The sequence below is a fragment of the Notothenia rossii genome (assembly GCF_949606895.1).
Source record: "Notothenia rossii genome assembly, chromosome: 9".
NCBI classification, from domain to species: domain Eukaryota; kingdom Metazoa; phylum Chordata; class Actinopteri; order Perciformes; family Nototheniidae; genus Notothenia; species Notothenia rossii.
The window spans coordinates 49,837,327-49,899,148 of record NC_136907.1 but is presented as its reverse complement, the minus strand read 5'-3'; the positions used below and the strand labels follow the sequence as shown (position 1 = coordinate 49,899,148).

Here is a 61,822-nt window from a genome sequence, read left to right as displayed (position 1 = left end):
CATAGCTCCGTTCACACATCACATGATCTCAGTAGCACCAGTTTGTCTGAACGAGGCGTACTGAGTGATATGGTTTTGAATTTGCTTAATTCACAGCACACTGAAAAAACTTAAACATTGACTTTAATGAAATGTATAATGCAAACAATTTCACATAACTATCAGGTTAGTTGAAAGTAATAATAGTAAGTTTAAATAAAATATATTAGGTTCAACTTAATATTATTGCTTTCATCTAACCTAGTGTTTCTCAAACTTTTTCATACCCAGGACTACTTAACCAATAAAAAAAAAACTCGCGGACCACCTAACTTGGAACACAAATATCCAAAAACACATAGTTTTTCTAGAACAGATTACAAATTGCCTGAAAATGGTATATCATGCAATTGAAAGTGAAACTTAAGCTTGCTCCATAGCGGAAATATTCCCGCGCGAGTGCGGAAAACTTAAATTAATTTATTTCCAATATGTAATTTTACCAATATACTCACGGACCACTAGGGGGCGCTCACGGTCCGCGGACCACACTTTGAGAAGCACTGACACGAATACAGTTATGTGAAATGTGCATGTACTGTATTTAAGAAGCACATTATTTCTGTTTCCATGATACATTTTTTAAGTTCAGCCTTCCTTAAAGCTAAGTTTGTATATATTCATCATTATCAATTTTGACATTTGACCATTATTTCTGAATTATTAGCTTGGTCCATACAAATGTAGAATTCAAGTTCGAATTGGGGGTTTTTCAGCCAAAGATGGCAGTTTTTAATTTTTTACAAAAACACAGAAGATATTCAGTTTACTGTCAAAGATGACTATCACTATTAACCAGTGAGTTATTGGTATTTTTGCTTAAACAAAAACTAGGGATTAACAGATTCTCAGAGTACTTTTATTTCTGTTAATTGCTTTATGGACTTGTTTCTCAGCTGTCTGCATCACTGCCTTCACTTTCCTCTAAATTTGGATTTCTTGGGGTCTTCTCAGTAGTGTCTTCACCGTCTTACTCGTGGATTCTTCCAGAGTTACAGATTATCTTTATAAGAGCTGCTTGCCGTGAACAGAGAAGATCCAACCTGCTTAGTTTAGCAGTTTATTAAAGTGCAGATTACGCAGTCACTGATAACTCTTCACTGTGTTACTACTGTAGTTGTGCTTCCTAATCCACTCAAAAAATCTGTTTGTAAAACTTCTCTGTACACATATTCACACAAAGACAGTAGCAGTCTGTATGAGTACCGTTTTAAGTTGCCTAATTCACAGCATATACCATGTTCTATGGGCCAACATTTAGTGTATGTAAGAAGCAAATTAATTCCATATGACCGTGACACACTGCTTTTGATATTTTTTCATTAATCTGACGATTATTTTCCGGATTTCCATAAAACTGTAAAAATGCAGTTTCCCTTTTTCCCAGAGACCAAGGTGGCATTTCTTTACATTCAGTTGTTTTTTTAAAACCTGAAAATATTCAGTTTGCTTTCATAGAACACTATTACAGCAGCTGAAACCAGGTATTTAGCTTAACGTTTTTTACGGATTCATAGATTTTTTTTTCAGGGGAACATTCTGTTAAACATTTTACTGACTGATTTTGTGCATGAATGCATCTCACTGAGCCTTACGGTCTCTCTCTCTTTCGTGTATCGTCGTCATATGTCCAGCTCAGTGTCACAAAGCCACGCTCTCCTCTCTGGTCCCACTTGGAAGAGGCCAGCCTCTGAAGGAGGTCTGTACAGAGGACAGGTGGTGATTATGTGGTCGGCAGTCTGCTCAGGCTCGCCACACTCGCATACTGCGCTGTCTGCCAGGCCCCACTCCTTCATTGATGATTTGAAACGACCAACCCTAGTACGGAGGCGGTTCAGTAGGGTCCAGTGCCGGCGTGGTAGATGTTCTCCTTCGACTCCATCTCCCGGGTCTTGGATGTGATGGTGCAGACGTGTGAGCTCAGCCGACTCCCATTCCTGCTTCCAGGAAGTTGCTAACCATGCCCTTGTAGACAGGTCCTCAGGGATGGAACCAAGCATCTCTTGTGCTCTCCTGTTGTAGGGGTGACGGGACTTGAGTCTGCTTGGGGTCGCTGCCTTAGTTGTGGTTTCATGCAGGATATGCCAGTCATGTTCTTGGGCTTTCCTTGCAAGTGCAAGGGTAGCGGCCTCTCGTCGGAGGCCGGCTGGGGCAATTCCCGCTAGGACTGGCAGGTAGGACACGGGGGTGGGCTTCAGGCAACCAGTTATGATCCGAAGGGCGTTGTTAATGACAGGATCAATCTTCTTCACATGTGGGCTTCTACACCAGACTGGGGCACAATATTCGGCAGCAGAGAACACCAGGGCTTGTGGATATTCGTAGCGTCCTGGCGGAGGCACCCCAGGTTGTACCAGCGAGGCGGCGGATAAGCGAGACCCTTGCTGTCACTTTGGCTCTCACTTCTTCCAGGTGTTGTTTATAGGACAATGTCCTGTCCAGCCGAACACCGAGGTACTTGGGGGCTAGTTGGTGCTCCAAACGTTTGTTGTCAATGGACACCGATAGTTCCCTTTTTGCCTCTCTGTTGCACAGGTGGTATGCGGCCGACACAGTCTTCCCAGTACTGAGCTGTAGACGCCACATGCGCATGTAGGCAGCCAAGATGCCCATGTCCTGGTTGAGACCCTGTTCCACCGCTGACCATGTTGGTTGACGCAGCATGATGGCCAGATCATCCGCGTAACCATATTTACTGGATGTTATCTCCGGGAGGTCGTGGATATAGATGTTAAACAGCAGTGGTGAGAGGACAGACCCCTGTGGCACCCCGTTCCTCAATCTTCTCAGTCTGCTTCGCTGGCCATCGCTGGTCCGAAGGATGAAGCTGCGGTTGGACAGCATCTCCATTAGGAACTTCACCATATGCCGGTCTGGGATTGTCCTCAGCAGCTTCAGGTGAAGTCCACGGTGCCAGACGGTGTCATATGCGGCCGTTAGGTCGAGCAACACTACCCCAGCTTTGTCTTTGGCCTGAAAGCTGTCCTCGATGTCCTGGGTGAGCAGGGTTACTTGATCTACTGTTGATCTGCCCCGCCGGAAACCAGCCTGTTCCCTTGGAAGCTGTGGGTCTACTACTGGCTCTATGCGGCTGAGGATCATCCTCTCCAGAATCTTTAATGGGACGCAGAGCAGCGAGATGGGTCTGTAGGCCTTGGGGTCTTCCGCAGTTTTGCCTGGTTTCAGCAGAGCGATAACAGCAGCACGGCGCCAGGTCTTCGGCAGTTTGGACCTCTGGAAGCAGGATGTAAAAAAGGAGCAGAGCCAGGCAGATGTTGTCTCACTCTGGTGGGTCATGAACTCCGGATGGATATTATCATGCCCCGGGGACTTGCCTTAGCCTTACGGTCTGCATTACTGCCTTCACTTTCCTCTAAATGGGTGCTTCAACGCAGTATTGTAGCCAGGTCATAAATAGAATAACCTCTTTTTGTCATCTTTAGTACCAAACTAGTAAACTGCAGTTGAATAGAGAAAAATACACATTGTGAAATTAGTCTGAGCAGGTCATCTTAAGACATGTCAGAAATCATACATCTGAATTACCACAGAAAGGCAGAGTCTTTGATCTCAACTATAGCATTTGTAGGAGCCATGAAACGTGTATAGTAATGTGTTTTGTTTTAATATAAGATATTTGTTTGATCACAATTGATTGGTTGGCTTGGGTCACATGGATATGGACAGCACTCATTATAATCCTGTGTGTGTGTGTGTGTGTGTGTGTGTGTGTGTGTGTGTGTGTGTGTGTGTGTGTGTGTGTGTGTGTGTGTGTGTGTGTGTGTGTGTGTGTGTGTGTGTGTGTGTGTGTGTGTGTGTGTGTGTGTGTGTGTGTGTGTGTGTGTGTGTGTGTGTGTGTGTGTGTGTGTGTGTACTCGCAAGTTTAATGATTGCTTTGATTATTATAACAATGTCTATGTCCAAGGAAAATAAGTTGATCATCCCAGTTTTCATTAAACTACATTATTTTTCAACAGAGTTTTTGATCTCCACAAGTACTTTTTTGTAGGGTGTCACACAATTGCAAACAGGCTCAGCCTCTCAGTGGCTTTGTTTGTTTCCTGCTTATGCATATCAATAAAAAGGTTACAAATGTTCTAATAGCTTCTTTATGGTGTCTCATACTCTTTTACTGTAGGTGATGGTTTCATATTTTCTTTAAATATATATCATATATATTTTCATTTGTAATCTTTCTCAAAGAACTCATGCACAGTTTTTGTGAAGTTATGGTTTCATATTCCTCATTTAGGGCCCATATCAGTATCAGATCAAAAAATAACTGTTGATGTGGAGCTGTGATTTCAACAGTCATTTTTCATAATGTATCAAACTTCTCAATAAATGGGAACTCTGTTTTTTTACTTGCTTTCCAATTACTTCTTAAGGTCCTTACACACCAAGCCGATTTTGGCCGTCGATAGATGTCGGGCCGTCGATGAGCGTCGTGTCGCCCTACTCAGATTGGTGTGTCTTGGTGTGTCCCGAAACCGTTGTGTCTTTTCGGCCGTGCCGACACCTTCCGCCGCCGATTCGACATGTTGAATCGGGAGGCTGTCGGCTAAAGGCCCGGAAACACCAAGCTGACACCAAAGAACTGACACAGACGGACCCCCGACTGTTGTGTCGCCTCGCGTCTCTGTGTCTTGGCCATGTGTTGCACTGGAACACACCGCAAAGACTTCAGCCGACGGCCAAGAAGCACGTACGAACTGTGCATGCGTGAGTGGCAATAACTCTCCTTACCAGCAGGCGTTGGTAGTGTGTATTCGTCATTCAAAAGAGGAAACAACCGGAAGACAGACTGCGTGATAACTGAGAGAAGAAGAACAGACTGCGTGATATAAACAAACAACAAATAGCGTGTGCGTTCCATTTTCACTCTACAACGAGAAGCTCATGGGGCTTTCCCGAACCTGTGTCGAGAGCTGGAGTTAAATGAAATCTCAGATTTGCCTTCTTAATAGTTTGTTTGGGTTCCTCACTTCCGTTTCGCTTCTCATGCACTGATTCGCTAGCTGAACAGCCAATCAGAGTGATTTATTTTGCCGACTGCCCACCGATTCGAATCGATGGGTTTCCGGCCGAAATTGTGTCAGCACGGCTGAAAAGACACGACGGACACACCAATCTGAGTAGGGCGTGTCGACGCTCATCGTCGGCCTGCGGCCAAAATCGGCTTGGTGTGTCCGGGCCTTTAGGCAAGCCCCCAGTAAGTGTGCCGGACTCTGTGCCCAACATTGTTGTGTCCAAACGGCGCTACTGCAACTTCCGTATCAGTCCGTAACATCACCCAGCCCAAAACAACTTAACATGGGGAAAAAGACGTCTGCAATTCGGTGGATTTTTTTTTAACTAAATAAACTACCCAGTATTAACTATTGTATAGCCCTTATTAGAATCATTAGCTCCTTAAAGTTGGAAAATGCACTAAAAGCCGAATCTAGATTTATTTTCTCTCTCCATTCATTCTAGTGAGGCCGTGGCCGTTTCTCAATGTCCAGTAAACCTGCTTTAGAGCCACTATTTCAAGTATATTACATTACATTTCATTTAGCTGACGCTTTTATCCAAAGCGACTTACAATGACCAATTACAGGGACATTCTCCCTGGAATAACTAAGGGCTAAGTGCCTTACTCATGGGCACACTAGTGGTGGTGTTCCAGGTGGGATTTGTACTTACAACCTTCTGATCTCCAGCCCACCTCACTCTGGCTCTGGCAGCCAGGCTATCGGGTAATCTGTTACCTTTGTCTCTCTCAAAAGTTGGGCCATTTTAACTTCATGCACCAATGAGCAGCTCTCATAGGAAAGAACGAGACCCCGCCTCCCACGATGTATCCAGTTCTTATTATACATCCATGGCTAAAGGCCGTCGACAAAGAAATCACTCTGATTGGCTGTTCAGCTTAGCGAATCAGTGCATGAGAAGCGAAACGGAAGTGAGGGACCAAACAAAACTATTAAGAAGGCAAATCTGAGATTTCCTTTAACTCCAGCTCTCGACATAGGTTCGGGAAAACCCCATGAGCTTCTCGCTGTAGAGTGAAAATGGAACGCACACGCTATTGGTTGTTTGTTTATATCACGCAGTCTGTGGCCGTTTCTCAATCGCGAGGAAACTGGCTTCCAAGCCAATATTTCAAGGATACTACGTCATCGAGTGCCGCCGAAGGACTGTTCCAATCTCCAGCATACTTGGAATTCCACCGAGGCCACGTCCTTGGTTTGGGGGTAATTTAGAGGCTGCACATGGGTGGACTTCGCGTCCTTCAAATCCCCACAATGCTTTGCGCACGGACCAATTTCAAAAACCCTTGCGGAGAATGGCTGAACCGACGCAGCACAGCACACATTCAAATGTAAGTATGTAGTGGCGTAGAACATGTGTTGGTGAATATGTTACTTTGTTGCATTTGTTATCACCAAAAATGTGTTCTGTGAAAGTAAAGCAAGTTCATAATTAGATAGACATCGTGAGGTATTTATTTTCTGTACAGTTTATGTTGAAACCGTGAGAGAGAGTGGCACACTTGTTAGCCTGTGCCATTCTTCTTTGTTTTCCGAAGCCGTGGCTTGGAAGTATACTTGCTTCGTTTCTGAAGGAAGTGACTTGGAAGTTTGCGATTACCAAGCCAGTATCCTTGCGATTGAGAAATGGCCGGTTCTTCTTCTCTCGTATATCACGCAGTCTGTCTTCCAGTTGTTGCCTCTTTTGAATGACGAATATACACTACCACCGCCTGCTGGTAAGGAGAGTTATTGCCACTCACGCATGGGCAGTTCGTACGTGCAACTTGGCCGTTGGCTGAAGTCTTTGCGGTTTGTTCCAGGACGTAGTGTCCGTGACGTCACCCATAGGATTCTGCAGAGTTGCAGAGAAGCCTAAAGTAGGCAGTGTCGGCTCGACAGTGACGTCAGAGTCTAAAAATCCCACCCACACACTCCACCCAGAATTCCAGCTCGTACCTTCTGGTAGAAGATTTAGGGTTCCCAAGAGCAGGCTGAACCGCTATCAGCACTCATTCCTACCTATGTCGATTAAGCTTCTTAACATTGACATGAAATGAAATGTAGTCAAATGTAATGAAATGTACTTTTAAGCCCCACGGACCCGGTTCCGGGGCCGAAATCGCGTCATTTGCAGGAAACAACGTCTAAGGAACCTTAATATTTAATAAACTATGAATATTTTATATCCATATAAGGGGGGAAAAAGTCATTTAACTGATCTTTTTCATTTTTTTTCTTCAAAAAAAACACACAATGCTAACAGTGAGCCTCTGAATTAGCCCCGAGCGAAAAATGCTAACCTATTACTGCACCGAAAATCACTCCTAGCTCCCTTATAACTTATCCTAGCTGCACATCCAACACATCGTTTATGATCGTAAAGACACAGAATCTAACGGTGCCCACCTCAACACTGAAAGATACAAACTCGCCATGTTATCAACAAAAACGTACATCAAAACATGTGGCGCTAGGTAGCCTAAACAACCTGATCTCACCAGAATGCGTGACTCCTCCACGACTCCTTAACACCGCATTGCGTGGTGGAGTCACGGAATCTTTTATATTTGCGTGTCGGCACCACGCAAACAACCCCAATGTAAAGTGAATGAGGCTCCTTTGTCGTGGTGCACACACGCATTTCTACAATGTCCTGCAGTGAGCTTTTTATTCTATAAAAAGTTTTAAAAATCTACTTTATAGCTTTTAGTAACTCACGGGAGGCTTCATTTATTTATTTGTATTCATAATAATTTGTATTTTTCGTCAGAATGTATTATGGTGCATTATTTACCAATGTTTGTTCTCAAAAAACGGTGCATTTTTATTAAATTAGTTATTTTCTAAGGAAGGCCAGAGCTTCAGCTGTGTCAAATAGATTGTTCCCTTTAGTTTACGTTATTTAAAAGACAATTACATTCATATTTGATCATTAATAGTAATAATAATCATTTTTTTTATAACAACGATAAACCAGAAGAAAATGCCGTCGTTACCACGGCAACGTTATGTTGCGCTTGACGGCAGTGACGTAGCCACGTGACGTTGCCCACGATCACGTCACTTTCATTCATTTCATCTCACAACGGACTACAGTAAGTATCTAAAATCAAGGGGAGTTTATTTCTTTAAAACACGAAATGATATTGCTTTTATTTATTCCACTGTAGCACAGTCTCTATAGCGTTTCATTCCTGGATATTATGTTGAGTTTTGTAGTGTGTTTAGCTTTTACAATAGGCTACGCGTAAGCTAGCGGCCACGTTCAGCTAGCCTCCGGCTTTCCGGTCAAAGTTTGTAGCTGGATAGCATTTATAGTTTATACAGCTAAATGACATTAGCTGTCCCCGGCACAGTTGGATAGTGGAGGTGCCTGCAAGAAAAATATGTTTAAATGCTTGTATTTGCCCATGTGTTGTAAAGACAGCTTTCAACACAGAGTTGTAATAGTGGAATCGGCGATGGAGTGGAACAAAAATGTGGACCTGGAGTTTTTCCAGAGGAGTTGACTGGCCAGTGGGGACATTGGGATTGTTACATTGTAGAATTAAAATATATAGTAGAAGATATAAGATATATAAATTATACTAAATTATTATTGCATAATAGAGTAATGCACAGATTAATTATTATTGCACTCTCTTCATTTTGTGTATTGTTTGTATATTGTGTCTGTATTGTTTGTATGCCATGTCCCTCATAATATAACAATATGCACAGTATCAATTATACTAAATTATTATTGCATAATAGAGTAATGCACAGATGTTACTGTTACTCTAAATAATCCTAATCATGTTTTTATTTTTCCTGTTTTACAGCTTCTTTACAACTCTATATCACACACACACACACACACACACACACACACACACACACACACACACACACACACACACACACACACACACACACACACACATATAAAACCAACAGCACTTTTAAGAGCCACTCTCTCTCTCACTGTCTCTCTTTCTATCACTCTCTCACTTTCTCTTTCAATCACTCTCTCACCTTCTCTTTTTCAATCACTCTCTCTCACTTTCTCTTTTAATCACTCACTCTCTCACTCCTACAAATGGCTGGAGGGTCCCAAAAAAAGACCTGCCCAAGCTGTAGGCAAAGTATTTACTGTGGTAATAAAATCTGCCCAGTATGTAACCATACACAGCCCCAAAATGTGAGACTGAAAAAGAAAATAGAAGAATTCCAAAGCCAGCAGCAGCAGTGGTTGTCATCAATGACAAAAAACCGAATCAAGTCCCACGTTATTGATGACGCCGCCATTCTGGTAAGTAGTTTACAGAATTATCTCATTCACCAAAAGTGTGAAAAGTAGTTTTATTACTTTGTCAGAGGATTATAAATTAACTGGTATTGCTTCACATCCACAGTATTAATTGTATCATTAAAGGTAGGGTATGTAAGTTTGAGAAACCAGCTCGAGTGCGCTAGGATTTGAAAATACACAGCCGTAAAAAATCTGCCACTTCCTTACAGAGCTCCTCCTCCAACACACACGAACGCGCACATGACCAATGAGGGCACGAGATAAGTTTGTGCACAGATGGAAGGCTGACAGGCACGTAGTCCGTCCAGTTATACAGCCGGGCCGCGTCTATCGTTATTCCAACCCAGTTTAGATTTAACCACGGCCACTTCCGCATTACGCAAGCATCGACGTAGATCTACGCGATAGCGTCATAGACGCGCGCGAAATCTGAATCTGACAAGCAAAATACCGTCCTTATAAACGCTGCATAATATACAATATAATAGTGCTTCTTTGTCAATATGACTGACGAACACACTTATGCAGTGCTGAGGTAATGTTAATTCATCAATTAATATTAATTCCTGATAGATATAAGAGGGATACATTAGCAAACATCACCCCCACCCCTCTTGTTTAGAGGCAGGACACTCAGAGCCCCTCTACACGCTCTGACTCCTCTTCACCCCCATCCCTCTGTTTTATCCCATGTAACCTCCCTGTTAATACAAATCCATTACCCTACATCACAGTATTAAATGACTAAAGGTCCGCTGCCCTCTGCAGTCATGAAATCTTTCCAGAGGCTGGTGTTGATCCAACCTAAAGGACATCTGATGACCCCTGCTTGACCTCCTGCAGTTGATGCAAACAGGTAAGTGGATCATGCAGTCAACTTGGGATGGTATCCTGGGACTTCAGCATTCAGCAGTCCCCTGTTCCTACCTCACCCCTCCCACTGTCCCAGCCTTCACCTGGTGAGACATATACACCAATTAAAAGGCATGATTATTACACAGTGTCTTATTCAGAGTGCCTAATAAATGTATTTTACAGTGCAGATTTTGGCTTTTTTGGGACCATCGCACATGTGTGTAAGTAACAAGTATGTATAATCTGCAACAACTGTCAGGTGGTGTTATTGATTATCTTTGCAAAAGAGCCCCCACCAATATTGATTTTGAAAAATATATTTTAATTGAAATATGGGAGCAAAAACAAAAGGGTAGAATTGATCAAACCATATTATGTTATTATTGCAACTGTTTTTATTATATTGTGTTGTTTTGTTTATATATATATATATATATATATATGTATGTATGTGTGTGTGCACAAATGAATGAATACATCTGTGTGTATACATTAATAAATACATGTGAGTACTTATAAGTGTGTGTTCATATATATATATATATATATATATGTTTATAAATGAATAAATGTGTGTATATATATATATATATATAAAATAGTGTGTGTTTATATATATATGTTTATAAATGAATAAATGTGTGTGTATATATATAAAATAGTGTGTGTTTATATATATATGTTTATAAATGAATAAATGTGTGTATATATATATATATATATATATATATATATATATATATAAAACTATCATTAAATAATGCTGTGTGTATATAAATGAATGAATACATCTGTGTGTATACATTAATAAATACATGTGTGAGTACATATAAGTGTGTGTTTATATATATATATATATATATATATATATATGTTTATAAATGAATAAAGGTGTATATATATATATAAAATAGTGTGTGTTTATATATATATATGTTTATAATTGAATAAATGTGTGTATATATATATATATATAAAATAGTGTGTGTTTATATATATATGTTTATAAATGAATAAATGTGTGTGTGTATATATATATATATAAAACAGTATCATTAAATAATGCTGTGTGTATATAAATGAATGAATACATCTGTGTGTATAAATGAATAAATACATGTGTGAGTACATATAAGTGTGTGTTTATATATATATGTTTATAAATGAATAAATGTGTGTATATATATATATATATATATATATATATATATATATATAAAATAGTATCATTAAATAATGCTGTCAGATAAATGAAGTACACAGTAATAGTCAAGGTTATATTCAATATTCTGCACTTACACCAGCTGAGATGATAAAACACCAGTAATACAATCTCAGGACTCTTCGATATGGCTTTCAGCGTTCGTCAGTCATATTGACAAAGAAGCACTATTATATTGTATATTATGCAGCGTTTATAAGGACGGTATTTTGCTTGTCAGATTCAGATTTCGCGCGCGTCTATGACGCTATCGCGTAGAGCTACGTCGATCCTTGCGTAATGCGGAAGTGGGCGTGGTTAAATCTAAACTGGGTTGGAATAACGATAGACGCAGCCGGGCCGGATAAAATAATTGGTCGTGCTCTTTACAGTACTAAGGCTTCCACAGATGAATTTTTTTAATGGATTTTTTTATCAAAACACTTCAGATATTCATAGCTATCGGGATGTTAAGAGCATTCCATGGAATATAACAAAAAGTGTATCTCGAGCCGGTTTCTCAAACTTACATACCCTACCTTTAATGAGAATGTAATTCATGATTAATGATTTTCAAACAGAATGAACTATTATGTGTAGGAAGTTTAGGAAATGTCTCATAAGTTAAAAATCCCAAATGTATTCAACAAAACATTATGAACAAATCATTGTTTTTATTACGATGCCAGGATATTAGTGTAGATGATTTATTTTTGATGCTACTTCAGGGCAAGCTTGCAGATAAATTCAAATGTAAACAACAGTTTTGTGTATTTTATCTAATTGATCTCTCTACCTCTCAACAATTACTTTCCCAGCTGGAGAAGTTGCATGCCCTTGGCTTGAAACCCCTGCTGCTGTTGGCGTAAACCCCTACCAAGAGGGTGGCATCTAAAACAAAGGTGTTGATGCCCACGCATGCCCAGCAGACCACATACGCCAAGACATGCCTTGAAAATGTGGAGGTCTACAATCTGATGGTTGCAGGTGAGATTGCATTTATTTAATAACCATCTGCACGAGTCACTCATGCATATATTGACTATCTGTTATACAATGTGTGGTGTTGATTTGTCCTGTTTATTTCAAAGCAACAAAGAGAGTCATTTTAAAGAGCTGGGGTCTCATTTATAACTGTTATGTATGCACAAAACAGGGCTTGAAAGAGGTGTATGCCACTTCCCATGCAAAAGTTGTAATCTATATATTTTTTTTAATTGACAGAAGATTATGGTGACAGGGGAAATTGTCTATGCAGATGGTGAGGTGGTGAATTGAAGCCAGATTTAACACAATATATTAACACAATATATTATTCCATATATCAATATATTGTAATATATTAACACAATATATTATTCCATATATCAATATATTGTAATATATTAACACAATATATTATTCCATATATCAATATATTGTAATATATTAACACAATATATTATTCTATATATCTTCAATATATTTTTGCAGATATGAATAAATATGTTTTTCATGTTGATTATTAATCAGTATCAGTTGGTGTAGGCAACAGCAAGATTTCCTTTATTAAATATTTTCAATTAACCAGTAAATCAGAAAACAAAATAATGCAATATATTGATAGTTAATATATGGGGAAATATATTTTCTTTGCGTAAGGGGAGGGCAGGAGCTCCAACAAGGCGTGTGGACAAAGAGTGAATACACATACAGAGATGCTGTATGAGAAACCAATGTGATTTTGGAACATTGAACACTGTAAATCTATTCTAGTATACCTCAACAATGGAATTATGATCAGTAGAAATGGCCATGAACTTTAAGAAATTGCCCAGTCACAAAAAGACCATGGCAGCGGAAACAAAATTTTTCTTTGGAAATCATTTTGATCAATTTTTCCTGGAAATCAGATGGTCTATCATTACACCCAAGTATTTGAATACAAATACCTGTGTAATTTTGTCAGTGGGTATTGATAAGAACTTTATGAGTCACATGGGGAACCAAGACAACTTTTTCTGTTAAACTTCGTCATTATTGCTCCACTCCACCACTTTGTTTACACTGTGTCTGCCATCCTAACATTGACAATTAAATGTACTATTTAGAGTTTATAGCTGCCATGGAAACTGCAGGTAACCATAGCAATAGTAATGATACCTCAAACTTCAATGTGGTTTACTCACCAGGGAAGCAAACCTGATGAAACCTGTTAATTCAGCTGTCCAAAACACATTTCCAACTTATATTGTTCAACCACTGTATCAATTGTTTTCTGATTCTGAGTTTATTTTAATTTTATACACTCTTCTTTTGTCTAAATGTTGCCTCTTCAATCAGAAGGGGATCTCTTGAGCTCACCAGCTCTGTAGTCCACTCCTCATGTCTGCATGAGGAAGACAAGTGGAACTGTGAGCCTTTTAGAAGCAATGTTTTGACAATGCGGAATGTGAGATGAGAGTAATGCTAAATCTGTGGAGTATTAATTTGAATATAACTTTATTTCAATTGGAAGATACTTGTTTTGAATTAGGAAACTTTGATTGATGTCTGCAGGAGATTACATCAATTAGAATAGTCTTTGACGATTAGACCCCAATCATAGGTAGAAAAAGGGGTCTTGACACTGGCGGAGTGCAGTGATGTTGATGGGGTTGGATTTGATGAGGAGGATGCTGAACAGACAAAACCTGGATTTTGGCCCTCCCAGGAGAAATACAATTATTGTGAATGTGTAGTCATGGATGTACATTAATAGAATGTGTAGGCCTAAACATATTTTTAATGTAAGCCGATGTGAAGGAAATAAACATGTTTGTGTCTTGAACTATGTGAGTCGTCTGGTCATCCCTGAGCGACACAGAACGGGAGATATGGCACAGCTTGAATATTTTCACATCACAATTCATATATAATCTTCAAAATAGACGTGCATGTTGGTGGTAGTGGTACAAATGGATGTATTTTTCAATGATTGAGACATGTCCCCCTTTGCATGTAAATGAGCATAATATAAAATAGAGCTGCATGCATACTTCTTGGTTATTTAATAATGAGCAATGATGTTTTTAGCATATGAGATTCATTTATTCCGTATTTACATTGTGTGACGGTGTGGTGTAGATAAGAGTTTGTGTTGCCAACAGCGCCACCTAAGGGAGTTTCACCCCTAGGAACTAACTATTGATTATAAAAGATTTACCACACAAGGAACACAGGTTCGTTTTACATAACGGGCGTCACCAGACACGGAGCTCGCAACGGAACGGCAAGTTATTCCAGTAGTGAGTCACTGCAAAGAGCCAAAACAGCAGGACCAGTTGTCCAAAGGTGGGCCTAGCAATTAATAGCACCCCTGAAGAGGGCACAAGTACATATAATATTATTTAGAGGCCAAATAAACACATGGATATCAATAACTGAATTTACAGGTTCCCATACATACAATCTATTCAGCCACAGCATAGCACCCGAACGGTCAGGGGAGAGAGTCGCACAGGCCATGGCAAAATCCCGCTGCCGCAATAAATAATATAAAATAAGCCAGGAGCCAAGTGTCAGATGATAAAGGGAGGCAGACAACGGCAACTCACCAGGTGATAACAACACTGCGGCCAGGGGAGTCCTCAGCGGAGCAATTTCTCCGCCACTGCACCGGCAGTCAGACGCGCTGTCCAGATGCGAGTGTTGCGAAACGGCTGCTACGACAAACAATTCATTCGGGCCACGCCGTGCTCCAGCCACAAGCGAAGGTTTTGACAGGTAAGTCACGAGCTATGCCACACCCCTGTATTTATACTTCCGGCGCGCCCAGCAGTGACAAATGCGGAGGCGCATGGCACAGTGCCGTGCAGCGGTACGGAGGGAGAAAACCTCCTGTCACATCCACCCCCAACTTTTGCATCATCGACCCGATGATGGATTTCAAAAAGGGTGGAATCAACACCAAGGCCTGAAAACTACAGACTGGGCATTGGACATAGGGCTTGCATGTGCACTGGCTGAATCGTCCTGAGGACCAGAAGGAAGATGAAGATGGTGGATATTAGAATGGTGGCCAGCAGTAGGGCGGACAGTTCTACGCAAAGCCTGCTGGCTAGTACTCGGCTGGTTGGTCGTGGATGTAGAAGGGACTGAGGGTGAGGAGACTCCATGCAATGAGGAATCCGGCACTGGTCGGGACTGGTACAAGATTTCATCAGAGGGACCCGACGGACCAGAGGCCCTTGGAGCCACTGAAAGTTGTGGAATGTGGTTATCAGGAACCAAGAGCCAAAGGTCACTGTCGCTAGAGGAGTCAAGGTCTAATGCGGGCACGGCAGGTGGAGATGGCACGCGGGATGGAGGAGCGGCATTCTCAGGCTGGAGAACCGCCTTCATCATATCCCGATGTACATTCCGTACCCCCTGTGGGTCGTTACATTACATTACATTGCATTTAGCTGACGCTTTTATCCAAAGCGACTTACAATAAGTGCATTCGACCAGGAAGATACAACCTTTAAGAAAACAGAATCATATAAGTACATCAGGTTTCATAGAGCCAAACATTTCAAGTGCTACTCAACTGGCATTTAGAAAGCCAGCCCTTTATTAGTATATAAGTGCTTTGTTAGTAATTCTATCGCTCGAAGTGGAGTCTAAAGAGATGAGTTTTCAGTTTGCGTCGGAAGATGTGTAAGCTATCTGCTGTCCTGATTTCAATGGGGAGCTCATTCCACCATTTTGGAGCCAGGATAGCAAACCCACGTGTTTTTGCTGACGGGAACTTGGGTCCCCCTCGCATTGCGGGTGCAGCGAGCTGTTTGGCTGATGCAGAGCGGAGTGCACGTGCTGGGGTGTACGGTTTAACCATGTCCTGGATGTAGGAAGGGCCAGATCCATTCACAGCATGGTACGCAAGTACCAGTGTCTTGAAGTGGATTCTAGCAGTTACTGGAAGCCAGTGAAGGGAGCGGAGGAGCGGTGTGGTGTGGAAGAATTTGGGAAGGTTGAAGACCAGACGAGCCGCTGCATTCTGGATGAGCTGCAGAGGTCGGATGGCACATGCAGGTAGACCAGCCAGGAGGGAGTTGCAGTAGTCTAGGCGTGAGATGACGAGAGCCTGGACCAGAATCTGCGCTGATGTCTGGGTCAGCTGGGGACGTATCCTCCTGATGTTGTAAAGCGTGTATCTGCAGCAGCGGGTTGTAGCAGCGATGTTTGCAGTGAAGGACAATTTGTTATCTAGGACCACACCCAGATTCCTTGCAGTCTGAGTCGGGGAAACAACAGAGGTGCCGATGTTGATTGTTAGGTCAAGAGTGGGACAATCTTTTCCCGGAAGGAAGAGCAGTTCAGTCTTGTCAAGGTTGAGCTTGAGGTGATGAGCAGACATCCACCGAGAGATGTCTGCTAGGCAAGCAGAGATGCGTGCGACGACCTGGGTCTCTGAGCGGGGAAAGGACAGAATTAGTTGGGTGTCGTCAGCGTAGCAGTGGTATGAAAAACCATGCGGGCTAATGACAGACCCGAGCGAGTTTGTGTACAGGGAGAAGAGGAGGGGACCAAGAACCGAGCCCTGAGGGACCCCTGTAGTTAATTGACAAGGGGCGGACTCGGACCCTCTCCAAGTAACCCTGTAGGTGCGGTCGTTGAGGTATGAGGTGAGGAGGGAAAGTGCAGTGCCTGAAACTCCAAGTTCTTGGAGAGTTCGAAGGAGGATCCGATGGTTCACTGTGTCGAATGCAGCAGACAGGTCCAGAAGGATGATGACAGAGGAGAGGGAGGCTGCTTTAGCAGTGTGCAGTTCATCAGAGACAGCAAGGAGAGCAGTTTCTGTTGAGTGACCTGCCTTGAAACCAGACTGGTGCGGATCCAGAAGGTTGTTCTGATGGAGATAACAGGAGAGTTGTTTAAAGACAGCGCGTTCAAGTGTTTTAGACAGGAACGGGAGGAGAGAGACGGGCCTGTAGTTAATAACATCAGACGGATTGAGAGTGGGTTTCTTAAGGAGAGGGTTTACTCTTGCCTCCTTGAGACTGTTTGGAAAGTGACCAGAAGTTAGAGAAGTGTTGATGAAATGGGTGAGAAATGGTAGAATATCAGGAGCGATAGTCTGAAGGAGGTTTGAGGGGATAGGGTCCAGAGAACAGGTGGTAGGACGGGCAGAGGTAACGAGGGTAAGAACCTCACTTGGAGAGAGAGGGGAGAAGGAGGTCAGTGTGTGGGTGAAGGGAGGGTCTGGTGACCCAGCGGTGAGTAAAGGTGAGTCAGAAAAGGAAGAGCGAATATCATCAACCTTTTTTTCAAAGTGGTTAACAAAGTCGCTTGACAGAAGGGAGGAGGGGGGAGGTGCTTTGGGAGGGTCCAAGAGGGTGGAGAAGATAGAAAATAGTTTTTTGGGATTGGAATAGGAAGATTGGATCTTATCTTGAAAGAAAGTGCTTTTTGCCTGAGAGATGGAAGCAGAGAAAGAGGAGAGGAGAGCCTGATAGGTTAGGAGGTCGTCATGGTGTTTGGATTTCCACCATTTCCGCTCTGCTGCCCGAAGGATGGTTCTATTAGCACGCAGTGCGTCATTTAGCCAGGGAGCAGGAGGGGACTGACGAGCCGGCCGCGATGTGAGAGGACAGAGAGAGTCCAGAGAGGATGAGAGAGTAGAGAGGAGAGTTTTTGCAGCAGCGTTTGGAGGCAGGAGTTGGAACGAGTCAGAGGAAGGGAGGGCTGAGAGCACCGATGAGGCAAAGGTAGAGGGGGAGAGGGAACGGAGGTTACGGCGGACAGGAGCAGAGTTAGAAGAGATTAGGTTGTTATGTTTGGAAAGGGGTAGAGAGAATGAAATGAAGAAGTGATCGGATGTGTGGAGCGGGTTTACAGAGAGGTTAGAAGTAGAGCAGTTCCTTGAGAATATGAGATCAAGGACATTGCCAGCTTTATGAGTTGGTGGGGATGGAGACAGTGAGAAAGCAAAGGTGGTTAACAGAGATGTTAGTTCAGATATCTTCCCTGTCTGGAGGTTGAAATCTCCGAGAAGTACAGCGGGAGGGCCAGTTTCAGGGATGTGTGAGAGGAGATTATCTAATTCCTCCAAGAACAACAATGGTTAATTGTATAGGATGGGTTACTGTGACGGCATGGAATTCAAAGGTAGAAGGAGTGAAATTAGGTAGCTTGAAGAGGGAAAAGCTCCATTTGGGAGAGAGCAGGAGACCAGTGCCACCTCCTCTGCCAGAGGGTCTGGGTGTATGGGAGAAGGAATATGCTGTGGAGAGAGCTGCTGGGGTGGATGTGTTGGATGGAGTGATCCAGGTCTCCGTGAGAGCAAGGAAATCCAGAGACTGCAGGGAAGCGTAGCCAGAGATGAAGTCAGCCTTAGGGACAGCTGACTGGCAGTTCCACAGGCCCCCTGAAACGAGATGTTGGATCTCAGTGGAGCATGTGGGATAGACGAGAGCAGGCCGGTGAAATCGATTAGGAGAAACACGGGGCCAGTGATAATTGCGAGAAGACACATGAACAGGAATGCAGAAAATACACATGATTATAGCATGAGGGGCTAGAGAACCCAAGAGAATTGAATAAAACTAAATAACACCAGCGATACTTGGCGCAATCAGAGTAGGATTTGCCTCCTCTTTGCCTCCCACGTGACTCCCACAGGACTCTTAATGTCTTTGTCAGTCTTACTCCCACAGGACTCTTAATGTCTTTGTCAGTCTTCGTCTGGCTGACGCTGAAGCTGACGCTCCAGGAAAACGCAACCTAAGATGGATACCTGATTGCTCAGTTCTCACAGCTTTGGGGGCACGCCGCTGTAATTAGTTAACTATTTTCTGCTGATGGGCGACAGCAGAGTCTTCCTACCTCTTGGAATGCACACTTGAGGGGCGTGACTCACTGAGACCTGAGTTACAGCTGCTGGACTTTGAGCAGATCTGAGATTTTAAAATCTCTCAGAAATCGCCGTTTTAGCTACAATAACTACAGAACAATTATACAGAGTAGAATAAATGAAACAGAGAAGTCTATTTAAACAAGAATATAACTTACAGTGATTGCTGAGTCAGTATCGATAGTGTCCTCACCGAGTCTGGATGCACACTCAGTTATTCTGATTTGAAATGCGCTATTTAAAATGTTTTTCGGCTGGGAAGCGTTTTGCACTTCACGCAATCAGCAGAGTCTTCCTACCTCTTGGAATGCACACTTGAGGGGCGTGACTCACTGAGACCTGAGTTACAGCTGCTGGACTTTGAGCAGATCTGAGATTTTAAAATCTCTCAGAAATCGCCGTTTTAGCTACAATAACTACAGAACAATTATACAGAGTAGAATAAATGAAACAGAGAAGTCTATTTAAACAAGAATATAACTTACAGTGATTGCTGAGTCAGTATCGATAGTGTCCTCACCGAGTCTGGATGCACACTCAGTTATTCTGATTTGAAATGCGCTATTTAAAATGTTTTTCGGCTGGGAAGCGTTTTGCACTTCACGCAATCAGCAGAGTCTTCCTACCTCTTGGAATGCACACTTGAGGGGCGTGACTCACTGAGACCTGAGTTACAGCTGCTGGACTTTGAGCAGATCTGAGATTTTAAAATCTCTCAGAAATCGCCGTTTTAGCTACAATAACTACAGAACAATTATACAGAGTAGAATAAATGAAACAGAGAAGTCTATTTAAACAAGAATATAACTTACAGTGATTGCTGAGTCAGTATCGATAGTGTCCTCACCGAGTCTGGATGCACACTCAGTTATTCTGATTTGAAATGCGCTATTTAAAATGTTTTTCGGCTGGGAAGCGTTTTGCACTTCACGCAATCAGCAGAGTCTTCCTACCTCAGAACAATTATACAGAGTAGAATAAATGAAACAGAGAAGTCTATTTAAACAAGAATATAACTTACAGTGATTGCTGAGTCAGTATCGATAGTGTCCTCACCGAGTCTGGATGCACACTCAGTTATTCTGATTTGAAATGCGCTATTTAAAATGTTTTTCGGCTGGGAAGCGTTTTGCACTTCACGCAATCAGCAGAGTCTTCCTACCTCTTGGAATGCACACTTGAGGGGCGTGACTCACTGAGACCTGAGTTACAGCTGCTGGACTTTGAGCAGATCTGAGATTTTAAAATCTCTCAGAAATCGCCGTTTTAGCTACAATAACTACAGAACAATTATACAGAGTAGAATAAATGAAACAGAGAAGTCTATTTAAACAAGAATATAACTTACAGTGATTGCTGAGTCAGTATCGATAGTGTCCTCACCGAGTCTGGATGCACACTCAGTTATTCTGATTTGAAATGCGCTATTTAAAATGTTTTTCGGCTGGGAAGCGTTTTGCACTTCACGCAATCAGCAGAGTCTTCCTACCTCTTGGAATGCACACTTGAGGGGCGTGACTCACTGAGACCTGAGTTACAGCTGCTGGACTTTGAGCAGATCTGAGATTTTAAAATCTCTCAGAAATCGCCGTTTTAGCTACAATAACTACAGAACAATTATACAGAGTAGAATAAATGAAACAGAGAAGTCTATTTAAACAAGAATATAACTTACAGTGATTGCTGAGTCAGTATCGATAGTGTCCTCACCGAGTCTGGATGCACACTCAGTTATTCTGATTTGAAATGCGCTATTTAAAATGTTTTTCGGCTGGGAAGCGTTTTGCACTTCACGCAATCAGCAGAGTCTTCCTACCTCTTGGAATGCACACTTGAGGGGCGTGACTCACTGAGACCTGAGTTACAGCTGCTGGACTTTGAGCAGATCTGAGATTTTAAAATCTCTCAGAAATCGCCGTTTTAGCTACAATAACTACAGAACAATTATACAGAGTAGAATAAATGAAACAGAGAAGTCTATTTAAACAAGAATATAACTTACAGTGATTGCTGAGTCAGTATCGATAGTGTCCTCACCGAGTCTGGATGCACACTCAGTTATTCTGATTTGAAATGCGCTATTTAAAATGTTTTTCGGCTGGGAAGCGTTTTGCACTTCACGCAATCAGCAGAGTCTTCCTACCTCTTGGAATGCACACTTGAGGGGCGTGACTCACTGAGACCTGAGTTACAGCTGCTGGACTTTGAGCAGATCTGAGATTTTAAAATCTCTCAGAAATCGCCGTTTTAGCTACAATAACTACAGAACAATTATACAGAGTAGAATAAATGAAACAGAGAAGTCTATTTAAACAAGAATATAACTTACAGTGATTGCTGAGTCAGTATCGATAGTGTCCTCACCGAGTCTGGATGCACACTCAGTTATTCTGATTTGAAATGCGCTATTTAAAATGTTTTTCGGCTGGGAAGCGTTTTGCACTTCACGCAATCAGCAGAGTCTTCCTACCTCTTGGAATGCACACTTGAGGGGCGTGACTCACTGAGACCTGAGTTACAGCTGCTGGACTTTGAGCAGATCTGAGATTTTAAAATCTCTCAGAAATCGCCGTTTTAGCTACAATAACTACAGAACAATTATACAGAGTAGAATAAATGAAACAGAGAAGTCTATTTAAACAAGAATATAACTTACAGTGATTGCTGAGTCAGTATCGATAGTGTCCTCACCGAGTCTGGATGCACACTCAGTTATTCTGATTTGAAATGCGCTATTTAAAATGTTTTTCGGCTGGGAAGCGTTTTGCACTTCACGCAATCAGCAGAGTCTTCCTACCTCTTGGAATGCACACTTGAGGGGCGTGACTCACTGAGACCTGAGTTACAGCTGCTGGACTTTGAGCAGATCTGAGATTTTAAAATCTCTCAGAAATCGCCGTTTTAGCTACAATAACTACAGAACAATTATACAGAGTAGAATAAATGAAACAGTTGACAGGGGCAACAGTATAAACTGTTCCTTCACCAGAGGGGGCCCGTACAACCTGGTAGACCACAGAGCTCCAGAGATCCTGTATTTTATGTCGACCTCTAACACCATGGTTCTTTAGGTACACCATTTGGCCCACTGGGATAGGTGCACCTCTCTGATCGTGCCGATCTTTCCGGCGGCCAGCAGCCGCTAGCAGCCGCTCACGAGCATCCTCAAAAGCAACCCTGAGTCTGGCCTGGTGTTCAACCATCCAGTCCTGTACCTCACCAGGTACTGGATCCTGGATTCGACCCAAAAGGAAATCTACAGGAAGCTGGGGTTCCTGTCCAAACATCAGGTAGTAGGGCGATTCACCAGTGCCTTGATGAGGAGTAGTGTTATAACAAAACAACACCTGAGGCAAACAGGAGGCCCAGTCCCGTTTCCGTGATACTGGCAGGGTGCGAAGGAGATTATGCAGAGTTCGGTTAAACCGTTCGCATTGCCCATTACCCGCAGGATGGTATGGGGTCGTACGGGATTTTGTGATGCCGTACAAAGAGCAAAGCTGTTGGATCAGGGAACTCTCGAAGCTCCTGCCTTGGTCTGAGTGAAAACGGCTCGGAAAAGCAAACTTGTAGAACCACTCACAGATCAATACTTGGGCCACGGTAGAGGCCCGTTGATCCCGAGTAGGAACAGCTACAGTAAATTTGCTGAACACATCTGTCATGACCAATACATTCTCAAGCCCATTTCCGGAAGGCTCCAACAGAGTGAAATCGATGGCCAAGATCTCATTGGGCCGTGAAGCAAGCAAATGGCCCATAAAACTATGGGGCACCTGGCCTGAGTCCTGGGCCACTTGGCATCGTTCACACTCTTGGACCCAACTCTTTATATCGGAGGACATACCCGGCCAATAGCAGCGCTGTCGGACCAGCTCTGTGGTCCGTTCAATGCCTTGGTCGCCATGCTGTTGATGCAGCTGGGTTAAGGTCTCCGGTTTGAGAACTGCAGGCAAAATGAGTTGGAAAGACTCTTCCCCCCCATCAGAGCGGAACATCCGTCGAAAAAGTATGTCATCTTTCTCCACTAGGCGGTCCCATTGGCGTAAAATTGCCATGACTGGCCGCTGAAGTTGCCGCTTCTCGGCTGAGGTAGGTGGGGTTTTACGTCGCCAAAACACCAACACCTCCTTTAGGAGGGAATCATTTTCCTGCAATGAACGGAGATCTGGCACCGAGTGGGATGGAAGGACTGAGATCAAGGACTGAGACACAGGCACCACAGAACCTGAAGGTGAGTTGTGGTAAAGGCCATTAGGGACGGGAGTACCAGGCACATACTGGCATGAAAATGCATCAGCATTTCGGTTGCTTCGACCGGAGTGGTACTTGATATCAAAATAAAAAAAAGCAAGCTGGGCCACTCACCGTTGCTTAGTGGCCCCAAGTTTTACCGACTGGATGTAGCTCAATGGATTGTTGTCGGTATAAACGATGCACTTATGCCCCAATAAGTACTCTCGAAACTTTTCCGTCATGACCCACTTGAGCCCAAGGAATTCCAGTTTCATGGAGCTATAGTTGGACATGTTGCGCTCCGTGGGCCGAAGGCCTCGTCTAGCATAGGCCACTGGTCTCACAGCACCGTCCGTGTCCTGGGAGAGGACAGCCCCAAGGCCACTTTGACTAGCGTCAATCTCCAAAATAAAGGGGCGTGAGAAGTCCGCATAAGTCAACACTGGGGCTGAGACCAACTTTGACTTCAGGGCCTCAAAGCCTTCCTCACACTGAGGAGTCCATTCGGCAGCCAAAAGCTGACCTGATTTTGTCTTGGTCTTGGTGCCTGCCAGTTTAGCCACTAACTGGTGCAGAGGTCCTGCCAGCTTTGCAAAGCCCTCTACAAAGCGGCGGTAATAGCTGGCGAAACCCAAAAAGGAACGCAGCTCGGAAACATGATGGGGACGCTTCCAATTAGCGACAGCCTCAACTTTCTGAGGGTCGGTTGCAACACCCTGGCTCGAGATGACATGCCCCAAGTATTTAACCTCATGTTGAAGGAAAGCACATTTGTCAAGCTTTACTTTAAGGCCCTCTCTTTCAAGTCGACCAAGCACCAATTCCAACCGTTGCAGATGTTGCTCAACAGAGGATGAAAAGACGATGATGTCATCAAGGTAGAGCAACAACGACTGGCCCTGTTGGTCGCCAAACATCCTCTGCATCAGCTGCTGGAAGGTACTTGGGGCGTTGCATAAGCCAAAAGGCATCCGATTGAACTCAAAGAGGCCAAAGGGTGTTCAGAAGGCAGTTTTGGACCGGTCGGGTTCCGACATCGGAACCTGATTGTAGCCACTGGCAAGGTCAAGGGTGGAGAACCAGCGTGCCCCAGAAAGTGCATCCAGGCTCTCCTCAATGCGGGGCAAGGGGAAAGCATCTTTCCTGGTTTTGCTGTTGAGGAGGCGGTAGTCGACACACAAGCGCAGGCTCCCATCCTTTTTCCTCACCAGCACTATTGGTGATGCATACGGGCTGCTGCTCTCCCTGATGACCTGGGACTCCAAGAGCTGGTTGATATGGGCCTTCACGGCTTCATACTCTGATGGAGGGATGTGTCGGTACCTCTGCCTTACAGGCACATCATGAAGAACAGGAATGTCATGGGAAATGAGTGTAGTGCAGCCCAGGTCTCCATCATGGGTCGAGAAGACATACTGGTACTGTTGCAACAGGGACTTTAACCTTGTCTGTTCGTGCTCAGGCAAGGCAGACAGATCCAATGAGTCTAACTTGTCATGCACGGAGGGGACAGCGGTCTGGGAGGAGAAAGATGGCATACTTTTTCGACGGGTCTTCCGCTCTGATGGGGGGGAAGAGTCTTTCCAACTCATTTTGCCTGCAGTTCTCAAACCGGAGACCTTAACCCAGCTGCATCAACAGCATGGCCACCAAGGCATTGAACGGACCACAGAGCTGGTCCGACAGCGCTGCTATTGGCCGGGTATGTCCTCCGATATAAAGAGTTGGGTCCAAGAGTTTGAACGATGCCAAGTGGCCAAGGACTCAGGCCAGGTGCCCCATAGTTTTATGAGCCATTTGCTTGCTTCACGGCCCAATGAGATCTTGTCACTCGATTTCACTCTGTTGGAGCCTTTCGGAAATGGGCTTGAGAATGTATCGGTCATGACAGATGTGTTCAGCAAATTTACTGTAGCTGTTCCTACTCGGGATCAACGGGCCTCTACAGTGGCCCAAGTAGTGATCTGCGAGTGGTTCTACAAGTTTGATGTTCCGAGCCGTTTTCACTCAGACCAAGGCAGGAGCTTCGAGAGTTCCCTGATCCAACAGCTTTGCTCTTTGTACGGCATCACACAATATTGTATGACCCCATACCATCCTGCGGGTAATGGGCAATGCGAACGGTTTAACCGAACTCTGCATAATCTCCTTCGCACCCTGCGAGTATCACGGAAACGGGACTGGGCCTCCTGTCTGCCTCAGGTGTTGTTTTGTTATAACACTATTCCTCATCAAGGCACTGGGGAATCGCCCTACTACCTGATGTTCTGACAGGAACCCCAGCTTCCTGTAGATTTCCTTTTGGGTCGAATCCAGGATCCAGTACCGGGTGAGGTACAGGACTGGGTGGTTGAACACCAGGCCAGACTCAGGGTTTCTTTTGAGGGTGCTCGTGAGCAGCTGCTGGCCGCCGGAAAGATCGGCACGATCAATCAATCAATCAATGTTTATTTATATAGCCCAATATCACAAATGTTACATTTGTCTCAGTGGACTTCACAGTTTGTACAGAATATCAGTATGACAATACGACACCCTCTGTCCTTAGACCCTCACATCGTACAAGGAAAAACTTCCAGAGAAAACCCAGTTTAAAGGGAAAAATGGGAGAAACCTCAGGGAGAGCAACAGAGGAGGGATCACTCTCCCAGGACGGACAGACGTGCAATAGATGCCGTGTGTAAATTGAAAAGATAATACATTTGCAACATAGGTAGTCCAAATGTTTGGAAATGCATGTGTGTATAATAGGAAGATGAATCCATGAGTATATCCATCCAGGACTTATGATCCAGGACCACAGCCACGACTCAAGATCCAGGACTCATAATCCATGACACAGGACCGCAGGATCATCCATGACTCCGGATCCCGGCGTATATAGACACCAAAAAGAAAGAAATTTGGGGAAGCTGGGTTAATCGGAACATGAGAGTACACAGGTATAGACAGAGAGAAGGAAGAAGTAAGATGTCCCCCGACAAACTAAGCCTATATCAGCATAACTAGGGGCTGAATCTAATCAGCCCTAACTATAAGCTTTATCAAAAAGGAAGGTCTTAAGCGCACTCTTAAAAACGGATAGGGTGTCTGCCGTCCGAACACAAACTGGAAGCTGATTCCACAAAAGTGGAGCTTGATAAGAAAAGGCTCTGGCTCCCATTGTACTTTTAGAGACTCTAGGAACAACCAACAACCCTGCATTCTTGGAACGCAATGCCCTAGTAGGACAATAGGGTATAATGAGTTATTTAAGGTAAGATGGCGCCTGCCCATTAAGGGCTTTGTAGGCGAGAAGAAGAATTTTAAATTCTATCCTGTGTTCTATAGGGAGCCAGTGTAAGGCAGCCAGAACAGGAGTAATGTGGTCCCTTTTCCTAACTCTTGTTAGTACACGAGCTGCAGCATTTTGAATCAGCTGAAGCGACTTGACTGACTTCTTGGTACACCCTGATAATAAGGAGTTACAATAATCCAGCCTTGAAGTAACAAATGCATGGACTAGTTTCTCTGCATCGTTTTGAGGCAAGATATGCCTGATTTTTGCAATGTTACGTAGATGGAAGTAGGCGGTCCTTGAAATTGATTTTATGTGGGCGTTAAAGGATAAATCCTGATCAAATATAACACCAAGATTCCTTACAGTCTCACTGGAGGCCAAATTAATGCCATCCATAGTTAATATATCTTTAGATAATTTGTTTCGTAGATTCTTCGGGCCAAGTACAATAACTTCAGTTTTGGTCGTGTTTAACATCAAAAAATGTAAGGTCATCCACGTTTTTAAGTCCTTGAGGCAGTCTTGAATTTTATTTAGATGATTAATTTCATCAGGCTTGATTGATAAATATAGTTGAGTATCATCCGCATAACAATGAAAGTTTACAGAATGATTCCTTATAATATTGCCTAACTGAAGCATATATAGGGTGAACAAAATAGGTCCAAGCACTGAGCCCTGTGTCACTCCATGGCTAACTTTGGTTTGCATGGAAGATTCATCGTTGACACGTACAAACTGAGAGCGTTCAGATAGATAGGACCTAAACCAGCCTAAAGCAGTTCCCTGTATGCCAACTAAGTGCTCTAGTCTTTGCAATAGGATATCATGGTCGATAGTATCAAATGCAGCACTAAGATCGAGCAAGACAAGAATAGAGACAAGTCCCTTGTCAGAGGCTATTAGAATGTCATTTGTGACTTTAACCAGAGCTGTCTCTGTGCTATGTTGTGTTCTAAAGCCAGACTGAAAATCTTCAAATAAATCATAGTTTTTTAAGTAATCACACAGCTGTTTTGCGACTGCTTTCTCAAGAATCTTTGAGAGGAACGGAAGATTAGAAATAGGTCTATAGTTGGCTAAAACCTCTGGATCGAGGTTGTGCTTTTTAAGAAGCGGTTTTATCACTGCTACTTTGAATGATTGTGGAACATAGCCTGATAATAAAGACATATTCATAATATTTAATAAAGAAGTGCTAATTAATGGAAAAACTTCTTTTAACAGCTTAGTTGGAATCGGGTCTAAGATACACGTTGATGGTTTAGAAGAGAGAATCATTGAATGTAATTGTTCAAGGTTTATGGCTGAAAAGCATTCTAGTTTACTATCTAGTGTAATATTAGAACTTACGTTTCCGGGAGCTGTTGATAACACTATACTGGTTAAAGGCAAGAGGTCATTGATTTTGTTTCTAAGAGTAACAATTTTATCGTTCAAAAAGCACATAAAATCATTACTACTGAGTGCTATGGGAATAGAAGGCTCAGTCGAGCTGTGGCTCTCTGTCAGCCTGGCTACAGTGCTGAAAAGAAATCTTGCATTATTCTTATTCTCATCTATTAATGAAGAGTACTATGCTGCTCTCGCTTTACGCAGTGCTTTCTTATATTCATTGAGTGTAATATGCCAAATTAAACGAGATTCTTCAAGTTTAGTGGAACGCCATATCCTTTCAAGTTGTCTCGACTTTTGCTTTATTTTGCGGGTTTCGGCATTATGCCATGGAGCTAATCTATGTTGTTTTATTTTCTTCTTTTTCAAAGGAGCGACAGAGTCTAATTTTATTCGCAGCGCATCCTTAGCACTTTCAACAACATGATCAATTTGGGGTGGTGTACATTTTGTATAAGTTTCCTCCCCTACATACAGACATGCTATCGAGTTATGTATTGGTGGAATCTCTTCCTTAAATTTGGCTATAGCACTAACAGATAGGTTTCTGCTGCAGGAGCTTTTGGCTAATGCTTTGTAGTCTAGTAACAGTACTTCAAAAGTTACTAAGAAATGGTCGGATAAAGCAGGATTATGCGGTTCGACTAATAGTTGCTCAATTTCAATACCATAAGTCAGAACAAGGTCAAGAGTCTGATTATAGCAGTGGGTTGGTTTATTTACACTCTGACAGAAACCAACATAATCTAATATAGAGTTAAATGCAACAGTAAGGCTATTTTTATCATCGTCAACATGAATATTAAAGTCACCTACGATAATGACTTTATCTGTTTTAAGTACCAAAGCTGATAAAAACTCAGAGAATTCTGATAAGAATTCTGAATAAGGACCTGGTGCACGGTACACTGTAACAAATAAGATTGGCTGCAAAGTTTTCCAGGTCGGATGCGTAAGACTGAAAATGAGGCTTTCAAAGGAGGTATAATTTAATTTTTGTTTAGTATTGATAAGTAAACTTGAGTCAAAGATTGCTGCAACTCCACCTCCTCGGCCCGTGCCTTGGGCAATATGAGTATTGATATGGCTGGGTGGAGTGGCCTCATTTATGCTGACATATTCTTCATGTCTCAACCAAGTTTCAGTGAGACAGCATATATCAATATTATAATCTGATATTAAATCATTTACCAGTATTGCTTTAGATGCTAGAGATCTTATGTTTAAGAGACCACATTTAATCTTCCTGTTTTGTTGCACTGTAGTAGTTGTTACATTTACTTTTATTAGGTTATTATGTATGACACCTCTATTAGGTTTTACCTTAAATTGTCCTTGGGCAGACACACACACCGTTAATATTGGGTATTTTATTGGGTTCGGGATTCCTATGGATGACTGCCTAGGAGAGAGCGCAGAGAAGCGTGTAAGACTGCGACTCTGCCTCCTGGTCTCAACTCCAGTTTGTCATGGATTAAGTCCACAGAGCCCTGAAATGTTTGCCGAAATGAGATTTGCACCTTCCAAAGTAGGATGAATGCCGTCTCTCTTAATCAGACCAGGTTTTCCCCAGAAGGCTGTCCAATTATTCACGAAGCCCACATTGTTTGCTGGGCACCACCAAGACAACCAGCGCTGAAATGATGACATGCGGCTATACATGTCATCATTGATCAGATTGGGGAGGGGACCAGAGAAGATTACGGTGTCCGACATTGTTTTAGCATAACTACACACCGACGCCACATTAAGTTTGGTGTATTCTGATTGGCGTAAACGAACATCATTACCACCGACGTGAATAACAATCCTACTGTATTTACGTTTATTTTTAGCCAGCAGTCTAAGATGCGCCTCAACGTCGCCCGCTCTGGCCCCCGGAATGCATGTGACTGTGGACGCTTCGGTCTCTAAATTCACGTGTCTCATAATAGAGCTACCAATAACCAGAGTTGGCTTCTCAGCGGGTGTCTCGCTGAGTGGGGAATATCTGTTAGATACGTGAACGGGTTGGTGGGGACCTGCGGGTTTCGCGTTATGCCCCTTCTGAACAGTCACCCATTCTCCCTGCTGCTCGGGAGTTGCCGGGGGACGGCTAAGAGGAGCTACCTTTTGCCGGTCCGCACCGGCTAACATGGGCTTTACTGTAGCTGAGTTATTTTCTAAGATGCGGAGCCGGGCTTCTATGGCTATGATTCCCGCCTCCAACCTAACAACTATACTACATTTAACACATGTATCGGTACCAGTAAAGGAGGTAGGGGAGTAACCAAACATGAGACAGTTAGAGCAGGAAATAGCAGCCGAGGGTGGGGAAAGAGCCATGGCTAGCTATCAAGCTAAAGTAGCTACCGTTAGCAAACCCGAAAAGAGTGTAGGCAACTGTGGAGTTACAGTCGCTAAGAGAAGGAGAGTTTGTGAGTGCTTAAGCTGTAGTAACGTGTGATTACAACGTCAGGCAGTTGCCGTGATCAAGAGTTTTAAAGTTACAACATGCTTACCGCAATAGTGGTCCGTGTAGAAACAACTGTTTTGGTCGTCTTAGTCTTCTTGTATAAGGTGCACCCCGATCAGAGAGTCCGGGGTGCACCTTTCCCAGTGGGCCAAATGGTGTACCTAAAGAACCAAGGTGTTAGAGGTCGACATAAAATACAGAATCTCTGGAGCTCTGTGGTCTACCAGGTTGTACGGGCCCGAAGGAACAGTTTATACTGTTGCCCCTGTCAACGACCCACAGAGGGTACGGAATTTACATCGGGATATGATGAAGGCGGTTCTCCAGCCTGAGAATTCCGCTCCTCCATCCCGCGTGCCATCTCCACCTGCCGTGCCCGCATTAGACCTCGACTCCTCTAGCGACAGTGACCTTTGGCTCTTGGTCCCTGATAACCACATTCCACAACTTTCAGTGGCTCCAAGGGCATCTGGTCCGTCGGGTCCCTCTGATGAAATCTTGTACCAGTCCCGACCAGTGCCGGAAGCCTTATTGCATGGAGTCTCCTCACCCTCAGTCCCTTCTACATCCACGACCAACCAGCCGAGTACTAGCCAGCAGGCTTTGCGTAGAACTGTCCGCCCTACTGCTGGCCACCATTCTAATGTCCACCATCTTCCTCGTCCTTCTGGTCCTCAGGACGATTCAGCCAGTGCACATGCAAGCCCTATGTCCAACGCCCAGTCTGTAGTTTTCAGGCCTTGGTGTTGATTCCACCCTTTTTGAAATCCATCATCGGGTCGATGATGCAAAAGCTGGGGGTGGATGTGACAGGAGGTTTTCTCCCTCCGTACCGCTGCACGGCACTGTGCCATGCGCCTCCGCATTTGTCACTGCTGGACGCGCCAGAAGTATGAATACAGGGGTGTGGCGTAGCTCGTGACTTACCTGTCAACCCCTTCGCTGGTGGCTGGCAGCCGTTTCGCAACACTCGCATCTGGACAGCGCGTCTGCCGGTGCAGTGGCGGAGAAATTGCTCCGCTGAGGACTCCCCTGGGCGCAGTGTTGTTATCACCTGGTGAGTTGCCGTTGTCTGCCTCCCTTTATCATCTGACACTTGGCTCCTGGCTTATTTTATATTATTTATTGCGGCAGCGGGATTTTGCCATGGCCTGTGCGCCTCTCTCCCCTGACAGCTCGGGTGCTATGCTGTGGCTGAATAGATTGTATGTATGGGAACCTGTAAATTTAGTTATTGATATCCATGTGTTTATTTGGCCTCTAAATAATATTATATGTACTTGTGCCCTCTTCAGGGGTGCTATTAATTGCTAGGCCCACCTTCGGACAACTGGTCCTGCTGTTTTGGCTCTTTGCAGTGACTCACTACTGGAATAACTTGCCGTTACTTTTGCGAGCTCCGTGTCTGGTGACTCTGGAGCGGTTCGGGCTTTCAGGGAACTCAACAACCAAGTCTCCCTGATACAACTCACTGTTTACTTTGAGAAGCTGTTATTTCGGTTTTGTTATTTTCTTTTGTTAATTTAGTTTATATACTAGTGTTTTCCTTATTTTATATTAACCATTGTGCACCGACTTTATTTGAATACCTTCATTCATTTGGTTTTGTCTGTTTGGTTATTTATTTAGTTGTTTATTTGAGCGTAATACTGTGTGGAGGTTTTAACTGTCTTCCTCTTGTCAGACAGGTGCTGTGGTGGTGGTCTTCACAAGTCCTATTGTTTGGTTTGCGGTGTCACGGGTGGTTTTGAGTTGGACCCTTCCCCCCTATTTATTTATTTATTGCCGCCTGGTAAGCTCCAGCCCTGTTTTGTACCTCCTATGCCCCAGTATGAACTTTTAGCTGATTTTATTATGTGGATCTGGTGTTTTTTAGAATAGTTAATTGATTGTTCCTAGGGGTGAAACTCCCTTAGGTGGCGTTGTTGGCAACACAAACTCTTATCTACACCACACCGTCAAATTTGGCGTTGTCGGCAGGATAGCCACATAAAAAGGGCAGAGACATGTTTTAGTATTTTTTCTAAATTGTGTGTAGTTTCAGCAGTGAGTGTATCTTGTTGTATTGTATTTTTTTGTATTTTCACTGTGATTATAGAGCCAAAACAGCAGTGTGTGTGTGTGTAATCCCAAAATTAACTCCATACCATTTTCTTTGCTTTGGTGTAGCTTTCCCCAGTCGTTATGGAGGAGGAGATGCAGCAGCTCCGGGACCTAGTGTATGAGCTTAGGGCAGACAACGAGCAACTTCGTCAGGAGCGTACTGTTCCCCTGGCGGACTCTGGTGGTGCTTCTTCCTCTTCTGCTATGGTTGGTCAGGCCCCGCCTGCGGGGGTTGATGCTGCTGTCACTGAGCTGCTAGTTGTTATCCCAAGGGACCGTAAATGTCCCATGTTTAACGGAAAGACAGGCATAAGCATAGCTGAGTGTTCAGAGGAGAGAGGCGCACAGGCCATGGCAAAATCCCGCTGCTGCAATAAATAATATAAAATAAGCCAGGAGTCAAGTGTCAGATGATAAAGGGAGGCAGACAACGGCAGCTCACCAGGTGATAACAACACTGCGACCAGGGGAGTCCTCAGCGGAGCAATTTCTCCGCCACTGCACCGGCAGTCAGATGCGCTGTCCAGATGCGAGTGTTGCGAAACGGCTGCCACGACAAACAATTCATTCGGGCCACGCCATGATCCAGCCACCAGCGAAGGGGTTGACAGGTAAGTCACGAGCTTCGCCACACACCTGTATTTATACTTCCGGCGCGCCCAGCAGTGACAAATGCGGAGGCGCATGGCACAGTGCCGTGCAGCGGTACGGAGGGAGAAAACCTCCTGTCACAATTTTGTATTGTGCAAATAAACATTTCTGAAAGAAAGTTGACTTCACAAATAATATTGGTGGAAGCTTTTTTTTATTACTTTTTTTATAAATGTAATCAAATTATACGTTTGAAAAGTAATTATCACCTATGTTTAAAATACTCGAGACATGTTGCTTAATTTGTTAACCCTACTGGTGTTGAGCAGACTACAGTCCTATTAATGTCCGTCAGTGACCTCCGCATGTTCTCAATCAGTGAGAGGCTCAGAATGAGGCATGAGGGTGGGTGTGCCTCTTTCTGTCATTCTTCATTATGTGTGTGACACAAAGTTAATACCTATCTCTGATCTGTTGTCTGTTACCCCGACAACAGTCCTCCTGCCGCGCGTCAATCTCGTCAAGTGGAGGCGCCGCGTTTTCGGAGTTTTTGGTTCATAACGCACGCGCGCTGCGCTGGAGACACCTCCTCAAAGCCGGAGAGAGAAACCAGAGGAAAGTGAGGTACTGAAGGAGAACAACCACCACCACAGCACCTGCCGATTTTTACATTTATATGAGAGTTTTTTTTTACATCATCCACAAATTTCTTCATGATGATGATACCCGGCACCCACTTGTTGTGCCTCTTCCTGCTCGCCTTCCCTCTTTCCTGGGCAGAGGACACGGAGAAAGATGTGAAAAATAAGGATAATGACACAGGTGAGGATTATTTAATTTGTTATGATGTTTATGAATCATAAAAGCTAAGTTGATCTGATGAAATCTGTGTAAATGCGACACCATGAGGGAAAACAAGTGCAGCTTGTGATTTAAAGGTGCATGGACGAAATGAAATAAATGTGTCCATCTAAGATTGACTTCTCCAAGAGTAGTCTTTAATAAACCATTTTTCCATTGGCCTGTTAGGGATTTATAAGGTATTTATAAGATGCAGGTTGCTACCTGCGTCAATATGCAGGGCCGGCCCAAGACATTTTGGTGCCCTAGGCGAGATTATGATTTGGTGCCCCCCCCCCACCCCTCCAAGCAATACACAATAGAATATATATGAAGAATAAATGAAAAATCTCTGTAAAAGACCAATAAACTGCAAACACTGAAATGTATTGACATGTTGGTTATATACATAAATAAGGTTTCAAATGTATTCCTTATTGTATGAACATGTTTTACTTGGAAAGATTTGTTTTAACATTTTAAATTAAAATGCTTCAATCTGGTGCACTTTGAACAGAATTACTAGAGACTATATCTAGGGGGTACAACTCTAAAACACCCATATGAAAAAGATCGGTTTACATTTTAATAATCAATTAAGTATGTGAACATAACCAATAACCTACCATAACCAATAACAAATAAATGTAACTTATTTTATTTTTGTTTATCTTATTTCACCTAGTTAACATTTATTTATCTCCAGTTTTAAACGATATTTTTGGTTTACTGTCCTATAGTATACATTGAAACGATTTCAAACCTGTTTTTATTTATCCTAATAATTATAAAGGTGTGCCTTGGAAATATTTGTTTACATAAATTGTGACCAAACCGTTTGAGACCCACTGAGATAACTTAGACTAAAGTGAACTCTAAACACTCAGAGTCCTTTACCTCACTGAGCTGTAGTTATCAGCCTCAATCCAACAACAATCCGCGGCACCGATGCGTGCCCTCTCTCTCTCTCTCTCTCTCTCTTGCTCGCTCGGATACTCGCTCGCACTTAGGCTGTGAGCTGTGCCTGATAAGTCAACATCCCCCACTTTCAATCACTTACAGTACAGCGCCCATCGTACAGGGCAAATGCAAAATGTTGCCCGGCCTGGGGTGCAAAGGGTGTTTACTTTATTCAATTATGAAGGTAAATGTATTACATCAAGGGCAGAAAATTAGGGAGAATAAAAAAAAAAAAGTTAATTAATTACATTTTTTTTTTTAAACATTTTTTTCTCCCATCGCAGCGCCCCTCCAGATCTGGCGCCCTAGGTGACCGGCTAGTTTGCCAGTGCCTAGGGCCGGCCCTGTCAATATGTATTGTATGCAGGAGCGGACTGGGACTAAAAATCTGCCCTGGAATCTGCCCCAGTCCTGCCCCCATGAAATGTTGACAAGTAATACACTTCTTTTTTGATCTATCGTTTTTTTTAATATTAGATATAACACCTACTATCAAACTGTAAAAAAAATACAGGGGATTTTACCGTAAATTACTGGCAGCAGAGTTGCCAACAAGTTGATACTGATCCATAACAGAAACTAATGCGCAAGTATCAGCCGTATCTCGCGTTACCTAATGCAACTCCAAACTACGGTGCTGTGTACCGGAGGGGAGACGCGAGATACGGCTGATACTTGACGATCTGGCGGAGAAAGGTTGTGGAGCCTCCGTTGATATGCCGTTGTAAATGGCTTGATGGAAAGCAGGTGTGTAGTCGGGGAGGGTGCACAGCTGATTGCAGCAGGTGAGTGGAGGTTGAGCCGGGAGCCAGGAGTGACAGCCACCACGCACACACAAACAACGCAGACAGGGGGAAACAAACAAACACAAAGGAGACGGCTGGAGCAGTACAGCCACCACAGCGTTACCTAATGCAACTCCACACTACGTCTTACGGTGCTGTGTACCGGAGGGGAGAGAGAGAGAGCAGCGAAGGGGGGGGGGAAGAGAGAAGTAATACGGTTTCCTGATAAAGCTGTGGAGAGTATGTGCTGCAGGGAGCTGGATGCACAACGCACCCAGGAACGAACGCTAGCTCCGGTCCTTTTTACTGTGGACTCGATGTCCTGACAGGCTGGTATTTGTGCAACCTGCACAAACACAATACTGCACCATGATTACAAATGGTGAAATACAATGCAAAACTACCGAAAAATACCAGCTCACTAAAACACAACCACTCAACTCAACGCAACTACTAACTATACCTGCGGTCAGAGAGCGGAGATGTTTACCCTTTGTGATGTAATATGACGCGTTTGACGTATGACCTTAAAAAAAAGCCGTTTTTAAGAGCAGAGCTCAAAATTGCTCCTTTCCCTCTGAATTCCTGCCCTTATGTCTCTTAAAACATATCAAATCCTATATTAACTTTTTTAATTGTAATTTTCAAGCAAGTTTAAGCATAAATGTAGAAAAAAAAAAACCTGCAAGATGCTCTTCAAGCCCGGATGCCCCCTCCCCCACTATATTAGCATCGGCGATCTTTTCTACTTCATGCTATCTGCACAAATGGTTAACATTGAACATTAAAAATATCAGGAAGTTCAGGGAGAATCGAAGGAAGGCAGGCAGCTTTGCATGACATTCTTCTGGACGTGTTTCATTGTGGTGATGATGACAGTAGTGACGGCCATCTTGGTGACGTGTGTTGTGCAAGACCAGAGATGTAGTTCATTGAGCGGTTTCACACAAAACAAAGTGGTACTTCACAGTTTTACGGCAAAAAAAAAAAAGTTGAAATTGCAAAATTATCTTTTAAATTGACAAACATCATATGTGTAATTCATGGCACAATCCAAACGGGATTGAAAGATAATATTTCTCTCGCCATTGACTTCAATACATAATTTTTCCGAAATAAGGGTTGCGGTTGAATAGTTCATTTTGCTTAGTAACCTTCCTAATGGAGTGAAATGACCTGGAAGTACCTCAGTGGCAGCCATGATAAGAGCCGTTCAAATTCTCTAGATAGGAAAGGAGTTTTCAAACTTCCTTTATAACCTCCTTTAGCTTAGGAACCACTGGACCTCCCTCGACAAAAGGAGAGGAGAAAATTCTGCCCCACAATGCCTTGCAGCCGCAGCATTTGCCATCACACAACAGTCGGCCGTTCACGGAAACAACCGATTATGACCGAGAAATTATATCATGAAAGTTACGGTACTTATTAAGCATTTTAAAACGTATGTGGTAACTTGCCAAACTGCTTTGTTTCGAACGTTCATCAGTATTATAATCAAAAAGAGAAATATGAACGTTTTAACTGAAATGATCAAATAAAGTCAACATTTCACAGTCTTTACTGAGCTATGCGGGGTTTGTTAAACTTTTAAAAGATGTTTGAATGGTGATATACACAGTGATAGATGTTAAGGACTAACGTTTATAATAAATACATTTGTATTTATTTATCTTTTCATACAATAATACGTATTGGGATCATTTGTATTAATGTGGACCGGAGGGAGAGGGTGACGAGCATAAGTTTCACTTTCCTTTTTATTTCAATTCCAACTTTGGTCATGAAGAATATGTCTCTCTGTTGTCCACGTTCATAAAGCATAAAACAACAGCATCAGAGCACGTTGCAGAGTCTATGAGTTTACAGTAGTCATTCTTATTATACATCATGTCCGCTGTATAAAAAACTGTAGTTTCCCCACAGCAGCAGACGCACATTTATGACGTCCGCTGGCGCATCATAAATACGTCGGATTGCGAAAGTGCATGCACCCTTGACGATCGGCCGTTCTGTGGTTCTCCAGATTCTACAGATGGCCAGTCCGCCCATGATTGTATGTGTATTTTGTCATCATAAAATTACATCTATTTTTCTGTTCATCACAAGTTTTTGCAATGAAGCGTTTTACAATTCCACATTAACTTTTATAAGTCTGTTTATTCTAGTAAAAGTGAAGTTATAAACAGTTCTTTAAAAAACGTTTTTGAAGTCTATTAGTTTCAAGCTTTTATTGGAGGTTGTAAAGCATATTTAACGTTGTTTGATCCCATCAGGAGTTACTTTATCAAATTCCATTTAATTTATGCAAACATTTGGAACATTTCCTCCATTTAAAGTATCTTAAACTCCTACATATTTTCGTAATTAACCTATGCTCTGGTACATCTGGTATGATTCTATGGTAAAGTAAATCATTAAACTGTCAGAGCATTTTAGGGTTCTGATCTTGAGTTTATGACAGCTTTAACTTGGGAGGAATATGGTTTCATTTTGTGCTGATTCACTTTGTTTTTCCTGGAGAGTTGCAACACAGTTTGAGCAGGACATGTGCAGAGTCTGTCACATGGAAATGCCCAATCCATCAGTTTAATTAAAACTACAAAAAGTATTGGCATTAAAATATACCTAAAACCCCCGAAATACTATTACTTATAATCTGTATATATTATATTATAGTCTATACTTCATGTGGCAGCTGGGAAGGATGTAGAAAAATGCTGGGTAGCAAATCTATAATAAGTCGCCATACTATTATTGTCTATAAATATTACATTTCCTAAAAATAGATGTTGTCATATAAATGTAGTGCAGTAAAAAGTACAAAACGTGCGTCTTAGATTCGTTGGAGTACACTCCCCACACGCACATACACAGTACTCGCCAGGGGCGAACTGGCCATTGGGAATACCGGGAGTTTCCCCGGTGGGCCGGTGCTGTGTGTGGGCCGGAGGGCCAAAAAAAATCCTACCGGCCCACATTTGTAAGTGTTACGGCCCAGCCTGGGCTGGGCTGGGCTGGGCTGGGCCGTTTTGACAGGCTACCTTTGTTCTATCTATCAGTTTCAATTTCACACATCAGGCCCGTAGCAGCTGTCACTGCGCAGTGAACGATCAGGAGTGAGTGACTGAGAGACCTAGCTGGCAGTTGCTTACAGATGGATAAACAAGCTCCAAAGCGTAAAGGCGTTTTTGTATAGTTTGTGGATAAAGCAGGGGTCGGCAACAGGCGAACCGCGGTCCGGGTCCGGACCCAGACGCCGACCTATTCGGACCCGGACCTATAGAGAACCACAGTGACGCGTCGTAAAACCCGGAAGTAAACTTTTTCCGGTTCCTTCTTGAAAAACCAATGCAAATTCTCCATAGGATTTTGGAAAATAGCTCGAAATAAGGTCTGTGGTTGACACACATTTAAGAGAGGGATCACGTTTTGTTCAGCCGGATAATCTCCACATGTCAACCCTACTTTTATAATTTCTGAATCATAAATCTATTCGCCAAAAGCGAAATGCTAACGTTATGCTATAAAGGAACTACAAGCCAGTACAGCAGCAGGGTCGCACGACTTCAACGTCACGCCAACTTAAGATCGTTTCAACTGACTTGCACTGAAACTGCACTTTGAACACTTTAAATTAAATATATTAACATTTTAAACTGTATACCCCGGTTATCTAGGCCCTTTTTGTTTTGTTTTATGTATACATGTCACACTGTGGGAAACGATATTTCGATATTTCTGGATGTATAACACATGTAGAATTTTTGACAATAAAGCTGACTTTGACTTTCGCGTGCTTGCATATTTTAACAAACTTTTCATTTTAGCCACACTGAATTTAACTAGAAGTCATGGCTGTGTCAATTACCAGTCTGATATCGTTTTACAAAGATGACAAGAAGAGTGTAGACAGAGGAGAGAACCACTACAAGTCAGGACACGTACTGTAACAGTGCAGCCTAGATGAAGGTGTGCTTACCGGTGTTGTCAGGGCTAGCATGAGGGACAAGGTTTATAGTGTCGGTGAGTAGTGATAGCAAGAGTACCGTTAACCTAGAGTTAATTTATTCACATTAATTCCCATCAACAAATCAATTGTATGTGTCACATGAAATCTTTATTAGGCAAGGCAAGGCAAGTTTATTTATATAGCACTTTTCAACACAAGGCAATTCAAAGTGCTTTACAAAAAATAAAAGACATTAAGAAAATGGCATTTAAAATCAGTCATTACAAAGAAAAGCTAATAAAATAAACATTAAAAGAAAAAATACATGGATAAAAGTTACAGTGCAGTCTAAGATATTAATAGTTCAATTAAAACCAGCAACAAAAAGAAATGTCTTCAGCCTGGATTTAAAAGTAGTAAGAGTTGCAGCGGACCTGCAGGGTTCTGGGAGTTTGTTCCGGATATTTGGAGCACAATAACTGAACGCTGCTTTACCATGTTTAGTTCTGACTCTAGGGACAGAAAGCTGACCAGTCCCTGAAGACCTGAGAGATCTGGATGGTTCATCATTTAGCAGGAGGTCAGAAATGCATTTTGGTCCTAAACCATTCAGTGCTTTATAAACACCAGCAGTATTTTGAAATCTATTCTTTGACACACAGGAAGCCAGTGTAAAGACTTCAGAACTGGAGCGATGTGATCCACTTTCTTAGTGTTAGTGAAGACTCGAGCAGCAGCGTTCTGAATCAGCTGCAGCTTTCTAATAGATTTTTTAGTCAGACCTGTGAAGACACCATTGCAGTAGTCCAGTCTACTGAAGATAAAAGCATGGACATATTTTTCCAAATCCTGCTGTGACATTAGTCTTTTAATCCTAGATATGTTCTTTAGGTGATAGTAAGCTGATTTAGTAACTGTTTTAATGTGACTAATACACATTATAACTAATGTAACCCGCTCCGAAGATCGTGACTGGCTGAGGGACAGACTCGGGGGCAGGTTTTCAGGAATTTCTTGGCTTCTCTCCCCCGAGCCAGAAGAGGAACACTACAGCTTGGAAACACTTACTGTTCCTGAAATTATCAAATCTGTTGGGCATCAGGGACCTGAGGAAATTGTGGCAAGCATGGCATTGTCTGAAGAGCAACAGAGGGCAATTCAGGTGGCTACCACTGGTCAGCGAACCAACCCAAACTGGCATTTGTTCAGGAAAGGAAGGTTGACTGCCAGCAACTTTGGAGCTGTCCTGAGGTCAAAGCGTTTGACTGCTTCCCTTATTGCCAGGGTGCTAGGGCAACAACAGGCCCTTGATGGTGTTTTGTCTGTACAGTGGGGGACCATGAATGAATGTGAGGGCGTCAGGGCATTCACCACTGCAACCCAGATGCAGCTCCATGAGTCAGATTTGTGGCTCTCCCTATCAGGAATGTTGGGGGCATCTCCATGGTCTGGTTGGGTCTTCCGCTGTGCTGGAGATAAAGTGTCCCTACTGAGCCAGGGAAATGACAATTAGTGAAGCATTGCAAATCAAGGGCTTCTTTGTCAGTAAGGAAGGAGAAACATTCAGCCTGCGTGAGGAACATCCTTACTGGCACCAAGTGCAAGGTCAGCTTCACCTCACCTCAAGGAAGAAGAAATAAAAAAATTGTGAATAGTTTTTCTAATTTACATTTGCTCGCCTTTGCAATGTTGTGGTTGTTAGAGTGTTAGGTTTCCTGTCAGCTCGTCTGTTGGGAAGATATAAAATATTAGTTTCATGGAAGTCACACCGTCACATATACTGTAAGAGCATTAAGACATACAGTACATAGGCTAAAACAAAACATCTAAAGATATAACCTTGCACTTTGATAAGTCTCGTGAACATTTTCACTATTTTGACATTTTTATAGATGAAAATTGAACTAAAGAAATAAATGGTAGATTAATCCATATTGAAAATAGGTGTCAGCTGCTACACTAATTATAATAGTTATATTTCTTAATGAATTAAGATAAGATATTACTGTATTGATCCTAATTTGCGAAATGTTTGTGTTGCAGCAGCATAACAAGAAAAACAAAATATAAATTATTATATATACAAAAGTATGTGAGGGATGGAATATTAAATTGAATATAAATGTAAAATGTACATGTGATTTTACTTCCAAGAGAAGCTATGGAGCCGAGAGTTCTCTTCCAGCCAGAGGTGATTTGTTATTAGTTCAATATGTCAAACTGATTTCCCTGACTACAATCTTTAGTTACATGGTGAAACGTTATGCTGCTTGTACTAATTAGACTTATCATATAAGCCACACAGGTTTTAATAGGATGTATTCATTATCTTTACTTATGTTGAGGTCTTTTCAGCAGCGCCATCTCTAAAAAAAAATGTAACCTCAGCTTACCTCATGGCACGAATCCAGACTCTCTTTTGGAAAACATTGGCCGGGAAACGATAGAACAAGCAGGTTTCATGCGAAGACCTGTGGCTGCAACCCGGAGCAAAGCAACAAACCATTGCGTAGCTAACTAGTAGCGCTAGCTTTAGCTAGCTTTAGCTAACGTTAGCTAACAAAACAAACTGCCGAGTAAAATTGGAAAACACTGGTAATTCATTATTCTATAATTTGTAAAACTACTGTGTTAAAAACAACAATTTCAAAAATACAGATTCTAATGGTCAGATATAGATATACAGATACTAAAGATAGGCAGGTACTTGCTTTCAAGCAGAACACAGGGGAAAACAAACTTAGCGGGAGTGTTTACGTGTTCTGCGTAATGACGTACAACGGCCTCTACAATTTCTGTATTCCTATTCAGCCACTCGGTAACAACCATCGTTTTTCAGACACGTAAACTCTTCAAAAATCCCCAGTGGGGTCACTGCTGACGTATTTAATGTCCTAGAACAAAAAGTGACTTATCTCTTAAATTTGTGTCAACCACAGACCTTATTTCGAGCTATTTTCCAAAAACCTATGGAAAAAATGCATTGCTTTTTGTGGAAGGAACCGGAAGTGCTAAAAATGCTAACTTACTTCCTGGTTTTACGACGCGTCACTGCAGTTCTCTATAATCAATACTTTAATAGGGGATTTACATTTTTGACGAGGCAATTCTATTTTAACCGCCGCCAACAGGGGGCGAAAGAGACGAGTGAGCGATACAGCGAGAGAAACACAGAAGAAGAGACGAGAGAGCGGGAGACAGTTAGTGAAAAGAAGAGTTAGCGATACATTGAGACAAGACGGCGGCAGACAGGGAGAGGAGACTGAGTGAAGAGCAGCGATACAGGGAGAGAAGCGGAGAGGAGAGTGAACAGATGTGTTAGCGGTAGACAGGGAGATACACATATTTACACATGGCGCTCTCTAAGAAGAGGAAAGTGGACAGTGAGAACAGAGCTTTTAACCCTGAATGGACTCATTCATGTTCATCCTGCCCACTGGGAGCACAGAACCAGTGTGTCTCATCTGTTCAGAGAGCGTGGCGCTCATTAAAAGTGCCAACGTGAAACGCCACTATGAGACCAAACATAAAGTGTTTGACCAAACATTCCCTCTCAACTCAGAACTGAGGTCACACAAAATAAGCAGTCTGAGAGCCCAATATGATCATTCCACCAGGATCCTGACTCATTCATTCACTGCCCAACAACGTGCTAATGAATTTTCCCTCAGAGTGGCTTGGATTTTGGGTCAAAACAAAAAACCATTTACTGATGGAGAGGTTGTCAAGGAGTGCATGAGTGCAGTAGCTCAAACCTTGCTTGAGGGAAAACAAAAAGAAGAGCTTTGTGAACAAATTAAGCAAATACCTTTGACAGCATCATCAGCCACAAAGAGGAGTGAAGTATTAACCCAGGAGGTGCTAGCCCAGCTGGATGAAGCCCTTCGTGAGGCACCCTGTGTAAGCTTAGCTGTAGATGAGTCCACTGATGTTTCTGACAATGCTCAGCTGTTCATGTATGTAAGGTTCTTCAACAAAGACAAGAAAGTGTTCTGTGAAGACATGTTAGGTGTAACTCCCCTTCAGACCAGTACAAAAGGAGAGGCCATCTGCCTCGCCATTAAGGAGATGTTAACGAAGCGAGGAATAGAGCCAAAACAAGTGGTTTCAATAACCACAGATTTAGCCCCTGCCATGATAGGAAGAGAGAAAGGAGCTGTGTCAAGAATGAAAGAGGATAATCCTGAGCTCATCTCTTACCATTGCATCATCCATCAATCTGTCCTGTGCTCCTCCCTGTCAGATGAGCATGCTGAGGTGATGAACACAATGATGAAAGTGATCAATTTTCTCAGGGCGTCCTCTTCCTATCAGCATCGCATGCTCAGAGAATTCCTCAGAGAAGTTGATGCAGACGCTGATGATCTTTTGCTGCACAACAATGTGAGATGGCTCAGCAAAGGCAGGGTGTTGGAGCGCTTTTGGTCCATCAGAAGGGAAGTAGCAGCTTTCTTGGCAGAGATGGGAAGTCAGAAGGCAACACAGTTTTCTCTCTTTTTAGAAGATGAGAAAAATATGGATAATGTGATCACTTCGCATCTGAATGAACTGAATTTGAAGCTACAGGGAAAGGACAATTCAATTTGTGAATTGATGACAGCTGTCCGCTCCTTTCAGAGGAAACTTGAAGTGTTCAAGGAAGATCTGCAGGGAGACTTTGCACACTTCCCAACAGTGCAGGAACAGGTTCAGGGACAGAGACATGTGTCTTATTTTGTTGGCTTTGTAGATAAGCTGATTGTAAACTTCAGCAAACGTTTTGACAGCTTCAGCTTTGGACGGCAGCTCCCCATGTTCATTCAGAACCCATTTCTTATCACAGATGTCAGGGAGTTCTCAAAGGAAGTCACACAGCACTTCAAGTGGGCAAATGCTGGGCCTCTCCAGATGCAACTGGTTGATCTCCAAGCAGACGTGGCCCTGAAAGAGCAATTTGGAAGAACTGACCCTGTCACTTTCTGGCTCAAAACAGTCTCTGAGACAGCTTTCCCAGGTCTGAGGAAAGTAGCTCTATATATATTCACCGTGTTTGGCTCCACATACAGCTGCGAGGCAGCTTTCTCCATAATGAACATTATTAAAACAAAATATCGTTCCAGGCTAACCAATGAGAACCTGCATGTGTGTATGAGAATGGCCATGACACCATTTCAGCCCAGATCTAAACTCCAGGCAGGACAAGCTCGAGCTCAATCCTCACACTGAACCAAAAAAAGCGAGTGAGGGACTGCAATATAAGAGGGAAAGAAAGAGAAACTTTAAAACGTTTCATTTGTTATGATGTGTAAAGACTGATATGTTCTATAATCGTCTGAAACTGTTAAGTCATGATGTGAAACGGTTAAAGAAAGAGAAACGCAAGCTGCTGCTACACTTTATTTTATGTATCTAAACTTAAGCACTTCTAAGATGCACATATTTTCATTTTATTTATTTTCTCTATTTTATTTTTAAATGCAGCCCGAGAGGAACATTAAGTGGATATGGCAAGAAGATATCCACAGTATTTACTGTATATCTGTAAAGTTCAATGTTCATTGACAATAAATGTTGTTGTTTTTGAATTGTACTTTCTTTATTTGATTGGCAGTCAGTTGTTGATTACATGCAGACGTTGATAAAGCTACAGGCTACTTCAATATATATCACATTAATTCATAAACAAACTTAGACATTTTGATGTTCCGGACCTTTGCATGGGGAGATTTTCTCAAACTGGACCTCGTTGAATTTTAGTTGAAGACCCCTGGTATACAGTATACAGTATTGTAGCGAGCCCTGGGTTCAGAGGGAGGGGCTTGCATAGGGGAGGGGGGGGGGAGTGGCTGTACGGCTGTACCCGTAGGATAGAAAAGGGGGAAGTGACGTCTGACTCAGAGGTCGAGCGGCTGTGGAGAAGAACGTGTTGCCCACATTCTGTTACTGAGTTTAGGCTAGTTAGCTAGCAGGTTTATTGTTTTGGGTGTTCACTTTTGCCTCCACTTGCTGTTCAAATAAATGTTGAAAGAAAAGTAAATCTGTTTACAGTTCTGTTTTATATGGGTGTTGAAGAAGAAGAAGAAGAAGAAGATTTTTAAAACAAAATTTTATTTCCATTTGTTTTAACTATACACCGAAACAAAAAACAAAAAACATTACACAAATCAAATAAATAAACAGATTTTCACGTCTACCAAATAAATGTCATTTGAAAACGTTTTACCCATTTCAAAACATCATCTTTTACACACCTTAAAAACAAAAAAATTCACCTACCCTTTAAAACTTCAATATGAGAGAGTCATTTTCCCCCAGTGAGCACAGAACCTGCGCAACAGCCCACACATCCAGAAACCCCTGTAGATGATTGATCAGCGTATAGTATGCATGCTCCACCCTCAGACGCGCTGCCACCAGCCCCCTCAGACAGAGCACTGCATCCGTCCACCCTACTCCAGCAAGTTTGTTCTTCCTACTTTTCCAGATTGCTAATTTTGCATTAGCAAACAAGAAATTGATCAATAGTAGGATTTCCTTCTTTTTCAGGATGTATTTGGGGCCATGGACAAAAAGTGGTATGGAGAAAACCTCCCCGAACCCCTCCACCCACTCCTGTAACATTTTTTTAAGACCAGCCAACCGGGGACAGGACACCACTAAATGCTCCAATGTTTCTGCCATAAAACAGAACGGACAGCCCCCCCTTGTGCCTGGGTCAAAATGAGCCCTGTATTTGTTAGTGGCTATTGCACCGTGTATAATTCTCCATTGGATGTCAGCCATCCGTTTTTCAACGGGAGACTTATACAGGATCCGCCAGCTGCCCTGAGGGGAAGAGCCCAAACCAAACACATCTGTCCACCTCGACTCTCTGACGCCTGCGAGCGAGCTGAGGTTTAGCACCTTTACGCAGCTAAGATATAGCTTCTTCCCATTGCAGGAGCTGAACATTCCAGGTGTTAGAGTCCCCAGTGATAGCAGGAGACCATCCTCCTCTCTCCATTCCCCCACCGCAGGACCCACCCTCAAGGCAGGAAAAACATAATCATGTCCCTTTCTCCACTGGTCGGCCAGATCTGCATCCAGAGCAAAAGTCCGGTGGGATGGCGACAGCGACTGCCACACCTCTTCTACCAGGTTCTCCAGAACTCGAGTTGATCGAATGCCCGTCACCTCAGCCACTTTTTCCGTGGAGATCCCTGTCAAATGGCCAAGTTTTACCACTCCCGCTTCAATGAACGCATTTTTTAGGGCGGCTGAAGAGAAAATGGTTCCGGAAAGAAAACCAGTGTCAAACAGGGGCTCCTCAAACAGCCACATCCCAGGCCGGGGGTCGGGTGGTCTGGTAAAACTCAGAATCTTCCAGGCATTGATGACTGAGCAGTAAAAAGGTGCAAGTCCAGTTATCTTGTACGCAGGGGCCTTCAGCAGAAACAGGTGTTTATCAAAACCAAAGCCCCCTGCCCTCCAGAGCAACAGCCGGGCCATAGCCAGCCAGCAGGGAGAGGCACCATACAGCAGCCGCTGAGCTGCCTGCAGTCTAAAAGCAGCAGTCCTCGCAGTAATGTCCACAAGGCCCTGCCCCCCCTCCGCCACAGGGAGGTACAGGACCGATGCTGGCACCCAGTGATGACCCGACCAGAAGAAATCCACAAGGAGCCGCTGCAGTTGTTTCATGAGGTCCGGCGGTGGGGTTAACACCTGGAGTCTGTGCCACAAAGATGAGGCAACCAGATTGTTGGCTACAAGAACTCTTCCCCTGTAGGACAGCTGGGGTAGCAGCCATTTCCATTTAGCTAATTTTGCTCGCACCTTTCCCAGCAATCCCTCCCAGTTCTGTGCCACCATGTCCTCAGACCCCAACCAAACTCCCAGGACCTTTAAACCCTCGTTTCCCCAGCTGAGGTTACCAGGAAGACTGGGCCTATTTTCTAAACTCCACTGACCTACCAAAACTGCCTCACTCTTCTCCCAGTTAACTTTGGCTGAGGCAGCCTTCCTATACAAAACTAAACTGTCCTGTAGCTCCTGGATATCTCGCTGACCCTGGATAAAAACACTGACACCATCAGCATAAGCTGATACAACCACCGGGGGGGCCTGAGCTGACACTGGCAGACTCAGGCCCCTCAGCCGGTTTCTAAGCCTGCACAAAAGTGGCTCGATGGCAATACTATATAATAGGCCTGAGATAGGGCAGCCCTGCCTGATCCCCCTTTTAACTGGTACAGGTCTGCTCAGCCCTCCCCCCACTTTCACAACACAACATGCATCACTGTACAAACACTTCACCCAGGACAAAAAATGCTCCCCAACACCAAAAGCCTGCAATGTGGCAGCCAGAAAAGTGTGATCCACACGATCAAAGGCCTTCTCTTGGTCAATAGAAATAATACCAACATTTATATTGTACAGTTTGCAAACATCAAAAGTGTCTCATCAAAAACAAATTGTCCACAATTGATCTGCCAGGGATGCAATATGTTTGATCAGTACCAACAAGAAGTCCGATAAAACACTTCAGTCTGTTAGCTAAAACCTTTGACAGTATCTTATAGTCCGTACATAAGAGAGCCACAGGTCTCCAATTCTTCAGCAGGGCTAGATCTCCTTTCTTAGGCAACAGTGAAATCACTGCACGCCTACAGGAAGCTGGAAGAGTCCCTTTCCCAAAGGACTCCATCAATACATCCAACAAATCATGTCCTAGAATGCTCCAAAAATGTTTAAAAAAGTCTGCAGGTAAACCGTCTATGCCCGGAGCCTTGCCGGAGGCCATCTGTGTCACCGCAGAGGTCAGTTCCTCCAGCGTAATGTCAGAGCCCAAGGTGTCACTTTCGGCTGGACTCAGCTGTGGAAGACCCTGAAAAAGTTCATCAGCGGCTTCCACGTCACAACCTTCGGCTTTGAACAGGTCCGTGTAGAAGGACACTGCATGTCTCCTCATCTCAGCAGGTTCAGAGGTTACCTGTCCATCGGGAAGACGCAGACATACCATCTGCTTCCTTTGGCCCACAGACCTCTCCAGGTTGAAGAAAAAGGTGGTTGGTGAATCAATGTCTCTCATGGAAGTAAAACGGGCTCTGATCAGAGCTCCCTTGGCTTTCTCCTGAAGAAAACAGTTAAGCTGTTGTTGTTTTAGGAGGGACTGTTCTATATTTCGAGCAGACACACTCTCTAACTCTCTGATCTCTCTCTCTAACTCTCTGATCTCTCTCTCTAACTCTCTGATCTCTCTCTCTAACTCTCTGATCTCTCTCTCTAACTGCTCTATAGCTCTCCTAGTGTTTGCAGTGGAGTAGGCTATATACTGTTGACAGAACACTCTAATCTGAGCCTTTCCTACCTCCCACCACTGACTCAGGGAGGGAAAAGACTCTTTCTTTGATTTCCAGTTGATGCAAAACAAATTAAAATTCCCACAGAAAATCAAATCTTGTAAAATTTTAACATTAAACTGCCAGAACGATCTAGGTTTCTCTGTGTTGGATAAAACCAAATCCAAAAAAACTAGCTGATGATCTGTAAAACCAACAGGTTGGATGTGACAGTTCACTGCACGAGTAATAAAAGAAGAAGACATGTAAAATCTGTCTAGCCTGGCTGCACTGACGCCCCCATCTAGCATTCTCATCCAGGTGTATTGTTTAACGGAGGGATGCTTCATCCTCCACACATCCACTAAGTCAGCCTCTCTTATCACCTGTGACAGTAAAAGGGACGATTGAGGATGAGGCTCCCGTCCTATTCTGTCTAAAGTGACATTAGTGCAAACGTTCCAGTCCCCCCCCAGTATAACACACTCCCCCTGTACACGAGTGTCTAGCTTGTCTTTTAAAGGCCATGTAATGCATCTAACACAGGTGTTTTTTAACATGTAGTTTAGATATCACCAGAATAAAAATAAATACAAATGTTTAAAGTTTCGTCATAATTAAATGACATATACGTTAAAAACCGATGTTGGTTCCGAAGTTTGCCGAGTACGCCCCCGATCACTCCCGAACGAGCGGTGACGTCACACGTGGCAAACATTGCCATTTGATCAAATCAGTCCAAATGGCAAGCAACGCGATAACTTAAGACAGCGACAGCGACAGCGATCATTCAAGCTCAGATTCAGTGGGTTATCTGGATTCAGTTACAGAAGTAGAGAGTGAACCAGCTAGCCTTTCACTTCAAGGCATTTTGCCTTATAAGTACGAGCCTCCTGCCCAGCAATCGAACAACGAGGCAGAAACTTGTGAAAGAGAAGCGGATTCCGCAGCCGGCGAGACTCGAGTCGGCAATACTGAATGGTAAATTCTGTTTTATTTAGTTTGACCTGCACTAAATGTCGATCTTAATTTGTCATCTGTTCCTCACACGTCCGGCAGATATTGTTTTGTTTTTTAATGTTATGTACAATATTCAGGTGTACATGTCAATGCTGTGAAAGCATGCCCACTGCAGATGAATGTGTATGCTGCAGAGAGATCTGGCAGGTGATGGAACAAATAGACAGTTTGCAACCTACTGACCAGATAGCAGAGTCCTGCATCGGGTCGGGTATCCGCGGGTACCCGACGGGTGACCCGCAAAAAAGGTGATTTGCGGGTGGTATTTTTTCAAACGCTTTTTTCCGGGTTCGCTTCTGGGTAAAACAAAGATGATGCGGGTCCGGTTGCGGGTGTTGCATAATAAATATATTTAAACAATAATAATTTAGTTTAATGTTTAAATCCTCAGACCTCTCCTCCGCGGTACCGAGCATAATCATAACCTCTGCAGTGCATCTATCTGCTGCTGAGCGCACCACATTCTGAATGGCTGAGGTGAAGCTCTCTATAGCGGAGAATACAGCATTTTCAATAACTCTTCCTCAAGAGCAAAATCCAACGTCTGGGAGGCTTTTGGTGTCATCCTAGATGGAGAAAATAAACAACATCCCAGGCTTTTTGAGCCAAATATGCAACTGCGTGTGTTAATAATTGCACGTTGTCACTGCTTATATATATGCGGGTTCGGGTCGGGTTGCGGATCATGTGCCGGCGGGTCGGGTCGGGTTGCGGGACTAATTGGCAATATGTGCAGGTAGCGGGGCGGGTTCGGTACTGCACGTCACGGGTGCGGGGCGGGAGCGGGTCTTGAAAATCAGACCCGTGCAGGACTCTGCCAGATAGAAGACACCGACGAGAAACCAAGGTGCATTATTAGCCACCCAGGCTTTAGAGAAGGCTGTCTCAGTGTTTGGACACTGAAAATAGCGTATCTTCAATACAAACAACAACACAGAGCAGTTGATGGCCCACTACACCAGTAAGTAAATATTGATTGACCCAACTGCCTATTGCAGCTTTGCTTTCATATAATACTTTTAGTCGCTACAGATATGGTACACTTTTAAAGATACCATTAAACTCTTTCAAGCAGTCAAAAACAGCTTGGCTTTTATTTTTTCTGTGTATGCAAGTTCAATGTATGCTTGAGAAAAGAAACAACTACACATGTGAGGAAATATATAAGAGGTCTATGATTCTGTCAAGCAGTCATGTATAACCTCATATTTATTTTGTACAAGTAAAATACAAATATCATGTTATAAGCCAATTTGTAACAATTGCTACATAATAGTAGGCTACTACATAACATTTTATTTTTCTCCAAATATATTTATAATCTGTATACTTTTTTTTCATTAGGAAGTATCGATATACAGCTTATCGACAGTTTGTACGTTGGTGCTGGGGTGTAGGCCTACTCGGCCCAAAAATCAGAGTCCCGCTGCATGTGCTGTAACCGAGATACGGAAGACTTACCCTGAGCCGGGAGGCCGCTATCAGGGATTTCAATGGCCAAATCTGTAATTTGACATAAGTCATGCAGCTGAACTGGTTAAAATGGTTTCGCATGATGTAAATAATTTACAAAGTACATCATTTACAATATTATTTTTCCAAAGAAACATGTAAATATAACAACATTTTCCAAATCACAAATTTGTAAGATTGTATTAATTTACTGTTTGATAAATAAAAAAGGGTTCTTTTGTTAATTTTTCACTTGTAACATTTTATCTTTATTGCAGTGTACATTAGTCTATTTTGGTATATGTGCGAGCCCACAAATAATTAAAAGTGGTAAAAATAATAAAGATATTCAGACGTAATTCATTTTTGGCCTTACTTATTTCACTTCAACTTTTATATATTTCAGTCACTAGGCAAGTTCACTGTACTCTGGTGACATTTAGCTCAAGCTGGCATAACACCTGTAACTTAATTCTGACCCGAGTTTTGTGCACAATCTTCCAGCACCCATGATCAATGTTTATAGCAATCAGGAAACATTCACAGCTCACAACTACACATCGCTTCCCCATCATGAATTGTTAGATAAAAAAAGGTTTAGCGAGGTCCGGTTACACATATGTTGAGCGAAAATAGCGGAAGGATACAAAACAAACAATCCAGACGAGGCTGGTGTTTGCCACGTGTGACGTCACACAGCTGGGTTAATGGCTGGCAAGCTTTTCGCTACCGGAGCGGAATAACACGGGAAAGTGGCACACATTTCATGTTATTTGGGGGGTATTTATGGAAAGAATCATTGATGTTGATATGTCAAATGAAACAGTGGAAAGTGATGAAGCGATTTATTAACACAGAATAACTTTTATTTTGGACATTACATGGACTTTAATAACTGAAACACAGATACACGTGCAGGGCCCTGATTGGGTGCATACACATTAATAAAGGTGAAACTGAACTCTAACAGTTCCACTTTCACCACCAAGGCTCTACCTGCCACTATCTCAGTGCTGGATAAAATCTTTACATTTAGAGAGGGGGAGAATAAAACAGCTACTCCAGCACTAAGGATTGAGCCATGACTGAGTACATACTGACCCCCCCACCACATCCCCCAGTCCGTCTCATTCAGGCTATCACTGTGCGTTTCCTGCAGAAATATCAAATCTCATTTTTTCTGATTAAAGACTTCTAACACTAAAGCTCTTTTCTGTGCACTTCTACCCCCGTTCATGTTCAAGGAAGCAACCCTTAAAGCCTGCATTAGAGGAAGGAGACAGAGAGAAAGAACAGACAGGTACACACAGCAGAGAGGAGACACCCAGTGTTGCATGATCATGTTGAAATTATTTAGACCTTTTCAGTTTCTTCCCTCTTTTGCTTCCTGGCGTATCTTTTTTCACAGCAGTTACATGCCTCCTGAGACGATAACGTTTCTTTTCATCCAGCAGGTCTAACCCTACAACTTTCTGAAGAGTTCTCACTGTATGAAGAAACTTGTCAATGTCAGGGAAAAAATCTCTCACTTCCACTGACTTGCCAAAAGACTCGTCTAAAAAGACATTAATCTCTTCCAAAGAATATATCTCTGCGTTCTGAGAGAGACTATCTGCAACTGAACCACAGTCAGAATCCCCCTCACCGTCTGTGTCCATCTCTGTCACCTCATTATTGTCTGCAGCCTGTTGAAGCTCATTTTTCCACCCAGAGCCAGACGGCAGCTCCTTCTGTGTGCCAACAGCCTCTACCTGTCCCACAGCACCAGTCCTCACCTGTCCTGCTACATCATCTCTCACCCGTTTACCTGTTTCCACATTTTTTCCTCTCACACTCTCTACAGTCCCTGTTTCATCTCTCACGATATTCATCCCTACTTCCTCCGCAGCCACCGGGGCCCCGGCGGGTGCAGCAGCAGCCCCCGCGACACCGGGTCCCGCTGCCGCGGACCAGGCCGCCCCAGTGGCCCCGGCCGCCCCCGGCTCGGTGGCCCCGGCCGCCCCCGGCTCGGCCGCCCCAGCGGCCCCCGGCTCGGCTGCCCCAGCGGCTCCCGGCCCAGCGGCCCCGGCCGCCCCCGGCTCGGCTGCCCCGGCGGCCCCCGGCTCGGCGGCCCCGGGCCCAGCCGCACCCGGCGGAGCGGCGTGCCGTCTCTGTGGACATGCAACACGTTTGTGACCCGACTCCCCGCACTCAAAACACTTTACGCTCCCTGAGCTCGCATAAACCATATAAAAACCCTCTTCGTGCCTCACCCGGAAGGACACATCTAGTGTCTGAGTGGGACAATTCAGAAACATGAAAACCTGTCTCCGCAGAGAATGGACATGTTTTAACTTTTCATCCTTACACCCCAGAGCAACAGTGCGGAGACTACTGGCAAACTTACCAAAACGCTTCAGCTCCCGTTCCAGCGCCTCATTCGGGATGAACGGAGGAACGCCAGACACAGTGATCCGCGTGGACGGTGTCGCCAGCGGTGAAACTTGAATGTATTCCTCGTTTAGCATTAATCCGCTCTCGATAAGTTCCGTCACATATTTCTGGTCTTTCAAAAAGACCACGACCGCTTTGTTCATGCGGGAAGCATAGGAGATATTTACATGACCGACCTGATCCCCCACAGCCAGCAGCACCTGCTCCACTGTGCTTGCGGCCTGAGCCACCAGCCGCACTCCGTGTCTCAGAGACACCGGCGGCGCCCCGGAGGACGCCATCCCCGCCACGAGGCACGGAAAAACACTAAATTAACAAATTAACCGTACTTGCAAAGGGTACAAAAATCCCAACGAAAGATCATACAGTTAAAGAAACGATTGAAACAGAAACAAAAGAGTTAAAGTTGAAATTCCCTCTTCCCTCTTCAAACACACATCCACCACCGAAGAAGAAGAAGAAGAAGAATTGGGAGGGATGAAACCCTCTTTAATGGTCACAGATGCAGAGCACACAGCACACACAGTGAAATGTGTTCTCTGCTTTTAACCCATCCTAGTACCAGGAGTCTAGTACTAGGAGCAGTGGGCAGCCATTGTACAGCGCCCGGGGAGCAATGGGAGTGAGGGGGGAAGGGGGATGTCCGGTGCCTTGCTCAAGGGCACCACGGCAGGGCAGGAGGTGAACTGGGACCTCTCCAAGTCGAAGTCCACACTCCAAATGTAGGTCTGGTCGGGGACTTGAACCGGCGACCCTACGGCTCACAGTCCAAGCCCATACTGACTGTCATTGATTTAGTCCCTAATTTTGCTCTCAAAGTGCACCAGATTGATGCATTTAACTTCAACATTTAAAAAAAAATCTTCCTGCGGGAGCTTGCCCCCGGACCCTCCTAGAGGAGGTGAGGTCCACCACCTGCCCACACCCCCTGTTAAATTGTCTCACCCACATTGAGGATGCTTCCTACGCCCATGTTTTATTCCATGTGTCAAGTCAGGCAAATTGGGTCCAAATGTTATTGCATCAATGATCTGTTAACATTAAAATCACTAAATATATGCTTTAACTATTTTGCTCTAGGCAACTCAAGGGCTCAGGTAATGTGATTACTATATGAATAATTATCGAAAATAACATTAAATGCATAGGGTTTTTTGTTAAGTAACATACTTTCGTCGCCGGCCGGCCGATACATGCCGCGCATTAAGTGGCCTTGTCTGTCAATTAATCCCCAGGCCACTTTTTCCCCCCAGTCCGTCCCTGGTACCCGCGACTGTTACAATGAAGGCTCGATAATCAGCTCACGGCATATAGGTATGTAAGCAGGGGTAAAGTGCTATTTTTGTAAGTCGGTGGTGGACCTAACCTCCTCTCCCAGGAGATTTCCCCCGGGAGATTTCTTTTGAAAATATTGAAGTTAAAAGCATCAATCTGGTGCACTTTGAGAGCAAAATTAAGAGATCTATGGATACATCTCTCAACACCCATATGAAACAGAACTGTTAACCGATTTTCTATTTCTTTATTGATATTTTACAAATCACACAACTTTTAACCTTTATTCTTGTTTTACTGTGTCATATAGTATTTCATACCTGTTTTTCATTTATTCTCTTGTTTTTTTATAACTATAATGATCATATAAACGTGTGCCTCGGAAATAATTGTTTAGATTAATCGTGAGCAAACCGTTTGAGCCCAACTGAGATAACTTAGACTAAAGTTAACTATCTAAACACTGAGAGAATTCTTTACTTCACCTGAGCTGACGTTATCTCAGCCTCTCAGTCTGACAGGAGAGAGTTTTCCCTCCACCTTGTTGTTGTCTCTCTACGTGTAGGCCTACTGTAGCATATTATTTTCGAATCAATCATTTTTCAAATTATTTAAAAAGACATACATTTCTTGGGGGTGCTTAGGGGTTGCTATGGCTATACTAGGGAGAGCTTCAGCACCCCGTAGCGCCCCCTGGCGCCGCCTATGGTTGGCGAGGGCCTCAGCATCAGCAGGAGAACAGGCATCAACACAACTGGGCTGGAGGTATTCTCTGCAAAATAACGGGTGGATTTTAAACATCTGGCCAAAGACTAGCCAAAGGTGATGAGATGGACTAGAGGGGAAGGTGCAGCGATTAATCTTGGGGGTCTGGGCCAAGAAGGAGGGTTTCTGATTTGTTGCATAGCAAAGGTTATAAATGATACACTGTAGTACAATGAATAGAAGGTGCCAAGGTGTCTGCAGTTGAACGTTGATGAAGGTTTTTTGGTCATGTTTCAAAGACCGTCAAGCAGAGAGGAGGTCTTTAACCATATAAATTGGATTCCATTTCATCACTGACATCGATCAAACTGTTTCTATTAGCTGCTTTGGCTTCAAAGCAAATATTCAAAAAATGATGCCCATGTGTGCAGCTGATCGGCCATGATCAATGAATTTACTGTGGTGTGGAAAACCTACCCTACTTATTGTATTCAACATACGGTTCTTTGTGCTTTATGGAACTGTTAGCTGCCAAAAAAAAAACTACTATGATCAATTTCCAATGTTTGGAGCTGAAGTTCAAGTTATAAATGCATGATAGAAATCCTCCTATACTTGATCAAACAAAAAAACAACAAATAGGGTTAACCAAAGATTCAAAGGCCATGAATGACCTTTCATTTATCATATTATTTGCAATTATCAGATGCCTACTAATCTGATGTGTCTACCTCTTTAAGACATATTTTCCTCACCTATTACATGTATTTTACAACAAAACCAAGGTTCACCATTGCATTCATAAATCATAAAACGTAGCACCACAAAGACCTTATTAGCACGATAGCTTACATTTGCTAATTATTGCTAAAGTACAGTTAATGGGAGTGTTATGTAGGTATTTAGTCATAAACCAAAATATTTGAAAAATTATAATTTTGAGAAGATGATGGCGCTAAACAAAAAATGCACAATCACCAAGTTGATTACAAGTCGTGTTTTTGGCAACATGAATATTTCAATAAGTAGTTACCAAATATTTGACTCATAAGCCCAAATGTAAACCTGCTGGTGGCACCAGAATAGAGGTTGTCAGGCAAACCAAGGCAAGTTTATTTATATAGCACCTTTCAACACAAGGCAATTCAATGAGGTCACCACAGTCATTAGTATTTATCTCCTGGGAACCATTGATGTCTCTACCCAATTTCATGGAAATCCATCAACTTGTTGTTGAGATGTTTAAGTACTTGCAGTAGTGAGTTATACAGAGTGACATGGATCTGTACCGTAAAGATCAAGCCAACAAAATAAGCAAAAACAGCAGAACCTTCAACTAGTAAGGAGCTGTTTTAACATTTTGCAAGGATATGTAATTTCTCCAAGATTTTATTTCCTTTAATGCGAGCCAAATCGTTTCCATCTAACTCTTCCCTCTGTTATGAAAAAAGAGAGGAGAGTGAGACGCAGACTTCAAGGTGACATGAAGCACATCCTTCTGTCGACAGGATGATAGATGATGCCTAGAAAGGCATGAAAATGCTTCCCTCGTAAAATGTAATAAGTATTACAACCCTCTCCAGGTCATGCATCAGGATGGCCATAAAGCAAAGAAAGAGTCCAATAACGACTTGCAGTTGTTCTAACTCAGGGAAAGCCTTACAAAGATCAACTCAGCCTGCACATGGAAGGACGCCCAAAAGGTCAATTCAATGAGGCTCCTTGACTTGTTTGGAGGAAAATGTGCATTTACTTTAGCTACAAATTCAACATACTAAATAAAATCCAGTTTTCTTTGTGGGTGGCGAGCCCATATTGTGGCCTCACCAACAACGCCCAATGGTTCCAGAACCGATTCCAAGAGTGGGTTTACTGTACGGTTGATCTCTGCGTTTGTGGTCCAGTCCTACGCTTTCTTAAACCGCTGGTGTCTTGGTAGAGGCTACTGCCTGTAAAATAAGGGACTCTCTGTACCCGACAATTCAGCTCCCACAAACTCATTCACCATAATAAGATGCCGATTGAAATTGGACAGCAAAGAGCTCTGACCTCAGACAGAAGCTTTTGGTGCACCTTCACTATGAAAGTCGCATGTTGAAGTGGTGTAGACGTCTGATCAGCGTGACTCCTGGACACCTACCTGAAAAAGGTATTCCTGACAGGTCCGACTGGAAGGTAACCCCAGGACAACCAGAAAACCCATCTGGATATCCTTATAGAAGAATTCCACTTCAAAGTGAGGAGAATGAACACAAGGCCTATTGTTTCCTGGCCTGAATGTATGTAGTTCTCAAGAGAGTGTGTTTTTTGTTTTTCTCGGGAACAGAATCCAACTCCGAACAAAAAATACAGAGATCATTACATTAGTGAATGTTTACCAAGAGTTTTTTACCGTCAGTATTAACTGTTCTATTTTTTCCATTTTTAGTTTTGGGCCAAGCTAGGACCAGACGGCTGTTCGCGAGGCGAAAGCTTTCTCCGCTGCCAGAAAGTCGAACTCCTGTAAGCTTTCTTCGTTACTCTTAAACAGCCTTACTTTTCAATGAATCAGTTCAGTCAGACAACTCACGTGTTCTGAATATGTTTATTATAAGCAGCATATAGTTTGAGTTTGGCGTCTAGGCTCGGGCCTCATCACTCCACAGATTTACAAAGAACATTGAGTGATGATGAGATAACTATCCCCGAGCCTACATGTGGAAGCTGGGGTGGTGGTGGGGCAGGCGAGCAGCAGCAAAATGAAACACAGCAGCAGGAACATGAACGCAGCAGCATAGCGAGGCAGAGGCAGGAAGACCTGGCAGCTTAAATAGAGCGGCATGTTTAGGACAATGTGTATGGTTGGTTGTATGAGGGACGAGGTGTGTCACGTGTTAATGTATCATTGGTGATCGAGTTGACTGCTTGAACTAGCTTGCAGGCTTCGCCCCATTTGTGAATGCTTAAAATGACAAGTGTTTGGAGTAATCTTGAGGACTGTATGCTATTTAAGTTATGTATTTGTTCACATGTTGAACCCATTTTTCTATGTTTCAGAAGCAGAAGTCAAACGCCATGAGCCCTGCACGTCGATGCGGCCGGCTGATGGAGAACTGCTCGGCCTACGTCCCGTGCTGCGACCCCTGCGCCTCCTGCCGCTGCCGACTCTTCAACACCATCTGTCACTGCTGGAGGACCAATCCGCTGTGCTAAATGAAGACGTAGATAAAAAAAAGTACAGGACCAGCACCTGGACATAGACAGGTATATACATACATTTTGTTTCCATTGTACAGAGCACTAGAGTGATGGAAGTTGATATGGGAATGAAGCCTGTGTCTTTCTGTCTTCAGTCTTCTGAGATATTGATACAAAATTACTCACATAAATGTTTACAGCATATCCAAATACCTAATGTGTGTGTAACAACCGATGACCGACATATGCTATTTTATGTATGTAGACAAACACTATGTATGTATTGTGCCTTGGGTATTACCCACATTATTGCTGCTTTACCACTTCTGCTCCCCTGACGTTTCTAATATGTGGGAACCAATAAGAACAGGCTCACATTAGAACATACATCACTCTTTTTTTTTTCAAACTCAATGCCCTAAAGATAAGACATGGGGAAAAAAGCAAAATCAGTCATAACAAAAGTAGATGTTTCTGTTCCTATGTAAATAAGCCTTGGAGATCAGATACACTGTATTAGGGTCCCAAAATGTGGACTTATTCATTTATGTGGATTTATGAGTTTTAACTATTTTTTGCTATTGAATAAATATATCACAAGCCAAAATTATCTTTGTGTTTTTGTTTCTTTCCTTGTTGTTTTTTCCCCATGGAAATATATCCTAAAATGCATACATGGATACAATAGAATGCAAGTCACTTGCATGAGATCTATGGGAGACCATGTTTGGTTTGGGCAATATGGGGGACATTATCAACAAAAAGGCCAAAAATTGTAAATTTAGCAAATGTTGCTGGCAGCTGCTTTGAATATTTTTCCAGGGGGGTGATTTGGCAAGCTGAACATTAATGAACGTGAACAATATGTTTAGGGAGCCAAGTGTATGGGCTCAGAACAGTCTCATAATACACACACGCAGAAGTATTCACGCTTGTATTTCATGATCCGCAAAAGGATTCACACTTGTATTTCCGGATCCACACTTGTGTTTGTCAATACACACACAAATGTGTTCCGTTTCATATACATGTAAATAAAATCAAAATACAGAAAAAAGTTTTACATGTGTATTTTTGATCATCACATATTTGTTTTCCGTTTAAAACCGCTGCACCTACAAACGCGAATACAGTTGCTTTATTTATGTCTGTATGAAGTTGTTGTGAGTGTGGAGCAGTGGCGAGCCGTCAGGGCCCTCTAGGCCCTCTGTAAGGGCCTAAGATATTCAACAAAAAATTTAAAAAAAATTATAATTTAAATTTTATTATATTTTTCATTAGTTTTACCGAAAAAACTTGATTTAATTGTATTTAAAATAACATTTCCAAATAAATAAATCCTTCAAATCTGCCTGTTCAGTTTCTGTTTGAATGTGAAGGGTTACATGAAAGAAGCTCGTCTGGCCCTCTCTCACAGAGTATAGTAATTCAACGAGAGAGTAATGTCAAGTGACAGTACAATTGACCAATCATATCTTCCCTCTAAATGGGAGGGCTTTATTATCGCGGACTTTATGACAAGTTCCGCCCGCTGTGCTGCCAAGTTTATGCATGTGATATATCAACGGGTCAAGCTAGGCGGAAGTAGCTAATTAGCATACGTTCATTCACGATGGCTCACGTTAGCGATAGTGATGACATCGTTGCGAGACTACTAACCGAGTTTTTTTCAAGAATGAGTTACACTGATAAATTGGAGTTAATTACCAAAGGGCGACCAACACCACAGCTTAATTTAGTTTTTAAAAAAAAACGGTTCGAGAGGCATTTTAATATCGGCAATTACGCCAGATACAACTGGATGACCGTATCAACCAGGGAACAAAAGCTGTACTGCTGGGATTGCTTGCTTTTTGGCGCGGACAGTGGGTCGTGGGCCAAAGATGGATATTCTGATTTAGGAAGTTTATCCAAATCAGCACATCGCCATCAGAATGCTTCAGGTCACCTCAGAGCTACTATTCGGCTTAAAACATTTGGGGACACCAGGATAGAGCTCCAGCTGCAACAACGCCAGGGTGTTATCATTCATAATGAAAAGGTGAAGTGTCAATGTTGTCCTACTTGGGTTGCCGTCCGGAGTTGTCCAATATGGCGGACCATCTCGCACATGCGCACTAAAGATCGGGCAGAGCTGCAGATCGGGTAGTGACTGTCACTATCCAATCTGCAGCTCTGCCCGATCTGCAGTGCAGATTAATACCTGAGGACTTCTCTGTCCTCGCGTCACCTCCTCGTGTCTCTCGCTCGCATCTTACGGAGGCGGAGCTAAGATGCAAGGAAGGGACACGAGTGAGGGAAAGGAGGAGTCGAGGAGGGGTATTGGGATGAGGCTACTGTGTCAAGTGTCCTACTTGGGTTGCCGTCCGGAGTTGTCCAATATGGCGGACCATCTCGCACATGCGCAGTACAGATCGGGAAGGGTGACGGATCGGGTAGTGACAGTGACATCGGTACCATATGTGTTCGGGGTGTCACTACCCGATCCGTCCCCCTGCCCGATCGGTACTGCGCATGTGCGAGATGGTCCGCCATATTGGACAACTCCGGACGGCAACCCAAGATGGACACTTGACAGCTATCATACCAGGGCTGCCAACACTCACGCATTGAG

General features: G+C 43.3%; 2 protein-coding genes across 4 annotated transcripts; one reads left to right on the top strand and one right to left on the bottom strand.

The window, feature by feature from the left end:
- Positions 1–8,137: 8,137 nt before the first annotated feature.
- Positions 8,138–60,179, top strand: asip2b (agouti signaling protein, nonagouti homolog (mouse) 2b). Of its 3 annotated transcripts, XM_079647249.1 has the most exons (8): positions 8,138–8,149; positions 8,876–9,345; positions 12,220–12,388; positions 32,307–32,414; positions 32,792–33,336; positions 33,813–34,138; positions 58,460–58,533; positions 59,068–60,179. In XM_079647249.1, exons 6-8 carry the CDS (start codon positions 34,030–34,032, stop codon positions 59,221–59,223), a joined length of 339 nt encoding a protein of 112 aa, XP_079503375.1. In that variant the 5' UTR covers positions 8,138–8,149; positions 8,876–9,345; positions 12,220–12,388; positions 32,307–32,414; positions 32,792–33,336; positions 33,813–34,029; the 3' UTR covers positions 59,224–60,179. The 3 variants fall into 3 exon arrangements, with proteins under 3 accessions (XP_079503375.1, XP_079503374.1, XP_079503376.1); XM_079647248.1 differs by lacking the exon at positions 32,307–32,414; XM_079647250.1 differs by lacking the exons at positions 32,307–32,414; positions 33,813–34,138.
- LOC307019631 (uncharacterized protein) lies at positions 15,634–16,931 on the bottom strand. Its single transcript, XM_079650627.1, has 2 exons — positions 16,894–16,931; positions 15,634–16,813 (listed from the first exon to the last, which is right to left on the bottom strand). Exon 2 carries the CDS (start codon positions 16,758–16,760, stop codon positions 16,005–16,007), a length of 756 nt encoding a protein of 251 aa, XP_079506753.1. The 5' UTR covers positions 16,761–16,813; positions 16,894–16,931; the 3' UTR covers positions 15,634–16,004.
- Positions 60,180–61,822: the final 1,643 nt, after the last annotated feature.

Bases quoted from the DNA above. Each gene is read 5' to 3' on its own strand.
- LOC307019631 (XM_079650627.1), bottom strand. From the start codon at position 16,760: ATGTCTGCTCATCACCTCAAGCTCAACCTTGACAAGACTGAACTGCTC.
- asip2b (XM_079647248.1), top strand. From the start codon at position 34,030: ATGATGATGATACCCGGCACCCACTTGTTGTGCCTCTTCCTGCTCGCC. The intron at 34,139-58,459 runs GTGAGGATTATT...TTCCATTTTTAG, and splicing joins AAATAAGGATAATGACACAG to TTTTGGGCCAAGCTAGGACC. The intron at 58,534-59,067 runs GTAAGCTTTCTT...TCTATGTTTCAG, and splicing joins TGCCAGAAAGTCGAACTCCT to AAGCAGAAGTCAAACGCCAT.